This window comes from Pinus tabuliformis, chromosome 6 (assembly GCF_031772625.1).
Source record: "Pinus tabuliformis cultivar Carrire ecotype Pingquan chromosome 6, CPIR1, whole genome shotgun sequence".
NCBI classification, from domain to species: domain Eukaryota; kingdom Viridiplantae; phylum Streptophyta; class Pinopsida; order Pinales; family Pinaceae; genus Pinus; species Pinus tabuliformis.
The window spans coordinates 623,305,648-623,377,736 of record NC_142292.1 but is presented as its reverse complement, the minus strand read 5'-3'; positions in this window follow the sequence as shown (position 1 = coordinate 623,377,736).

Sequence of the window (72,089 nt, the reverse complement as noted above, 5' to 3'; positions counted from 1 at the left end):
CACATTTATTGTGAACATCTCAAATGCCAACACATGATACAACAATAATTTTTTATTAATAATTTTGTTAATATATTTATTTTTTAATTATTATTTATAAACTTTTATAGGATAATATTTTAATTTAAAAAATTAAATAATTAATTTATTTTATGGTATATAATTTTATTATATAATATATACACATATGCGTAATAATCATTATAAATTATATTTTACATTTTATCTTTTAAATTGGTTAAGACCAACACAATAGTAAGTGAATGTGATATATAACATGTATACTATATTTAAAATTATCTAAATAAATAATTTGTTTTTAAGAATATAATTTTAACATAATAATTTACTATAAAATTTATTTTTTATTTATATTTAAAATTATGTATTATATGTCCCCGGTCGGAGTGATGAAGTGGGAGGGCATGGGCATAAAGATAGATAAGCACAGAGGACGGCCAGGACGACCAACCACTGTCCTCATGCTTGAACAACAGGGCGTGGTGGTGTCCTGCATGACCGTGGGAACATCTATGGAGAGAAGTGGCACGCTTATGAGGAGAGAGGTTGGCAAGAATGGCGGCGGCAAAAGGATGAGAAGTAGGGTAGGTGGGAAGGGATACATGAGGGTGACAAGAGTAGGGAGAGAGCATAGAATGCAGAGAAGGGAAGACGGGAGCAGAGTAGCGCAAATGTTGGGGACCTCAGTGGTTGAGCATATTTCCGGGTATGTTTCTTCACGTTTACGTCCTGTAATTCCCACAAAGAAGTATATTATGTTGAATGAGGGGGGCAAGCTTGGGTACATTGGGAAGGGGCTACGACAGGGTAGCCCTGAGGATAGGGATGAGAGGCAGAGAGATGGCCAAGATCAACTACATAATAGAAGCCAGGGCATAGGTATGACCAACGAGTGCAATTTCAGGATAAAGGGTCGGCCCTAGGAAACTAACGATGAAAATTATAGGAAGGACTGGAGGTTAGATTGCACGGCTTCTTCCCTTAGACCAAGGTGGGAGACAGCCATGACTCTCTAGAGAGACGGGGAGGGATTGAATTGGGTGGGAATTCTTGAAAAGAAGAAAATGTTGAAGGACTAAACGTATGAAGATTTTCCAAATCTAACGTTTCATGTTGATAATTGTAAGCAGGAGTCTAAAAACGAAGAGATGGCTCACCTAGGCATAGGCAGAGGTCAAGGGGGTTGAGGGCGCCAGAGCCAGACAGTAAAAAAACGACCTACCACTTCGAAGAATGCAGAGCCTAGAAAGCGTAGGAAACCCATCGAGGTGATGGTCAATGAGGCAGCTAGAGCATACAAAGAAGGAACATATGCCAGCATTTGTAAGTTGATCCAGGAGATGGAGGACAACATCATGGAGGAAGACTTCGAGCCGAAAATGGAAGAATGGGGGACCTCGTCCCGGACCCAGGGCATACCAGGGGCATGATGTCTCTATTCAAAGAAACCTTGTACATATATTGGGTCATGAAGCGCTTGCTAGCCAGAGCTCTAGAAGAGGTGGCGGGGGAGATGGCAGAAATTGCCCAAGGCATGCCCAACGTCAAAAAGGATATGAAGAATCTGTAAATTGCAATGTTTATGCAGGATAGCAAGCTGGATAGGATCCAGCAATGAATGATGGAGCTATCTCCAGCACCAAGTGATTCTGTTGTATCACCGGCTATCATGGGTTCCGAATAGGATGATAGCAAGGAATAGCATTTTACCTTCCAGGTTTTACTGGAATTTTTAGCGGATAGCCTTTACTTTTCTTATCTTTGTATGTCAGTTCAGACCTTAAACTATGTATCTAGTTGTGAAGTTTATTTAGCTTGGGAAGAAAGACTTGTAAAATTCTACTACTGGATGGCTTATAATAGACTAAAGTGGCCAACAAACTTAGTTTCCCATATAGGCAAGTTGAGGCCACCAAGATTTTGTATATGGAACAACTTGCTTTTATAAATAGAAAGAAAAAGAAAGAACTACCGTAGCTTACAATTTTTTTTTTATGTATTATATTATTAAAAATAGTATAAAAACAATCACGCTAACCATAAAAACCAAAAATCCAAGAATATCTATCTTTTTAACATGTAAAGTATAGCTCATTATCCTGTTTTATATCTCACTTTTTTTGCGGTAATATTTAACCATGGTTTTTTTATTATTACATTATTTTTTTATTTATTTTTTACTTTGGAGTACATTTTTCACCGTATATCTTTAATTCATGTCCAATCAAAGTGATAAAATTGAGTATGAATATGAGATATATAACAAGATATATTACATTATATATTTTTTATTCATGTACAATTTTATCACTTTGACTTGTATAATTGGTACAAGATAACTAATATGTGATAGAACTTAGCTTAGTTTTATAAATTAAATAATTAGTAAAGGTTGATAAATATCAATTTATTTAATATTTAAGACATTAATTTAGTTGTTAAGGTAGGTAAACATCAACTTTTTACTATGAAAAAAATGAATAATTTCATTCATAGGAAATAAAAAAAATATACATATCTTTTATATACACTCAAAGTGTATTCAATAATAATCGAAACTAAAACTAGTGAATCATATAAAAGAGCATAGGAGGGAAATCCTGCCCATACACTAATAGGAGACATATCTACCTACAACTTGTAGCATGAGATACAAACCCTGCATAATTGCTATGAAAACTAACCATAAAAATGGTCACAAAAAAGCAAATACAATCCATGGACCAGATAAAGAAACACGACTTGTTAAAAATATATATACAACTAGGACACTCATATAGACTGGCTAGATAACATAATCTCTATCATTCCCAAAAGCATGGTGAAATGCCTTTAGATAATTGATTGACATCAATTCATAATAAAAAAATCCATGCATTTACTTCATTTTGCAGAGCTCAAATTCCTAAAAATAAAGAAATATTAACATTTTCTTTTCTAAGTTAACATTCTATTAATTGACAAAAGAAGATTTACATCATTTACCAACATGCCTCAATTGTCGGCACAATTTTCCCTATACTAGAAGAACAATAAACAACATTACATTTTCTCTCTTCCTAGATTTAGGTTCCACACTTATACATTGGTTTTTCCTTTTTTCCTTTCCTTTTTGTGGCATCAACATAATCTGAAGGTTTGTCAGGATGCTGTAGAGATTGTACAATGATTGTGTTTTCTTGAGATGTCCCTGGTGCCTCATACTCCAACATATTTTTTGGCTCTTATCATTATCATAATACTAAGATTCGGGGGTTGAAAAATATGGTATATAGAGAGGGTTAATGTTTAGGAATCAAGGTTGAAAGGAAAGACTAGCCCGACCCCAAAATCAAGGACCATGTTCACAAACCTTATGCCTTTCATCTATCTTCTAAAAGACCACAAAAAAAAACCTTTTGAAAAAAATAATGTCTACATCCTGAGACTAGTTCTGATAATCCCATTCTTGAAGAGCTGATGATGATGGCCAAAAGCCATTAAAGTGACAAAATCACACAATCATTGGCAACAAAGGTTCCTGGAATATTAATAACCTTAAGAGAAGGGTTTTAAGCATTATGATCCACCACAAATGTAGGATCAAAACTATATTTGGCATTTGGCGAGGAAAAAACAGGATTCAAAATGTCCTTAAAAGATCTTAGTAGGGTTGACAAAGATGCACCCCCCCCTCCCCAGCCCCGTTTGGCTCCACCTCTAGTTATAGCAACAATCTGAATCCATACATCCTTGCAAATGTCATAATGCATGAGGGAATTATAATCCTGAAGTTGAAAACCTTGATGAATAAGTCAAAAGAATTAATGAGGGGTTTTCACCTTCTCTTGAACTCACAATACCCAAGAAGAAACTAGATCTATTATTGAGACCTGCAAACAAAATGAACTGCCGAAAATTGTGTTTACCAAGACTAAGATATTTGTTTGATCTTAGCAATAAAATGCGTTACTTTCACAAAGGTCTCTTGGTTCGTACAATGAGTTGGAGATCTGAGCATTTCTACATAGATTTGAGGGAAAAATCACAAATATTGGATTGCATGGAGTAGATTTGTCCCTAGAATGGAGATAGATATGTTCTTCACTCCCTTATTATGGTAAGGAGCTCGCGGAGTTCCATTTCAATCTAAAGTTGGTGTTGTAGAGCTCATAGGCATGGCTCTCAACTATATAAAATTAACAAAATCATAACTTTATTTGAAATTATTACTATTATTATCAATGATAAAAATAAATAATATATAAGGTAAATCTATATACGTTTGAGAAGAAGATGTAACAATATGTTCAACTATGGAAGTCCAACTCCATCTTATTATGTAGATTATTAATTTGTAAATAGAGATTTTTTACAACATCATGGGAAAATAATATGGTTTATCAATACCACATGCCCAAAAAACTATAGCATATTTTATATGACACTTGTTCATATGATATGTTTCTTAATTAATGAATTTAATTAACATAGAAAGAAAAAGGGATAACTACTTCAGAAATAAATACTTGTAGTAAATTTGTGTATAGTACTAAGAATATTTTAGAATATCCTATGCAAGTTAAATCCATACTATTCATCTAATAATTATTGATAATTAGATTAAAATTCTAGAAATTCTATTAAAAAATAAACATACCAATCAGTATGATGATATTTTTCTTTGGAATAGTTGTTTGACATACTCATTTGAAGGAAGGGATGAAGGAATATTTGGATATATGAGCATAGGTGTTTAATTTTAAAGTTAGATTTATTTTTATGAGGTCTATGAAAATATTTGCAATGTTTAAAAATTAGGCATTAAGGGCTTGAACACTTTATGAAATGAATACCGAGAAAAATTAGTTTTTTATAACAATGGTTTGTTATTTCTAACATAAATATAATGTATATGTGGTATAAATTATGAGAAATGTAGTGTGGATAATAATAGGCAAGAGATATAGTGAATAATTATGTCTAGTGGTGATGGATAATTAATAGCTAGAGAGAGCCTTCATTGGTCAACTTAATTGGAAATCACTATGTTATGAAGTATTATGTAAAATATGAGATTCAAAATTCAAATACCCCATGGATCAAGCCAAGATAAAATAAAATAGTAGGTAGTTAGATAAATATATTAAAAGGAGCTTGCATGTTATAGATAATCCATAAAGATGCAACGGAGGCATAAAGAATGTGCACTCATGAGAAGACATACACATGATGGATACCTAATAGTTAGTTAAATAAACATGTCAAAGGTAACTCTTATGCTATTGATGGCTTCAAAAGTGGCAATAGGGTCATTATGAATATACGCTCAAAAGAACACATGCACATTCATAAAAATGTGCATGTCTTCCTAAGAATATAGATTTAGCAATAAGAACACATATATTTCTTTGGTGTTTCCAATTTTTTATATGTTGATGACCCAACTTCTCCCATTTTGGACCTAGTGTACTTTTTGGGATTTTTTTAAGCTAAAAATCACTTTCATGGTTTACTTTAAGATGATTTGATCTCCTTTAAATTTCAACTAAATATTATAATGCATTTTTTTAAAGAGGAAAAAATAAAAAATAAAACTAAATAATTCACTAAATAAAAGCACCTCGTTGAATTTTAAGTTACTTGGTTACCACGCAGAATAATGATATTCCAATCCCACCATTACCAAACTTCATTCAAAACAATCAATGCCAAATAAAAACGGGGTGCTCTTGAGTATACGTCTAAAACAAATTCACTTGAAACTTAGCGTCACTGTGAACCATACTCTCTCTCACTTCACTTGAAACTTAGCGTGACTGTGAACCATACTCTCTCTCAATACACAGCTAAAATACCAAGGTTAAATGCCACAATACGCACCTAATCAAACTTAAGAATTTGTAATAGCATTCATACATCGCCATGTCATCGATCTTAACATTAGAAGATGAAACCTTTCCATCAACATCATAAAGGAAATGGCATGTTGGTAAACCATAATTCTTCCTCATCCTAATAATAACTAAATTGACCAAGAATTCTTTTATATATATATATATATAAAAAAAAGGAGTAGACCACATGATGTTCCCATAAATTAACAAAGTGATTAAATGTCGCCATGAGGAAGAAACCAACAAGGGAATTAAGGGTAAGATTTGAACATATTATAAACGAATTTGGGAACAATGTTTATTTTTATTTTAGGTAGAGGTAGGAATCTTACGTAATCCTCTAATTTATTTAAAATATTTTATAAAAGTTTCAACCGTACCATTTATCTAATAATTAAATTTATTTATTTAATAATAAAATTAATAAATCTATATTATTTTATTTTAATATAATATAATAATACAATAATAATTACAATAAATTATTAGTGATTGTGAACCTTGTTTAGTTTATATATTTTATAAATAAAATTTCAAAATTTTCAAAATATATATATATATATATATATATATATATAATCCTATAGTTTCATAAATATTTATATTTTAAATATTCAATTTAACTTTTATTTATAAGCTTATGATGTCTTTGTCAGCACACTTTTGGCAATATTGGGAAGATAGTTGACTTTCGTTTCCTATGAAATTCTGTTATGAAAATGATCTAATATTACAGAAATATAGTTTGCGTTGAATATAACATTGATTTACAAATGCGTCTTCAAATTATAAATTGTTAGCTTATTTAATGAGTTTGTTATGGACAGTCGCGATGCCTTAGTGATTTGATATATCTGTTTGTTAAAATTGTCAACTAGAGCCAAACTCCATGTGGGTTATCTTATTCATAGATGATAATATATTTATTAGATTCCTCTCATTGAGAGGTGTAGGATTGATCTAATGATCATCCGATTCCGATAAGTATTTATGGAGATATGAATTCATTTTGATTATGGAATAATTATCAAACCGACCAGCAACTCATGTAGGCTCAGAAGCACAACAGTCGTATCTATTCAATCATCAACAATTGTGTATAAATACAAGAGGTCTTTTCCTCATTTGGACTCACTCACTCATCACATCTCTCTCTCTCTCCTGAGCAGGAAAGAGGCTCTTCTCTTACTACGGAGAAAGAGACTCTTCTCTCACACGTGTGGAAGGAAGGTGTAGAATTTAGGGCTGCAACTCTAGAACCAAAGTTTGACCAACGTTGACCAAAAGACTCGCTTTTTAGAATTGCACTGTAAGTCCATTTGGATCTCCTCTAAAGGCCGCATTTTTTAGTGGTGGAATCAAGCCGATTCGATGGTCGGTTTGTAAGATATTGTTTGTGGTAGTTTGGTTGATCTAGGGTTTGCTGCTGCTGATGTAAATCAGATTTATGTACTATTTCTCTCTACTGATTATTGAAGATAAAGGAAGATTTGATCCATAGGTTTCTCCATATTGGGGTTTGTCCCTGGCTAGCCACCACATCTTGCGTCTCTTATCTTGGCTTGTTTTTTGTTGATCGTTTAATGTTCTATCTGCACTTTACTTTATGTACATGTGATTGCTAATCTATGGGTAATAATAAGAAAGATAAGTAAACTGCTATAAGAATAGAACATACTATAACTTAACATGGTATTAGATCTGAGGTGAAGAGAAAGCCCGAGCAAGAGCAAGAAATAACCGAAGAGAAGATTGACAAGGCTATCCTAAAAGAACTATGGGGTCCTCAACACTCTTCCCTGCCAAAGACAGCTCCATGAGAAAGCTGACTATCATGGATGGAAGATGTATATTGATCTAGCCTTAGAAGATAAAGGAGTGTTGGACCATGTGATAGGCAATATTGTTGACCTCCATCAAATGCATCCGCTACTACTAGGAACAAATAGAAAACCAGTGAAGTCAAAACAAAGAAGATTATCCAGGACTCTATTGACAAGTGCTTGGTGGCCTACATCTCCAACTGGAACACCTCCAAGGAAATCTTTGATAGACTGGTGAGTTTATTTAAAGTTAATGATGCAAATCAATTTTGGTTTCTTAGAAATAAGCTGAAGGAAATTAAGAAGGGCAAGGATGAGAGTATGCAAGCATACTTCTTAAAAATTACTGAGATCAGGAACGATCTCCTATCTATTGGAAACGGCACTCACGACTCTTAGCGGATTACCATCTAAATAATACGTGTTCAGGTCTACTCTTCTGAACAATAATGTAATTCCTGGTTTCGAGGAATTAATGGCTAGATGCATTGAAGAAGAAACAAGGGTCTAAGAGCAAGAAATGCCCATGCCTAAAGGTCCTCTTGTTGCTTTTTCTTCTCATGGTAACAAAAGGAAAAATTTCGGGACTAAATCAGAAAGAAAGGTTGGACCTAAGGGTCGAAGAAAAGGATGATGTTACATTTGCGATAAAGTAGGTCATTGTGCAAGGGAGTGCCCTAATAGAAAGGACTCACACCAGGATGATGATCAAAATCCCTCTCATGGCAACCAAAGGAATGACAAATTTAATAGCAAAGGTAAAAGGAGTGCTGGAAATCAATGAAAAGCACAACCATCAAGAAGGCTAGAAATTCCAGGTATGAATCCAACACTATTGAAAATAAGCAGGATGAATATTATCTACCAGCTTCTCTATCTACCTCTACTCCTTTGGAATCAATGGGAATTTGGCTCATTGATAATGGTGCCTCAAGGAACTTCATTGGTTACAAATAAGATCTCCATAATCTAATAAAGAAAGAAACTAACTTGGAAATTGTCCTTGGAGATAATATGAAATATCTCGTGAAAGCTGTAGGCAATATCTCTCTTAAGTTGAATCAAGGTAATATGATCCACTTACAAGATGTATTATATGTACCTGACCTCAAAAAGAACCCGGTGTCCATCTCAACAATGGAAGACAAAGGCTACAAGGTGACTTTCAACGATGGCAAGGTAAGTATATGGAAAATTAATGTTAAAGATGCCTTCACTCTTGGGTTTCGAGTTGATTCATTATATCAAGTCAGTGGAAGTCTGCTAGGTGTCATGTCTTGTGACACATATCTTCAGTACGAACTTTGGCATCAAAGGTTTGCCCACCTTCATTATAAATCTATACCTAATGTAAGAGAAATGGTAACATGGATGCCCAAATTCTGAGTAGAGAAAGAAGGTCTATGTCTGGGATGTGCAGAAGGAAATCTCAAAAGGGGACCATTCCCCTCAAGCCAAAGCAAGACATCTGGTATATTACAACAGGTTCACTCAGACATATCTGGTATGATGCCTGTGAACTCCTTAGCAGGATATTTATATTACCTTACTTTTACAGATGACTATTCTCAAAAGACTTGGATATACTTCATGAAGAAGAAGGATGAAGTATTCTCTTGATTTCGACACTTCAAAGCCTTGATCGAGAATCAAACCAAAAACAATATCAAGATCTTAAGGATTGATAATGGGATTGAATATGAATCTAATGAGTTTCATGACTTTTGTAAAGAGGCTGGCATCAAGAGGGAGACTACTACACCATATACTCCTGAACAGAACGATGTGGTAGAAAGGAAGAACCGTACGATTATGGAAGCTATCCGCGCCATGCTCCATGATTAAGAATTCCAAAGTTTCTATGGGCCGAAGATGCAAACACCACTGTATATGTACAAAACCAATGCCCTCATCAAGCATTCGATTCCAAGACTCCTGAAGAAATGTACACTAGTGAGAATCCTGATGTATCTCATTTTATAATTTTTGGAAGCCCTATATATTTTCATGTGCCGAAAGAGAAAAGGAATAAATTGGGTGTATCTGGAAAAAAAGGAATCTTCATGGGATATGGTGAAAATACTAAGGGCTATAGAATTTATGTAGCTGATCAAAGGCAAGTTGTGATTAGTCATGGTGTCATCTTTGACGAAGATATGGCCCTCAGCAAGGTGGACAATCTTCCAACATTGAGGAGCTCTCAAGAAGCTGACACCAGGGAACCGAAAGAAAATGATGATGAACCAATGCCTGATGTGGAAGAACCCATGGATCGTATTGGTCCACCTGAGCCTTCCTCTTCTAGGAAGAGGTCCTCTTGGCTTAGGGGGCTACTCGACGATGCTAAAGGACACACTGCACCTCGAGGAACCTTCCGTGAAAGTAAGAAACCCAATAGGTATCAGGGATACCTGACCATCATGAGCACAATCATACAAAATGAGCCTTCATCATTCTTAGATGTCGTCAAGAATCAATTATGGAAGGATGCTATGATTGAAGAATATGAGTCTATTATAAAGAATGATGTCTAGGAAGTAGTTCCCAGACCCCAGGACAAGACAATTGTCACTTCTAAATGGCTTTACAAGATAAAGCATGCAACAGATGGAAGTACGGAAAAATATAACGCTCATTTTGTCACTCTTGGCTTCTCCCAGAACGAAGGTATACACTATGTTGAGATATTTTCACCTGTTTCCAGATATACCACCATCTGCTCGATCATAGACCTTGCGGCTTCACATGGATGGAACTTACATTAGATGGATGTCAAGACCGCGTTCTTGCATGGTTCGATCAAAGAAGAGGTCTACGTGGAGCAACCCGAAGGATTTGAGATTTATGTTTGAAAATCTCATGTCTGCAGGTTGAAGAAGGCTCTCTATGGGTTGAGGCAAGCACCCCGAGCTATGAGAGGCTCGATATGAATGGAAAATGGCATCAACCCATGGTATTCATCCACCCATGTTATTCATCCACCCATGGAATTTACCCATGGTATTGTAAGTGGCATCCACCGATGGTATTGTAAGTGACATCCACCAATGGTATTCATTCACCCATGGTATTTGCCCATGGTATTGTAAAATCCACCCATGGTATTCATTCACCCATGGAATTGACCCGTGGTATTGTGACATCCACCCATGGTATTCATTCACCCATGGAATTGACCCATGGTATTGTAACTGAAAAATATTATAAGTAACAAGTTGCATTTTGTAAAAGGGTAGATTGTCCGCCAGAATGTAGCCTTTACAATTATTATCGGTTTTAATAAAAAGTTTCTTTGTGGTTTTGTTTATTGGGAATTCTCCTATTTTTCTTTTGGCAATTCAAATTTTCAAATCTTGGGCGCCTGTCCCCCCAAGATCCATTTCAATTTTTTTTAGATCTTGGGGGCCTCCCCCCAAGATCGGGATCAGTGGTATCAAAGCGAGTTATGATTCCATGGGAATGAGGGTTTGATGCATATTTCAGTTTTAAATTTTGCAGCAGTATTCAATAAACTGCAGGCATGTGCTACGTCCTCCACAGAGCATTTTCTTGGGCCAAGTAGGAAGAATTTTTTTTTTCCATTTTTTTTGTAGGAGTGTTCTTGGGCGGCGACTTTTCAGATCAGATCTGAAACATTCGGTACAAAATTTACTGAAACAAATACCATATCTAGATTCGTTGCGAAAAATAACCCAATTTCAAAAAAAATGGTTCGAATCGAAGTTCGGATGTGGGAGATATCACTGATTTAAAATCAGCTATTTTTTCAAAACTTTTGTGACGACGGAATAGTTGCAGTGCGAATTTGATATTTCAGAGCGTCCAGATAAGGATTTCCAACACATGGGAAGATGCAAAATGATCCTTCTATTTCCAAAAACAGGTTATAAGAAATATTCTAAGTTATATTGACCGAGTTATGTCCATTTTAATCTGGATCAGCATTCAGAGCGGGTTCCCTTTGGATACATGCCCTCCCACCCTGCTTTAGTAGTCCCCTAGTTCACATTCATCAGTTTCAACATAGCAGCATTCGGCTTGGGTTATTTGGAGATGTGCCCTCCCACCCCAGGCTATGTAGGCACCTGCTACTTCATCAATAACCAACAGCATGGTTATGGATCAACCGCATAAAATCCTTGTCATCGAAGTCCATTTGCTAGGCCGCACACTGTTAAGTATCACAGTTGGTCACAAGCATTACAGGGTATCTCTATCCTCGGATCTTTGTTCTTCATGGTTATGGGTCATCCACAAACCCACACTTTATTGAAGTCCATTTGCTAGGCCGCACAGTGTCAGAATCACAGTTGGTCACAAGCATTACAGGGTATCTCTATCCTAGGATCTTTGTTTATCATGGTTTTGGGTTAACCACATAAAACCCTTATCTTCAATGGCTCTTCATATTCAACAAAGGCTTCGCAGGAGAGAACTTTATGCAATGGGGACCATTGCTTCTTAAGGAGGGAGGAATGATCCGAATGGAAAATGGCATCAACCCATGGTATTCATCCACCCATGGAATTTACCCATGGTATTGTAAGTGGCATCCACCCATGGTATTATAAGTGACATCCACCCATGGTATTCATTAACCCATGGTATTTGCCCATGGTATTGTGACATCCACCCATGGTATTCATTCACCCATGGAATTGACCTGTGGTATTGTGACATCCATCCATGGTATTCATTCACCCATGGAATTAACCCATGGTATTGTAACTGAAAAATACTATAAGTAACAAGTCGCATTTTGTAAAAGGACAGATTGTCTGCCACAATGTAGCCTTTACAGTTATTATCGGTTTTAATAAAAAGTTTCTTTGTTGTTTTTTTTATTGGGAATTCTCCTATTTTTTTTTTGGAAATTCAAGTTTTTAGATCTTGGGGGTCTCTCCCCCCAAGATCCATTTCAATTTTTTTTAGATCTTGGGGGCCTCCCCCCAAGATCTGGATCACGATAGCTACCTGATGAAGGTGGGATTCACTAGGAGTAATGCTGACCCTAACCTCTATTTTATGATTGAAGATGACAAACCCCTCATACTGATGCTATATGTGGATGACCTCTTCCTAATAGGTGCAGACCCTATCCTTCACAAATGTAAGAAGGAGTTGGCTTCTAAATTTGAAATGAAGGACCTAGGACTAATGCACTATTTCCTAGGACTTGAAGTCTGGTAGAAGCCAAGGGAAATTTTCGTATATCAAGAAAAATATGTGGTGAAGATATTGGAAAGATTTAGTATGGTAGACTGCAAGCCTGTAACTACCCCGATGGAGCTTGACTTCAAAAAGATAAGGGGTAGTGCTACTAGACCTGTTTTATGAAAGGCTATAGAGTATCAGCAACTTGTCGGAGCATTAATGTTCTTAGTGAACTCCCATCCAGATATATGCTTTCTAGTCAACACATTAAGTCAACATATGGTTTAACCTCATCACATACATTGAATTGGTGCCGGGAATCTGTTAAGATATCTTCATGCAAAAATTACATATGGGCTAAGATACACTGCTAGAGACGTGATACTACTTGGATACACAGATGTTGATTGGGCAGGCAGTGCAGTGGATCGTAAGAGCACTTCTGGGTGTTGTTTCTCCTTGGGATCTACTTCGATATCTTGGATGAGCAGGAAGCAGAAGTCGGTGGTTTTGAGCACCGCTGAGGCAGAGTATATTGCTGCTAGCATGGCCTCCTTTGAGGCAGTCTGGTTGCGGATGCTCTTCAGTGAGCTGTTTGGATTTACACTAGATACCACCGTGATCCTATGTGACAACTAGAGTGGGATTCGTTTGTCAGAGAATCCCATATTTCATGATCACTCCAAGCATGTTGATATCAAGTACCACTATATTCGAGATATGGTGCAAAGGGGAGCCATAAGGCTCGAACATATCGGTACAGATGAACAGGTCACTGACATTCTGACAAATCCCCTAGGAAAGGTCAAATTTTTTACTTTCTGAGAATGACTTGGTGTCATTAAAAAACCCTCTAATGAGGGTCCAGTATGATGTATAAAGCTCTTGTAGCTTCCCGGGGGGGTGGGTGCGGGGTACTTCTTGGAGCGACATATGACCACAAGGTAAAAGAATCAAAACTTCCCCTATAACACCCAGTGGCGACTACGTAGCAGGATGATTAGTTCTCCTGTGAGGTCTAGATGAGGTGTTCTCCATGACAATTGTGTAGCAGAATGATTAATTCTCCTATGAGGACAGGATTGATTAGTTCTCCTATCGAGGCATCCTACCCATGTAGTCTGGGACTCATGGGAAGTACCTCTCATCTGATCAATTAGCAGGGAAATGAGGATAGGGACCATAGTAGTACCGATGGACGCATCGTTGTATCTATCGTACTCCCTATGCTAGGATGACCTTCATTGACTTGGGACCAATGATACTGGTCTAGGACCAGTGGTAGGACTTGTACCTACTATGACGCTGACTTCGGGTTGGTTGAGACTGGTCTAGGACCAGTGGTACATACTCTAAGACTGACTTTGGGTCAGTGAATGACTGGTCTGGGACCCGTGGTAGGAGTGGTACATACTATGACACTAACTTTAGGTCATCTGAGACTGGTCTCGGACTGGTGGTATGCACTCTGAGACTGACTTTGAGTCAGTGGAGGATGATACTGGTCTGGGAAAAGTGGTAGGAGTTGTACCCACTATGACACTAACTTCGGTTTAGTTGAGAGTGGTCTGGGACCAGTGGTACATACTCTGAGACTGACTTTGAGTCAATATAAAACATCCTCGATCATTTCTTCCGCTTCATAATTCCGAGCAGAGCAAATAGAGCAAATCAAAGTATAGATTATCAGAAGAGGGTAGAACAGAATAGAGCAGAACGGGCAGGATAGAGAAAAGACGAGTAGGGGTCAAGCTGTATAGGACAGTGCATTTGATGGATGAATAGTAACAACCAACAAACAGATTGCAAATGGAGTTCTACCTAGTTGAGAGGGAGTGTTAAAATTGGCAACTAGGGCCAAACTCCATGTAGGTCATCTTATTGATGGTTGATAATATTTTTATTAGATTCCTCTCGTCGAGAGGTGTCGGATTGATCTGAAGATCATCTGATTCCGATAAGCATTTATGGAGATATTAATTTATTTTGATTATGGAATAATTATCAAGCCATCCAGCAACTCATGTAGGCTCAGATGCCCAACAATCGGATCTATTCAATCATCAACTGTTGTGTATAAATACAAGAAGTCTTTCCCTCATTTGGACTCACTCACTCATCACATCTCTCTCTATCTCCTACGCAGAAAAGAGGCTCTTCTCCTACTGCATAGAAAGAGACTCTTCTCTCAAACATGTGGAAGGAAGGTGCAGAATTTAGGGCTGCAACTGCAGAACCAAATTTTGACTAGCGTTGACTAGAAGACTCCCTCCTCAGAACTGCACTGTAGGTCCATCTAGATTTCCTCTGAAGGCAGCATTTTTTGGTGGTGGAGTTAAGCCGATCCAACGGTTGGTTTGCAAGATATTATCTGCCCTAGTTTGGCTGATCTAGGGTTTGTTGCTGTTGATTTAAATCAGATTTATGTACTGTTTCTCTCTGCTGAATTACTGAAGATAAAGGAAGATTTGATCAAAAGGTTCCCCACATTGGGGTTTGTCCCTAGCTAGCCTCCACATCTTGTGTCTCTTGTCTTGGCTTGTTTTCTGTTGATCGTTTAATGTTCTATCTACACTTTACTTTATATACATGTGATTGCTAATCTGTGGATAATAATAAGAAAGATAAGTAAACTGCTATAAACATAGAACATACCATAACTTAAGATAATCCTCTAATTTATTTAAAATAATTTATAAAAACTTAAAACATACCATTTATCTAATAATTAAATTTATTTATTTAATAATAAAATTAATAAATCTATATTATATTATATTATTTTATTTTAATATAATATAATAATATAATAATTATAATTATAATAAATAAAATCCTTTTATTAACCTAATAATTAGTGATTGTGAAACCTGCTTAGTTTATATATTTTATAAATAAATTTTCAAAATATAAATATATATAAAAAAATCCTATACTTTCATAAATATTTATATTTTAAATATCCAATTTAACTTTTATTTACAGGCTTATGATGTCTTTGTCAGCACACTTTTGGCAACATTGGGAAGATAGTCGACTTTCGTTTCCTATGAAATTCTGTTATGAAAATGATTTAATCTTAGTGATACAGAAACATAGTTTGCATTGAATCTAACCTTGATTTAGAAATGTGGCTTCAAATTATAAATGGTTAGCTTATTTAATGAGTTTGTTATGGACAGCCGCTATGCCTTAGTGATTTGATATATCTGTTTGAACTATGTCTCCATTAAAGCAATCATGGATGTTATATAACATGTTTTCATAGATGTTATGATGATGATGATGATGATGGTTAACGTCTGCTGAGACCAAATAATGGTCTATCGGACCTAAAGAAACAAATTATCTATTTTGATTTAAGATTTTATTCCTATGCTCAAAAAGCTTGGAGAGAAGCCTCCCGAGCTCACTATAATTTTGACATTGTAAAAGGCTAGGAAGGTCAGTATTGTAACAAAGATTATATAACATGTTTTTATAATTTATAATCGAAATGTTGGAAATAGGATGGTAGGTTTCATAAGTGTGACATTATATTATAATTTTGAAAGTTTAGGTGCTTATTAGTTATTTTAATTATAAATTAATAATCAAATATATTTAAATAAATTTTATATTCTATAATTATAATTAACTTATATTATTATATTTAATTACTTTTTATCTATAAACTAGTTATTTTTAGTGTGTTTTTTTGGAAGTTTTTATTATAGATATTTTCTGGTTAATTTTTTCTAAAATCTCCTAGCAATCAAAGTGTCTTATAAGTTTTTTAGGGTGTGAATCCATATAGAATCAAAAAACTAATTTAAATAACAGAAATCAAAATTTCACCTCAAAATTTTACACCAAATTCTAACACCAAAAAAATCTAAAAACTCACACTAAAAACAATTCTCATTTATATATATATATATATATATATATATATATATATATATAATTTTATTATATATATATATTCGTAAACGAAAATAAAAAATGATGCATATTTCAATTCCTTTACAATAAAGTATTTTAATATATATGGCTAGTAAAGTACTTTAAGACTGTGTTTTATTTTATTGGGGAGATTTTTAAGTTCATTAATTAGTATAATACAAAGTATATAATAAATCAATTTATATTATTTATTTATTTTTCTTTTATATTTAATGAATTTAGTTAAAATAATTTTAAATTTATTTTATGTTTTTTTATATTAGATATTAATTTTTTTTTGGAATTCAATTGGATTAACTAAGTCATTCATTTATAACCATTTCAATGAAAGGTAGTAGTAGGTAGTAGTAATTCACTAATTTCTCATAATTTTTAAATAATCCACTTAACACTCATTACATCCAATCCACTTAACTTTTTTACATTACTTTATTTTTAATTATATATATAGTGTTTTAATTTTATTTATTTTAAAATCCTATTATATTATCTAATAATATTAATATTTTTATTAATATATAACGATATTTTGAAATTATTCTAATTAATTACTTTTTTTAATTTGAATCATGGAATAAGTTTGTTTTTTTTTTTAAATTAGATATAGATGCTAAAACCAACGCAGTCTCAATCACATCAAGAAATTGTCTGACTTTGCACCATGCTCGGAAAATCTGAAGTCCAAAGATCGAATCATAAAATTATGTCACATTTCGAAAAATATAGATTTGGTTTTCACTCACTGTGAGGGAAAGCAGAGCCGTTTGAGCATTTGACAAATTAACAAAGGCAAAAGATTGCCCTCATCTCTAGATGATATGAAGTCCAAAGATCGAATCATAAAATTATGTCGCATTTTGACAGAGATAGATTTGGTTTTCACACACCATGAGAGAAAGCATAGCCCTATGAGCATTTGACTACTTAACAAAAGCAAAGGATTGCCCTCACCTCTGAACACAATTTTGGGAACAATTTATTTTTGAGAAGTTGAACTTTGAATGAAAATTTTTGCATTTTTACCTTAATAAAATATGGTTTAATTTGTTCTTCTCTAAATAAAAATTGTAATTTTCATTAAGATGTTGAAAATTACATGTCATAGTACGAAGCATATGCAATATAGAGTGGCTATTGCCAGAAAAAAAAATGAAAAATCTATCTCGGGATGAGAGACTCATAAGCAGATACAAAATTACATGTCTGTTAAACATATATAAATATAAATATTGAAAATATAAAGATTGTCTAATATCTGGATCATCAAAAATCAAGGTCTGGTTGCCCCACCAAGTTGTTGATCATCATATGGTCTGTGGAAGTATTGGTAGAAGCTGTGCCCTCACTACTCCTTGATCATCCAAATCCCTCGAGGCTACAGTGTGTCCTCCTTAGATAGACTATCAAAACTCTGGTTGCGTTCCCTGTAGAAATCTAGTTGCGCTCCCTGTAACTGTGATGACAAGAGAGTGTCAATGATTTTTAGTTAATAAAAAATGATTTTGTTTTTTTTTGTGGTAATATTTAATCATGACTTTTTTTTATTTTTCACTTTTTGTGTACTTTGGATTACATTTTTCACCAAGGTTATATATATATATATATATATATGTCCAATCAAAGTGATAAAATTGAATATAAATATGAAATATATAATGAGATATATCACATTATATATCTTTTATTCATGTCCAATCAAAGTGATAAAATTGAACATGAAGATGAGATATATAACGAGATATATCACATTATATATCTTTTATCCATGTCCAATTTTATCACCTTGATTTGTATAATGTGTATATGACAACTAATATGTGGTAGAAATTATCGTAGTCTTATAAATTAAATAGTCGAATTTGTTGAATATTTAAAACTTCAATTTAGTTGGTAAGGTGGGCAGACATCAATTTTTTATCGTGAAAAAAGATATATAATTTCATTCATAGGAAATGAAGAAAAATATATATTTTTATATACACTAACAAAGTGTATTTAAGAATAATGAAAACAAAAACCACTAAATCATATAAAAGAGTATAGTAGGGAAATCTCTCAAATACCCTAATAAGATACATACATACCTTAAACTTGTAGTGTGAGATAGAAACCCCGCATAAGATAAAAACCCTGCATAACAACTATGAAAACTGACCATAGAAATGGTCACAAAAATGCAAATACAATCCATGGACCACGTAAAGCAACAGTAGTTGTTCAAAAAATATATACAACTAGGACATTCATATAGAATGCCTAGATAACATAATGTCTACCATTTCCAAAAACATGGTGAAAAGGGTTTAGATAATTGATTGACATCCATTTATAACAAGAATCCATGCATTTACTTCGTTTTGCAGAACTCAAATTCCTAAAAATAAAAAATATTAACAAAATCATTTTTTTTCTAAGTTAACATTCTATTCATCGACAAAAGAAGGTTTACATCATTCACCAACATGCCTCAATTGTCGGCACAATTTTCCCTATACTAGAAGAACAATAAACAAAATCACATTTTCTCTCTTCCTAGAATTAGGTTCCACACTTATACATTGGTTTTTCCCTTTTTCCTTTCCTTTCAGTGGCATCTACACAATCTCAGGGTTTGTTAGGATCTTGTAGAGATTGTACAATGATTTTATTTCCTTGAGATGTCCCTAGTGCCTCATGCTCCAACATATCTTTTGGCTCTTATCACTATCATAATGTTTAGATTTGGGGGTTGGAAAAGATGGCATATAGAGAGGGTTAATGTCTAGGAATCTGATCCAAATTGGATCCTAAATAACTCTCTAAGTTTTCATAACTTTGTAAAATTCATGCCAAAGTGTCAAAGACTTAAAAAGGTCGAGCTTATCATAAATATCCTCGAACAGTTTCAAATTGTGAGCAGTGTCATGCAACGAGGACCCTCGGTCAAGCGCACCGACCATTGGCCCATGGTAACGCGCGATATTAGGAAACAACAAAACGGGAAGCCTTTTTGAGAAACAGTGGAGGTTTTTGATATGCGATTAGCGACAAGTTGCTAATCACATATCGTCGGGAAAACCCCTTATAGAAGAAAAAGCCTAGAGTGACTAGACCCAAAAAGTAAAAAAACATACAGAATTCGCTGATTCCATCAGAGGCGAGTGCCACAATTAAACTGAAAGGATATCAGAAGGGCTTCGAGCGATAAGCGGTTTCAACCGAGTCCTCCCTAATGCCACACAATGGGTGCCACGCGTCCAGAGGAGGAGAGAGGAAACTGCTCATATCGGTCGGGTAAACATCATGCAACTTACTTCCCCGATATGGATGGAGACTGTAGAATCTGGAGGCTCCAGATCGATGGCAGAGATACGATCCGATGGATGACCGGATTCAATGGGGTAAATAGGCAAAATTGTATAAAGGTTTGAAGTCCAACATGAATGATGAGTTGGCAGAGGAATCATGTTCACGAGCATTCTGTGAAGTTAACCGGAAATAACGGCAGTTCAAACATTTTCAAGACAGTTGACACTCAGTTCATTATGAAATAGGTGGCCATCCACTTGTAAGGCATTAGACAGTGATGATGACAACGAATAGAGGAATTCAAATGACCAGAGGCAGGGGAACCAGAGCACCAGGAAGCGGAAATGAACAGTCAGAAAGTAGATTGGCTTTAAAGACATGAACTGACAAAAAAAAAGCAGGCAGTGAGAAGAGCGAGTAAGAAAGCTAAGAGCAAAGAACAGAGAAAGTAAGCTGAGCTGACTTGAAGGCAACATCGAGCCAGATAGAGCTAGAGAGAGTTAGAGAGTCTATGTACTACAGAGAAGGCTCATACTATTGTGACCAATAGACGTCGAGTTTCACTAAGGAGAGTCTGTGTACTCTAGAGACTTGGGGGATCCAAGTCCAGTCCTACTGATTTATATATGTTGAGTGAGACTGAAATTGAGCTGACTGTTATAAAAACTCTACTTTGAAAACATAATAGAGAGGCCACCACTGAAGGCCGGACCAGGATATGTAGCCTAGGAGAATTGGGTCAACTCCTTATTAAACTTGTTGTATTTACATGTTTTACTATTGTGTTTTCTCTAACTGCTTCAGTGTCTATGTATTTCTCAATTTTATCGATCCATTACATAAAGTAACATACGAACATCCATGCACATGAGTCCGTAATACCTTCAATTCATTGTCCTGGATAAATTCTAGATCAAGTGGTATTAGAGATATAGGTTACTAAGGTTAGACAATCTTGTGCTAGATTTTATTGTTGAATGCTAACTAGATCAAAGCTTAAATTAGGAGAACAAGAGTTGGTTGAAACTAACCCTGAAATTATGAGAGTCTATCCTAAAAGGAAAATGTCAGAAGAAAGTCCCCTAGAATCAAACCTTCAGTTCATGGATAGTTTCATGAATATGAGAGCCATGGTAGAGGAAATGTATAGAGAATTTAAGAAAGGTAGAGAGGAAGATTCATCAAACTCCAAATGAGATAAAGGAGTAGAAGAATATCTCCTCCATGACCACTCTAAAGGCAAAGGAAAAGAAGAAAAACTTCCCACACCTCCTAGTAGCCATGAAAACAAAAAGAAGACATCTTTTATTAAATTATGTTAAATTTGATTTACCAATATATGATGGAGAGTTGAATACAGAGAAGCTAGATAATTGGATTACACAGATTGATGTGTATTGCAGGGTGCAGAACATTGATTCAAACAGTAGTAAGATTCAACTGGCCATCCTACGCCTTGGAGGCACTGCCTTGGTATGGTGGGAAGGCAGGACACAAGTTGACATTAAGAAACATGGTAAAATTCTTTTTGTTTGGAGTGAATTTGTCTCTGCAATTAAAAAGAAATTCTATCCACTAGCCTATATGCAGCAAACCATGATGAGTTGGCAAACTCTTCGACAATGAAAAGGGAAAAGTGTACAAAGTTACACCCAACAATTTAGGAAAAGAGCTTTGATTCTAGGAATTTCCTTAGACTCACCTGAAACTTTGCTAAAGCATATAGGTGGTCTACACAGCTACAAGTGACTAGACAATGTAAACTTAGGTTTTCTTTTGGGTCAGTATTTGTAGATGAGGTTGAGTTCGATATTGTTCCCTTGGATATATGTGGAATTGTTTTAGGAAGTCCTTACTTGTATGATAGATGTTAGGGTCCCACCCTAACCCCCTTATTTATGTCAGGGGATCACGTCATAGTCAAGAGTAAATAAAGCCCATATTAATAATTGTAAGTGGTTAACCCGCAATTAATGACGGGACCACAGTTAGTTGCAAATGGGCGGTAGTATTAGTTAGATGGTAAATGGGCGGTAGTATTAGGTAGATGGTATTAATAAAACCCGCGATAGTGGCTCGTGGTATTGCATGTATGAGTCATATATAAAGGATAGAGACTCCCTGCGAGGAGCATTGTGTCTTGTTTTGTAATCGAGCTCTGCTCTATTGGAGGTTGCCCCCTCGAAGAGGCCTGTGAACATTTCTCTCTGGATAATAAAATCATTGCTATTCTGTGCTCTGGTTATATTTTCTTCGCATATTTTGTGTTCTCGGTATCTTTTCTTCGCAAATTCTATGTTTGGGTATCGCTTTGCAGGTTAAGAGCATAACAAGTGGTATCAGAGCACTTTCCAGGGCTCGGTGGGATCTCCAAATTTTAGCAAAAATTTTTTAGGCTAGAGATGTGTTCCGGCGTCTTTAAACCACGGGATCTGTCGTTAAGCGCATAAACCTGCGGATTTGGGGAGGCATGCACGCAGGAAATACAAAAGGTGGTCACGTCTGTTGGACTCCCTTGTAACCCCTGTGGGTACCCCTTCGAGTAGTAGCGCATTAGACAGAACCGCGCACGAACTGTCTTCCACGTACCCTCTGGGTATATAGGAAGCCCCCTAACTCCCTTGAAACCTCGCCATAGATAAACCTTCGGCCGTCTTGTTGCTACAGTACACCGAGAACAGCACTCGGAGAGATTACTCACCCGTACGATAGGGTAGTCGGGTTGTACGGCTAAGGGTACGGTCGATCCTCCTTAGTTAGAGCCCTGAAACATTGGGCCGAGTACTACTGTCAGACCCTTATGTATATTGCGATCTGTAGCACCTGACACTCCCCAAGACCATAGTTCCCTTTCTCTCGAGGGATCACACATCATCTATTCCAGATAAGCAGCAGCAGTTGTTCCACCATTCAAATCTCTTAGATCCACGAGATCTGATATTCGAGATCAGCAGCAGCAGTTGTTCCACCATTCAGATCTCTCAGATCTGATATTCCAGATCAGCAGCAGCAGTTGTTCCACCATTCAGATCTCCCAGATTCGCCAGATCGGAGTAGTTGAAAAGGGTTCCTGTACCTGGATATAATTTTCGCAGGACTTTTGGTGGCATTGACATTTTGAGGATTTGGCGACTGCAGTATTGATCAGAAAGGAGTAAAACTCCGTTAGGAGTTTTCAAAAAAAAGGGCGCTTATTGGCGACCTAGCCCATCAAAATCAGGACGACGAGCTGAGCAAGGTGGTACCATTCAATTCTTGGAAAAAAAAAAATTCGGCGGTCCCAAATTTTAGTCAGACGGGTGTATGGTAGAAACTCGCGCTCAAGCAATGGCCAATGAAAGGACTCAAGAAATGGCCAATGAAAGGATAGAAAAAATAGAAGAAGAGGTGCACTCCCTCCACTCTGTGGTGGAAAGGATCGAAAATCATCTTAAAGGATTAGAGTTCCTAATACAGGACAAGGGCAAGGAGCCAGCCCACGAGGAGGCGTATAAGGGTCATGAATACCATGAGGGGGAGTCTAGCCACTCTCCTCACGTCTGGCACACCCATCCACCACCCAATCAGAGACCTCTTAAGTTGGATATGCATAAATTTGACGGTTCTCACACGTCCACATGGCTAGCACAAATGGAGCAGTATTTTCAATTGAATCATATCATAGATGAGGGGACTAAGCTTATGGTGGGCACCATGTACTTGGACAGTGAATGATGGCAATGGAAGGAATGGTATCAGCGTTGCAATGGACAATTTTAGAATTGGGGCCAATTTACCAAAGCTCTTCGAAATCGCTTTGAACAGGAAGACTCTTTTTTGGGGCGTCTCACTAAGCTCCGACAGACGGGTACAGTGGATGAATATATTACCGCTTTTGAAGCCTTAGCCTTCCGCACTAAGGGTCTCACAGATGAATTCTACATGGAATGCTTTATCAGCGGTCTTAAAGAAGCCATCAAAGCTCAGGTTCTACTCCACCATCCCCCCACATGGAACGAGGCTTGCCAGGTAGCCCGTAAGGTGGAACGGGCATTAACAGCTCAATCCAGCCGCCCCAACTTTCCCACTAAAGGTCGTCCCTCACAGGCTCCTAATATGACCCAAACACTTAAGATTCAAAAGGTGTCACCTGCAGAAATGGCCGAAAGAAGGAAGTAAGGACTATGTTACTACTGTGATGAAAAATATTCCCCGGGTCATAAATGCAAAGAGCGCAAGTTTTTTCAAATAGATGCCACTGACTACAGCTCCACCGAGGAAGATCCACCACTTGAGGAACCAGTGGCGACCGAAGAAGATAACCAATAGGAGATGGTATCTGATGAACCAATGATTTCGCTACATGCATTGGCAGGAATTTCTTCACCTCAAACTCTCAAAATCAGGGGTTTTCTTAAACATCGGCCAGTAATACTTTTGATTGATAGTGGAAGTACCCATAATTTCATCCACCAAAAGATCGCTGAAGCAGCACATTGTTATGTCCGAGCAGTTTCTAACTTCCAAGTCCAGATTGCAGATGGAGGCACAATGAAATGTGAAGGTCGTTGTGAAAATGTCAAAATTCAAATGGGGGATTATCAACTGAACACCCACATGTTTGCAATACACATGGGGGGTTGCAACATTGTCGTAGGGGCGGAATGGCTCCGCACTCTTGGGCCAATCACAATGGATTTCCAGGAGTTATATATGAGTTTTAAGCAGAACGACTACACACATACCCTCTGTGGGCTACAAGTGGGAGCCCCTTCTATCATAACCTCGCATCGTATGGAAAAATTGTTAAAAAAGGGCCATCATGGAGTAGTAGCTCAATTTAATGTCATACAGGTAGTAGATACCATGTCTTCGCCAATTCATCCTGAGATGCAACAGATTTTGAATAAACATCGAACGGTCTTTGAAAAACCTCATGAACTTCCACCCTCGCGAGGGGAACATGATCATAGCATCACATTGGTCCCAGGGGCCCAACCCCCAAATGTGCGGCCATACAGACATCCGTTCACCCAAAAGAATGAAATAGAAAAAATCATCAAGGAATTGTTGGAAGCACGTGCCATTCGTCCTAGTATTAGTCCTTACTCATCTCCAGTCGTCATGGTCCTCAAGAAAGATGGGGAGTGGCGGATGTGTCCCGACTTCAGGGCCCTCAATAAGTTAACAGTCAAAGATAAATTTCCCATCCCAGTGGTTGACGATTTGCTGGACGAACTCAATGGGGCTCAATTCTTCACTAAATTGGATCTTCGCTCAGGCTACCACCAAATTCGCATGAAGGAAGTTGACATTCCCAAGACAGCTTTCAGAACTCATGAAGGCCATTATGAGTTCTTGGTCATGCCATTTGGTCTCTGTAATGCCCCCTCTACTTTTCAGAGCCTTATGAATCACCTCCTCAGACCATATCTCAGAAAATTTGTCCTGGTCTTCTTCGATGACATCCTCATCTATAGTGGCACTTTGGCGGCACATCTTAAGCATGTAAATATCCTCTTGCAACTGCTCAGCAAGCATAAACTATTTGTCAAAATGTCTAAGTGTGCGTTTGGCATGGAAGAAGTTGAGTATTTAGGCCACATTGTGGGCCGTGAAGGTGTCAAGGTTGATCCCAAAAAGATCCAGGCAATGCAAGAATGGCCTCAACCTAAGACCTTGAAAAGCTTGAGAGGATTTTTGGGTCTCACAGGCTATTATCGTAAATTTGTCTGCAACTATGGCCGCATAGCGAAGCCCCTGACGCAACTTCTCAAGAAAAATTCCTTCTTCTGGAACGAAGAAGCACAACAGGCATTTACCGCTCTCAAAACCGCCATGTGTTCCACTCCGGTCTTAGCACTACCGGACTTCACCAAAACATTTGTCATTGAATCTGATGCTTCAGGAATAGGTATTGGAGCAGTCTTAATGCAGGAAGGACGACCATTGGCCTTCACCAGCCAACAACTAAGTGGGAAGAACTTGGGCCAATCTACCTATGAGAAGGAAATGATGGCCATCTTACATGCAGTTGAGACCTGGCGACCTTACTTGTTGGGCCGACGTTTCCAAATCCGCACAGATCATCACAGTCTTAAATATTTTTTGGAGCAATGCCTATCTTCCCCCCAAAAAAATAAATGGTTAGCCAAAATGCTGGGTTATGATTATGAGATCATTTACAAGAAAGGGAAAGACAACAGGGTAGCAGATGCATTGTCACGACAATTTGAGGAGGAAAGTACTTTGCTCGCAATATCCCTCCCCATTCCAGACTGGATTGAAGAGGCTCGCGGGGAATGGTTTTCACATCCTGAGCTCTCCCAACTCATTTCTCAATTACAGGCAGATCCTAATTCCAGCAAGGGCTACTCATGGCAGAATGATATTCTTCGCTACAAGGACAGAGTCGTCATATCACCAACTTCCACCCTCAAAAGTTGCATTTTGGCAGAATTGCACTCCTCTCCCATTGCAGGACATTCGGGCTTTCAGAAGACATACGCTCGCACCAGAAGATCATTTTTTTGGACCGGCATGAAACAAGACATCCTTACTTTTGTAGCAGAATGTGATGTCTGTCAACGCCACAAGGGGGAAACCGTCAACACACCAGGCACATTACAACCATTGCCCATTCCAACGTCAATTTGGATGGAGGTCTCCATGGATTTCATTACAGGTCTTCCAAAGTCTGGGAACAAATCAGTCATCATGGTGGTTGTGGACCGACTATCGAAGTATGCTCATTTCTGCGCTCTACCCCAACCATTCACACCTACTTTGGTTGCTCAAACATTCATGGATCAAATCTTCAAATTGCATGGCATGCCCACTTCGATTGTGTCCGACCGCGACCCAATCTTCACCAGTAATTTTTGGCAGGAGCTCTTCAGAATACAAGGCACTCAACTCAAACTCAGTACTTCATATCATCCGCAAACAGATGGTCAAACCGAAGCAGTCAACAAATGTCTAGAAACCTACCTTAGGTGTTTCACTTCAGAAAAACAACACCTTTGGGCACAGTGGTTACCTCTGGCGGAATGGTGGTATAACACCAACTATCATGCCACCACCAAAATGACTCCCTATGAAGCAGTCTATGGACAACTTCCGCCGTCCCCTACTTCTTATCTCATGGGGTGCTCCAAAGTACAAGCAGTGGATCAACTCTTACAACACCGTGCAACCATGCTGGCCCACTTGCGCGAGAATCTTCATCAAGCTCAGAACCGTATGAAGCAACAGGCTGACCAACATCGCTCAGAGCACCAATTTCAAGAAGGGGATCAGGTCTTTTTGAAGTTGCAACCATATAAGCAAACATCACTCAAAGACAAGGGTTGTCAAAAGCTCTCTCCAAAATTCTACGGACCATATCAAGTACTTCAGCGCATTGGAGAAGTGGCTTACAAGCTGGCTTTGCCACCTACAGCAAAAATCCACCCAGTTTTCCATGTATCGTGCCTCAAGAAAGTGATTGGGAACAATTGCCGAGTTCAAACCAGTCTACCTGAATTGGATGAAGAAGGATCAATCTGGCTTCAACATGAACAAGTTCTAGACACACGAGACAAGCACCAGCGTGGCCGCGTGATTAAGGAGGTCCTAGTCAAATGGAAAGACACCTCGCCGGAAGATGCAACTTGGGAACCAGCCGCTATTCTTCAACAGTTTCCGCAGCTTCAGCCTTGAGGACAAGGCTAGTCTTAAGGGGGAGGGCATGTTAGGGTCCCACACTAACCCCCTTATTTATGTCAGGGGATCACGTCATAGTCAAGAGTCAATAAAGCCCATATTAATAATTGTAAGTGGTTAACCCGCAATTAATGACGGGACCACAGTTAGTTGCAAATGGGCGGTAGTATTAGTTAGATGGTAAATGGGCGGTAGTATTAGATAGATGGTATTAATAAAACCAACGATAGTGGCTCGTGGTATTGCATGTATGAGTCATATATAAAGGATAGAGACTCCCTGCGAGGAGCATTGTGTCTTGTTTTGTAATCGAGCTCTGCTCTATTGGAGGTTGCCCCCTCGAAGAGGCCTGTGAACATTTCTCTCTGGATAATAAAATCATTGCTATTCTGTGCTCTGGGTATATTTTCTTCGCATATTTTGTGTTCTTGGTATCTTTTCTGGGCAAATTCTATGTTTGGGTATCGCTTTGCAGGTTAAGAGCATAACAATAGAAAAGCTATTTTCTATAGAGTTTAAAACAAGTATCAACTCGTTAAAGATGGAATTGAATATATTGTAAGAGCTCATAAAATCAAGAATAATTATACTCTCATAAACTCAGGGCAAACGAAAAGAATTGTAAATTCATGCAAACAATTTTTACTGATGGTTGTAACGGAAAATAAACCTGATAAAACCAATGTATTTGAGGGCTGTAATGCTAAACACCAAGCTGATTTAGAAAAAGTTGTTTCAAAATATGATATACTATTTCAAGAACCTAAAGGTCTACCACCCAAAAAGGAAATAGTACACGATATTAATTTACAGCAAGATTCTCCATTACCTAACATCAAAATGTACAGGTTGTCTGCTTTAGAGAATGCAGAAATAAAGAAGCAGGTACAAGAGCTACTCGAGAAAGGGTTCATAAGACCTAGCACATCACCTTGTGTCTCTCCAATTGTCTTGGTGAGAAACAAAGATGGCTCATGGAGAAAGTGCATTGATTGCCGAGCATTGAATAAGATAACGATAAAAAATTGTTATCCCCTTCCTCGCATAGATGATATATTAGATCAGTTGAAATAAGCTGATAAACTTTTCCAAGTTGGACTTGCATAGTGGCTATCATCAGGTCAGAGTTGCAGAACAAGATGCATGGAAGACTGCATTCAAAACAAAGCAGGGATTGTATGAGTGGTTGGTTATGCCTTTTGGCTGAACTAATGCTCCTGCTATTTTCATGAGAGTAATGAATGATGTACTTAGACCTTTTATTGATGATTTTGTTTTTGTATATTTGGATGACATTCTTATATTTAGTAAAACATGGGAAGAACATTTAAAGCATGTCAAGCAGACTCTAGATGTTTTGAAAAAAGAGAATCTTTATTTTAAGCTCTGAAAATGTGAATTTCGCAAGACATCCTTGAACTATTTGGGTCATATTGCAGGGGGTGGTGAATTGAAGATAGATCCCTCTAAGGTTGCAGTCATTGTAAATTGACCTAAACCTAAATCTACTACAGAAGTTAGAAACTTCTTAGGAGCAACACAATATTGGAGAAAGTTTATTTCTAACTTTTCCCTGATTGCAGCTCCCTTACATGATTTAATAGGATTGAACAAGTTGTTTCAGTGGGGAGGCAAACAACAAAAAGACTTCCACACCTTAAAAGAAAATATCAGTACAACACCAGTACTAGTGCTACCCAATCGTCAAAGACCATTTGAGATTGAAATGGATGCCAGTGACTATGCCATGGGAGCAATGTTGATGTAGCACGGTAAGCCCATATGTTATCATTCTGAGAAATTTAATTCTGCAATGGTTAATTATCTCGCATATGATAAAGAATTGTATGCATTAGTACGGAGTGTGAAAAAGTGGAAACATTATTTAATGGGAAAAGAGACAATTATACATACTGATCATCAACCACTTCAATATTTTCACTCACAAACTAAGTTGCAGCAATCAAGACACTATAGGTGGTTGGGTTTTCTACAGCAATTTCATCCTGTTATCATATATAAAAAGGGAATACACAACAAAGTTGCAGATATGTTGTCCAGACCAATTATAAATGCATCCACTATACTTAGGCATAATTCAGTATTGCATGAAAGCTACATTGAACAGTATGCTCAAGATATAGATTTTAAAGATGTATATACATTTAAGTCATGGCAAACAAGTCGAAGAATTGAATTATCGTGTTAAGGACCAACTCTTGTATCATTTGGGAAAATTATGCATTCCTCAAACAGAAAGAGTAAAGATAATTCGAGAAGCACGCACTTCTCTAATATCAGGTCACTTTGGTGCAAGTAAAGTAGCTGCACAACTACAAAGATTTTGTTAGTGGCCAAAAATGTATGAGACAGTTTCTAGATATGTAAGAGAGTGTACCATGTGTGATGAAAGCAAGCCCAACAATTGAAATCTAGGCTTGTGCACTTCGCTACTAGTCCCTTCTCATCCTTGGGAAAGTGTTTCTATGGACTTTGTGGGAGGACTGCCTAAATCTAGAAAACTTCATGACTATTTATATGTTGTTGTGGATAGGTTCAACAAAATGTGTATTTTAATACCTTGTAACAAACAGATTATAGCTGAACAAACTACAAAGTTGTTCTTTCAACATGTATGGGTTCATTTCAGGTTACCCACTTCCATTATATTTGATCAAGATACCTGATTTGTTGGGAAATTTTGGTTAAGTTTGTGGGAAATGATGGACACCAGACTGAAGAAGAGTACAAGTTTTCATCCGCAAAAAAATGGCCAAACAGACGTGGTCAACAGGACAATGATCCAGTTGCTCAGAGGCTATTACAACAAGCATCCCAAGTTTTGGGATGAACATTTATGTTATGTGCAGCATGCTTACGACTGAGCTAAAAATTCTTCTACACAACGATCTACTTTTGAGACCTGTTTTGGTTTCACACCAAGGTCTCCCTTGGATTTTGTCTTTGGTAAAGACATAGCGGTTGATGGACATAGTGATGTGGACGAGGCAGCCAAGTTCATCGAACAAATCCAAGAGATTCACCATGTAGTATAGGAACAACTTGAAAAGACCCAAGCCAAGTATAAGGCAAGGGATGTTAAGTATCAGACTGAGCATAGTTTCCAAGTTGGTGATCAATTCTAGCTGTATATCAGCAAAGACAGAATGGAGGGTGAAGGTAAGAACCTGAAGCCAATAAGGTATGGACCTTCCAAGATACTTGAGAATATTGGTGAGAATGTTTTTTGCCTTGATTTACCAGCTTACATGCACATCTACTCAGTTGTTAATGTAGACAGTTTGAAACTATTTGAACCTTCATTGATTGAAGATCCTGAAGAGCAGAGTCAATTTCCTTCTATTGATGATATGTTACCTAGATATATGAATGAGTTGCAGGAAGATACAGTTTTGGATAGGAAGGTGAGAACTATGTGCAGGGGGGATGTTGAGTACCTGAGGATTGGACTCAAAGGTTCAAAACCAAGCGGTGTGAAATGCATAGAAATTGGGCAAGCGAGGAATCTATACCCTCACATGATTGATGTTTAAAAGCCAACTTTTGGTGGTCCAAAATATTTTTCAGTGGGAAGGCCATGATTCAAATTGGATCCTAAAGAACTCTCTAAGTTTTCATAACTCGTAAAATTCATGCCAAAGTGTCAAAGACTTACAAAGGTCGAGCTTATCAGAAATATCCTCGAACAGTTGTAATTTGTGAGCAGCACCATGCAACAAGGACCCTGGGTTAAGCGCGTTGACCGTTGGCCCATGGTAACATGCACTATCATGAAAAAGCAAAATGAGAAGCCTTTTTGAGAAATGGGGGAGGTTTTTGATATGCGATTAGTGACAAGTCGCTAATCGCATATTGTTGGAAAAACCCTCAGAGAAGAAAAATCCTCGAGCGACCGGACCAGAAAAGTCAAAAACCGTATGGAATTCATCGATTTCGTCAGAGGCGAGTCCCACATGAAAACTGGCAGTATATCAGAAGGGCTTTGAGGGGTAAGCGGTTTCAACCAAGTCCCACCCGATGCCACACACATGGTGCCACACGTCCAGCAGAAGAGAGAGAAAACCGCTCATATCAGATGGGTAAACGTCATGAAACTTACCTGCCCGATATGGATGAAGACTGTAGGATCTGGAGGCTCCAGATTGACGGCGGACATATGATCCAATGGATGACCAGATTCAATGGGGTAAATAGGTTGAATTGTATAAAGGTTTGAAGTCCGACATGAACGATGAGTTGGAAGAGGAATCATGTTCGCAGGCATTCTCGAAAGTTAAATGGTAATAACAACAGTTCAAACATTTTCAAGAGAACTGACACTCCGTTCTTTATGAAACAGGTGGCCACCTCCCTATTAGGCATTACACATTGATGATGACGCCAAATAGAGGAATTCAAATGGACAGAGGTAGGAGAACCAGAACGTCGGGAAGTGGAAACAAATAGTCAAAAAGCAGATTGGCTTTAAAGCCACAAACTGATAGAAACAAACCAGGCAGTGAGAAAAGCGAGTAAGAAAGCTAAGAGCAAAGAACAGAGAAAGTATGCTGACTTGACCTGAAGGAAACATCAAGCCAGACAGAGCCAGAGAGAGTCAGAGAATCTATGTACTCCAGAGAAGGCTTGAGAGGTTCAAGTGAACTCCTCTGGACAGACCTATCATGTATGAGTCTCAAATTGGGCTCATACTACTGTGACCGATAGAGGTCGAGTTTCAATAAGTAGAGTTTGTGTACTCTAGAGATTTGGGGGATCCAACTCTAGTCCTACTGATTTATATCTGTTGTTGTAAAAACTCTTCTTTGAAAATATAATAAAGAGGCCACCACTGAAGGCTGGACCAGGAGACATAGCCTACGAGCATTGGGTGAAATCATTATTTAAATTTTTGTATTTACATGTTTTATTGTTGTGTTTTCTCTAATTGCTTCAGTGTCTGTGTATTACACAATTTAATCGATCGATTGCATAAAGTAACATAGGCACGTCCATGCACATGAGTCTGTAATACCTTAAATTCTTTGTCTTGGATAAGTTCTGGATTAGAATCAAGGTTGAAAGGAAATACTAACCCAACCTAAAAATCAAGGACCATGTTCACAAACCTTATTCCTTTCCTCCATATTCTAAAAGAATAGAACAAAAAACCTTTAGAAAAAAATAATCTCTACATCCCGAGACTAGTTTTGATAATCCCATTCTTGAAGAGTTGATGATGATGACCAAAAGCCATTAAAGGGACAAAATCCCTTGCCATTCATATTTGTTGGCAATGAAGCTTCCTGCAATATTAATAACCTTAAGAGAAGGGTTTTAAGCCTTATGATCCACCACAAATGTAGGACCAAAAATATATTTGGCATTTGGTGAGGAAAAATTAGGATTTCAAATGTCCTTAAAAGATCTTAGTACGGTTGACGAAGATGACCCCCCCACCTCCCCTTTGGATCCACCTCTAATTATAGCAACAATGTGAATCCATACATCCTTGGAAATGTCATAATGCATGAGGGACTTTCCCTCCTGAAGTTGACAACCTTCATGAACAAGTCAAAAGCATTAACGAGGGTTCTGCACCTTCTCTTGAACTCGCAATGGCCAAGACGAAACCATATCTATGGTTGAGACTTGCGAACAAAATGAACCGCCAAAAATTGTGTTTACCAAGACTTAGATATTTTTTTGATCTTAAGAAGAAAATTTATTACTTGCGTAAAGGTCACTTGCTCCATACAATGAGTTGGAGATCCGAGCATTTCTACATAGATCGAAGGGAAAACTCACAAATATCGGATTACATGGAGTAGATTTGTCCCTGGAGTGGAGATAGATTTGTTCTTCACTCCCTTACTAGGGTAAGTTTCTCACACACTTGCATTTCATTTGAAAGCTAGGGTTGTAGAGCTCATAGGCATGGTTCTCAACTATATAAAATTAACAAAATCATGACTTTATTTGAAATTATTACTATTATTATCAATGATAAAAAGAAATAATATATAAGGTAAATCTATATACATTTAAGAAGAAGATGTAACAATATTTTTAAATATGGAAGTTCAACCCCATCTTATTATGGAGATTATTAATTTGTAAATAGTTTTTTTTACAACATCATGGGAAAATAATATGGTTTATCAATACCACATGACCAAAAAACTATAACATATTTTATATGACACTCGTTCATATGATATGTTTATTAATTAATGAATTTAACTAACATAGAAAGAAAAGGGATAACTATGGAAATAAATATCAGTGATAAATTTGTGTATAATACTAAGAATATTTTAGAATGTCATATGGAATTTAAATCCATACTATCCATCTAATAATTATTAATAATTAAATTAGAATTCTAGAAATTCTATTCAAAAATAAACATACCAATCAGTATGATGATATTCCAAATTTTTCTTTGCAATAGTTGCTTGACATACCCATTTGAAGGAAGGGATGAAGGAATATTTGGATATATGGGCATAAGTGTTTAATTTTGGATTTAGATTTACCTTTATGAGGTATATGAAAATATTTGCAATGTTTAAAAATTAGGCATTAAGTGCTCGAACACTTTATGAAACGACTACTGAGAAAAATAGTTTTTTGTAACAATGGTATGCTATTTCTCATGTAAATATAATGTATATGTGGTATAAATGATGAGAAATGTGGTGTAGATAATAATAGGCAAGAGATATAGTGAATAATTATGTCTAGTGGTGATAGATAAATAATAGCTAGATAGAGCCTTCAGGGGTCAACTTAATTGGAATCGCCATGTTATGAACTACAATGTAAACTATGAAATTCATGGTTCAAATACCCCATGGATCAAGCCAAAATAAAATAAAATAAAATAAAATAAAATAATAGGTAGTTAGATAAATATATTAAAAGGAGCTTGCATGCTATAGATAACCCACAAAGAGGCAATGGGGGCATAAGGATTGTGCACTCATGAGAAGAAATATAGATACTTGATGGATAACTAATAGTTAGTTAGACAAACATGTCAAAGGTAACTCTTATGCTATTGATGGCTTCAAAAGTGGCAACAGGGTCATTACGAACATGTGCTCAAACGAGCATATGCACTTTCATAAGAATGTGCATGTCTCTCTAAAAACAAAACAATCAATGACAAATAAAAAGAGGGAGGTGCTCTTGAGTATAAGTCTAAAACATTTAATAATTCCCTAAATAAAAGCACCTCATTGAATTCTAAGGTAATTGGTTACCATGAAGAATAATGATATTCCAATCCCACCATTACCAAACTTAATTCAAAACAATCAATTACAAATAAAAATTACCAAACTTAATTCAAAATAATCAATAACAAATAAAATGGGGTGCTGTTCTGTATACGTCTAAAACATTTAATGACAAATTCACTTGAAACTTAGCGTGAGTGTGAACCATACTCTCTCTCAATACACAATTGAAATATCAAGGTTAAATGCCACAACAAGCGCCCAATCAAACATAATAATTTGTTATAACATTCATACATCACCATGCATATCAAGGTCATCGATCTTAACACTAGAAAATGGAACCTTTCCATCAACATTATAAAAGAAATGATGTGTCGATAAACTATAATTCTTCCTAACTATATGCTTAGGATGGCACATAATAACTAAATTGCCCCAGAATTATTACCAGCATATATATATATATATATATAAATTAGACCAAATGATGTTCTTATAAATTAAGAAAGTGATTAAATATCGCCACGGGGAAGAAACCAACTAGGAAATTAAGGGTAAGATTTGAACAGATATTATAAAGGAATTTGGGAACGATGTCTTTGTGGGCATCCTCGAACTTATTCAAAATATTTTATAAAAGTTTAACCCGTGCCATCTATTTAATAATTAAATTTATCTATCCAATTATAAAATTAATAAATATAATCCTTACGATATCTTTGTCGGCACCCTTTTGGCAACATGGGGCAAGATAGTCGACTTTCGTTTCCTATGAAATTCTGTTATGAAAATGATTTAATCTTAATGATTTATAAATGATTTAATGAGTTTGTTATGGAGAGGCGCGATGCCTTAGTGATTTGGTATATCTATTTGAACTATGTTTTCATGGACGTAATACAACATGTTTTTATAGTTTATAATCGGAATATTGGAAAACGGATTGTAGGTTGCCTAGTGTAACATTATATTATAAATTTGAATGTTTATTAGTTATTTTCATTTTAAATTAATAATCAAATATATTTAAATAAATTTTTTATTCCATATTCATAATTTATTTATATATATATATATATATATATGAGTTGTTTTTAGTGTGAATTTTCTGTAAGTTGTTACCATGTATTTTTCCTCGTTAAATTTCTCTAAAATCTAGGAGCAATCAAAGTGCTTTTAGGGTGCCAAATTCATATATAGTAAAAAAACAACTTTAAATAACACAAATCAAAATTTCACCTTGAAATTTTCTACCAAATTCTAGCACCAAAAAATATAAATTTTTATTTCTTAATTTTATTGTATATATTCTAAAAACAAGTTTAGTCATATTTCAATTCCTTTATTTTAATATATATTTCTAATTCGTACATGTTTCACTTTCCAATAAAGTACTTTAAGACATTGTATTTACTTGTATTCGGGAGATTTTTAAGTTCATTAATTAGTATAATACAAAGTACATAAAAAATCATATTTATATTATTTTATTTTTCTTTTATATTTAATAAATTTGGTTTAAATAATTTTAAATTTATTTTATGTTTTTTAATTAGATATCATTTTTTTGGGACTTAATTGCATTAAGTAAGTCATTCATTTATTCATGTGAGGTAATTGTAACTCACTAATTTCTCATAATTTTTGAATAATTCATTTAACAATCCACTTAATTTTTTATATTATTTTATTTTTAATTATATATATATATATATATATATATATTAATTATTTATTTTAATTTTATTTATTTTAAAAACAAATTATATTTATTTGTCTAATAATATTTTTATTAATATATAATGATATTTCAAAATTATTCTAATTGATTACCTTTTTAATTTGAATCATGGAATAGGTTTGTTTATTTATTTACTTTGAAATTAGATTTAGAAACTAAAACCAACGCAGTCTCAACCACATGAAAAAATTGTGTGACTTTGCACCATGCTCGGAAAATATGAAGTCCAGAGATCGAATCATAAAATTATGTCGCATTTTGAAAAATATAGATTTGGTTTTCACTCACCGTGAGAGAAAGCAGAGCCCTATGAGCATTTGACAAAATAACAAAGGCAAAAGATTGCCCTCACCTCTAGACAGAATTTTGGGCACAAATTTTCTTTGAGAAGTTGAAACTCGAAATAATTTTTTTGGAGTTTTACATGATCAAAATACGGTTTAATTTTATTTATTTTTTCAAAGCAAAAATTGCAATTTCCATTTAGATGTTGAAAATTATATGTTATAGGAGGAAGTATATGCAATATATAGTGGCTATTGCCACATACATGAAAAAAAATTCAAAAATTTATCCTCCAATGAGAGACTCATAAGTAGATACAAAATTACATCACTGTTAAATATATATACATTTAAATATTGAAAATATAAAGATTGTCTAATATTTGGGTCATCAAAAATCAGGGCTTCGATGCCCCACCAAATTGTTAATCGTCATATGGTCTATGGAAGTACTAGTAGAAGTCGTGCCCTCAGTGTTCTTGGATCATCCAAATCCCCTGAGGCTAGAGTGCGTCCTCCTTGAATAGACTATCAGAAATCTGGTTGCACTCCCTGTAGATGTAATGATAGGGGATAGTGTCAAATTGTGATTTCAGTAGGTAAGTCTCATCCAGAATGTTCCTGAGTGTGTGCACGTGACAAATAGATTGTTGATTGAACCAATTTATGATGAATTTGGAATATCTAAAAATCGGAATTTGTCTACATCCCTTCTCGAGATAAAAGTATAACAAATGTCTGAGAGTTATGAGTTCAGCATAATTTTTAGTTCCATCTCCCAAACCCATCTGAATTTTGAAAAAATTATTTTCAATAAAATGAAGTAGCACTCCCCCACCACAACCATTCTGCTGAGCTACTCCATCAAAATATGCACAAGGAATGTTTCTGTCAATAGTTTTAGCATTGATAGTGAGTTGTGGTTGTGGTCGATCATCCTCCGAGATATTGTTATTTATTGAGATGAGACGACCAGATGCTTGTGTCTAGTGGGGAACGATGCCCTTAAAGATGAGCTTATTCCCGTGCAACCATTTGCACCAACAAATGAGGAGGGAAAGGTTCCTTATTTTGGTGGGTTGCGCTGCAGACCACCATGATTGCCAAGCTGCTTGAATATTTGCACCATGCCATGTGTTGGATAGTTGAATAGATGAAAGAACACGATTCTTGAAAGAAGTGGTAATAGTGCAGTGAAGAAAAAGGTGCTCTACTAATCTTGTTGCTTGTTGACAAAGGATGCACCAAGTTAGTCCTTGAAATGATCAACTCTATAAGTTATCCCATGTGGGAGCTTTATTACGAAGGATACACCACATAAATAACTTAGCTCTAGGTGGTTCCTTCAACTTCCAGAAAGTGTGCCACCCCCTGTCAATAACAGGGGGCTTATGATCACGAAAAGTAATGGAATAACCATCCTTTGGAGAATAAGAGTCATTTTGTGCATGGGCCCAAATGAGCTCATCCTCACTCTCTGTAATCCAAACATGAGATTCAGAAAGAACATTTGTGAAGGAAAGCCAATCATCACATCGATTATCTAAAATGCCTCGTTGATTTTGAGATTTCCAAGCCCGAGAGAAAATAGTGGAATTGTCCGGATCCGCAATGTGGGCAAGGAAATGTATGAGATCTAGAGGAATAATATATCCATTCCCACATCTAAACCAAGAATCCATTACAATGCAGACCAGGTTTCCAAATCCAATCTTCCAAGCCAATCCATCACAAATGTAGGATGTGGAGTCCAAAACGACTCGCTAGATAGTAGAAATATTAGATCTATTCCATGAGGGGCACCTTATCCACCCCTTTGAATGTAGTACTGTTCACCACCCAAAAAAAAATAATCTTATACCCTGGATGGTACTCTACTTCTAGCTGAATTTTAGTCTATTGATATTCACGCAACGGGACCATGAAGTTAAAATGATTGTACTTTCATCGGGGCACCGTACATGAGCAAAGCGAAGGCACTTCCTTTAATGTCATGAAAAGTCAGAAAATTCATTTTACTTCATATATAACTAACACGTAACACACGTAACACGTCTATCTAGAAGGTGAAAATTACGTCCGATGTGTTAAATAAAAGCAGATTTATATTTATCCGTATAAGTATTTAATATGAATGGAGAGGGATTAATACTAAATTTCTTAATTATTATTTAAATGTTTTATATACTTATTTAATTTGTTGTTTTATTTTTAAGAGTTTTTAATTTTTTTTATTTCAAAAAATATAAATACAATTTCAATTTTGATGAATATGGAACCCTTTACACATCCCACTATACACCATCCTTATAGACGATAAAATAAATCTCTCAGCTCAATAATTACGGCAGATTTAAACGGAGCTTAATATATAGAGATATGGTAGCGTTTAAGCACCTAAAATTCCAACCCCAAGCGTGTGAAGCTGTTCATCATTTGCTTGTTCACAAACGCCCACGATGATACATGCACAATGCCTCTCTTTGCGGAGTTGCGCAAGTCTCAACTTAAACTCAGAGAAAGGGTGACTGTACACTTACAGCTGTTATTGCTTCCAATTTTAGTTTACTTTCTCTCTGTTTCTTCCCTTGTATTCTCTCACTCAGTGCACGCCAGTGCAAAATTCGTCGTCATGCAGCATGAGAAAATTGTAAAGGCTGACTTCTTTCACTGGAGCTCAGCAAACAAAAGTAAAAGTACATGTCAATCGAGTGATGTCCTTGCTCTGCTCGCAACTGTCCAAACGACAATGTTTAAAAGTGTTACCCTACCGCATAGACATGCATTTTTTAAGTACTCAGAAACGGTCACCATCTTTGCTTTTGCTTTTATTGTTGACAGCGTGCGTCATCTTCAATTCTCCACATGTACTAACGATTCTCTGCGCGTCTCTCTGTGAATCTTTTCTGTATTTGCATTATAGGTATGTTAGGTTGATCCTACCACTGCAAATGCGCTTCATCCTTACCTTGCCTTCCTGGCAGCCGTCGAAACTACGATGTTTAATATTGTATTCAGAAACGGTCACCACCTCTGCTTTTGTCGTTGACCGCATATTGCGTAGGTCATCTTCATTTCTCCATATAACCCAACGATTATCTGCGCCTCTCTTTGCTGAATTTTTCCTCTATTTGCATTATCGGTATTATAACTATCCTGGGACCATTTTCGTAGGCACTGAAATTCATTCGGGAATCGAAATGTGCATGAAAGTGCTATTGTAAGCATTTAAGAGAGATGGTGTAATTTTTTATTCTAACGATTTTAATATATGGTTCCTAAACATCCGCAACCTTTCATTCATTGTTGCAATCCTCTGCATCTCTATATGTTCCCATGCATCACTGTTTTCACCATCGCTTTTCGGTTCAATCCTTCGTCTACTTGCGTGATGAGTACCATTCGTACCGTGGATTCATTTTAGTATTGAGAGTCTCTTAGGTGCTCTTCTTGCTAAGGTTTACACGCAATCATGAATTAATGCAGTACAATTTATTTAGAATTAATTCAATTTTATTGAATTTGATAGTTTTTCACATGATTTTTACATGAACGAGGCCGCGGAGGAGTTGTCTGTAAAGTTATGGAAATTTTTTTCATATTTAGAGAAAATATGGCGATGATTTTTGTAAATCCAAGTTATAATTGGTAAACTTTAAAATTTTAAGTGTTTTAGACATTTTTGATGGTGCTGAATCTATTTCCATCATAAAAACACGATTCAAACACTGCCTCTATAAAAAAAATTTAAATATTTTTACTCAGATTCCACTTATTTTTTTACCATCCTGGCAATTTCCCGGCCTCAGTTAAACGACTCCGATTTCAATCAATTCAATTATACGGTTTACACTTTATTCCAATAAATTTTTTTACGTTATCGATTTAATTCTATCATTTACACTTAATTCTAAGCCAATTGTATGAAACAGTTCATGGATTTATTACATGTTGAATAAGGATTTGCATAGCATTCACTAGATGTTACGTTTTGTATTTTATATTCAAAACCATTGTTATTAATAATTTAATTTATTCATTTTTTTATTATAATATATGAAATTGAGTTTTATTCTTTTTATTTTATATTTTAAAATTATTATTAATAATATTTTAATAAAATAATATAAGCAATATATAATTGAAAAAATATTAACAAAATAAAAATAAATAATTAATTTGTTTTATATCATTTATTTGTTTTAAATCTAGTTCACATGACATTTCATATGGTGGCAATGACGAATTGAATACAAAAATTAAATTAATGAATATACTATGTACTATTTATGTTTTAGGTAAATAAAAGTTAATTTAAAAAAAATAATTGTGTAATAATGTTCTGTTATATTATTTATTTTTAAAATTATAGAACTAGTTCACATGACATTTCATATGGTGGCAATGACGAATTGAATACAAAAATTAAATTAATGAATATACTATGTACTATTTATGTTTTAGGTAAATAAAAGTTAATTTTAAAAAAATAATTGTGTAATAATGTTCTGTTATATTATTTATTTTTAAAATTATAGATTTTAATATTGTTGTCACTCATTTATGATAAAAATTTGTATTATAAAAATTAATAGATTAGTATTAAAAATTAATTAATACTCATGAAATGAAAATATAGATTGTGATTATATTTTATTAGAATGAAAATATTAAAAAATGATTTAAATGATTAATATGTAATATATTTCATTTTTATTTTTTAGTTAATTAGATGGAAGTTTAGTGTTTGTGAAAAATTTCACTTTTTTATATGTGTTAAATTTTCTCATGTGACATGTTTAATTTATAATGAGTATTTTTTTGGTTTCTAGCTATTGTGGAGTGAAATAATAATGCGAAAGATATAGCAAATAATAATGTTGAGTAGTATTAGACATTGGGGGCATCTTTCTATGTCATGCGAATATGAGATTGAACCAATTGGAAATTCCTCTAATAAAAAATCTGCTAAGTAACGCTAGGTACTTAGACAAATATATTAAAATAAAAGAAAGAACTAATTAGATAAAACTATCTCCCATTTTTCATGACTATAAAAGAGGGTGGGTATCTATGTTCTTGGATTTTTTTGGTTATGAATATCAAGTTAATTTTCAATTTTATTATATCATTTTGAATAAACATGTATCCAAAAAAAAAAGCTCTAAGTCTCTTACTAGGGACTTGTGTCATTCTTTGTGAGGCTTCCATAACAATTGTTAGACTTTTGCCCACTCTAGTTTCCACCTTTTTTTGTATATAACAAAGGAGAAACAAGGATGTAACTCCCTCTATTTCTATTGTGCAAAATAAAAAATAGATTGTCACTTGGTGAGTTGTATGCCTCTTATGATGAATTTTAGAACTTGTATTGGTCTCAAAATTTGTTAAGTTTTATAGGTTTAAATATGTTCCCCACCATTCTCCATTAGTCTAAATGAGGAAAGAGTACCAAGGTAAATGGGGAGGAATATTTCATCGTAAATTCTTTCGAGTAAACTTTAGAGTGACTCTTGCCAACAACCTTCAAAATCACAGTGCTTCCACTAAAGTAATATTCAAGGAGGAATTGGATGAAGGGAATAGGAGGACCCTTTAGCCATGAAAGCAAGGTATAGGCTTGGTTGTGGTGATGTTACTAATTTCATTTACATAGCTTTATATGAGTCTTCTTCTCTGTTTATATTTTTTATTCAATTTTATATGTAAAACAAATGGTAGATCTATTCTTCCTCGAGTAGACTAGGTGAGATATAGGTATCTTTGACAATCATATTGCTTGTAAATATTTGATGTTGGTCGTATTGTCTTCTTGTCTCCTAGGAGTAAGTAATAGAAAGTGGAGTTGGACCTATGGACCTACATCAAATAGGATGACACAAGCATGGTTGTCAAGTCAGAAGTAAGGGCCATCATATCATGTATTAGGATTAATGCACTAGATCTGAATTTTGTAACCTATCTCATAGGACCTCTTAGACTAAGGACAAATCCAAGGGATTGATCACCTTTATACAAGGGACATTTCTCCATAAAAAGTCAACATGTTCTATTAGTTATCTTATTATTTAATGAATTTAATTCATTATAAAAATTCATAATATTTAATATTTTTATATCTACGACAAACAACGAGGAAAAAGAAGGTACCTTAATGATTATGAAAAAAACTATAATCTAAACAATAATTTCATAAAATACTTATAACTTATCAAATTATTTCTCATATTATTTAATGAATTTTAATCATTGGCATAATTCAAAGCATTTCATATGTGTAATATAGTGACAGCCAAGGTGAATAGACACAATGATGTGGTGCAAAGTTATGATCATGAACATAATTTCATGTTAAGTGCTAATAGCTTGTTAAGTCATCTTTCAAGTAATTTCTGCTATTTTTAACGAATTTTATTTATTACCAATATCCATTACATTTAGTATGTTTTCTATAGTGATGAGAAACAAGAAAAAGAGGATGTTGATGAGGTGAACATTTATTTTACAGATGAGTTATCACTCATCTTACTTTTTCGTGCACTTCCAAACTCCAGTGAATAATCATGACATGATTTGGGCATTTGGTTTTCATTACATGATGTAGGCATTTGGTTTTCATTACAATTGTAATTACAGTGGGTGGTCTTTTGTTAATTTGGATTCATATCTATCTATTTATTCATTTTCTTCATCTTGGGGAAGAAAGATTAATATTAGTGGGAAACGTATAGCAAGGAATGAATGGGGATCTTCAACCAATGGCTAGACTCCCCATTCAATCCATCACTTCATTACATATGATAGAATGATTAAATATTTACTATAAGAATATATATCTACTATGTTTCTAGAATGGAGATCATGTTAGTCTCTTTTATTATAATATTGATGTATAATGTGAATTCCCAAATATTTGAGAGATTCAGTATCCATTTCAAAATCTACATATTATGTACTTATAAATTGTATATTTTATAGGTTTTTTTAACTTAAACGGTTAATTTCATTGATATTATAAGAAAAGGCCGAGTTATTTCTTGGTTGCAGGTATAGGGTTCAAAAGAAATTAAAATTTAGAATATTATCTGCTCAAAGACATAAAAAATATCTTACATATTGTAATTAGGAGGTTTTCATAAAACCCAACAATTCTCGTTCCTACTTCCTTACTGCTATAAATTATAAAAAAAAATTATTTTTTTTTAACGGAAGCAAAACATAAAAAATTGTAAACCTTTTATCAATGTCATATAATGTTAAGTAAACCCTTCATTGAGCATTTCATATAATGTTAAGTAAACCCTTCCTTGAGCTATCTTCATAATGAAGTTAATTAAACCCATGATTGAGATATATACTTCAAATGAAGTCGTTTTCAATTGGTCATGAAGGAATTTAGCTTGATAGAGTTACTTATATTAACCCACAAGGGTCTTGATTAATGGTTAGTTATCCTTCTATCAAGGTTATTTGAAATTATCAATAATCCCCTTATCAATATTTATTAAAACTTTCATTCAAGCTAAATTGTTTAATTAAGGGTTTAAATATGGAAATTTCATCCCCTTGTTGCGATAGTTTTTATAATTGGAACTTTCAAGTGGCGAAACCTATATTTCTTTTGTGTTAGGTGTTAGAGTCGATACTAATAGATTTGACAATAAACCATTTCCTTCATAATTTTCATTTCATATTTAATATAATAAATTTTTCTTTTCATAAGTCCAAAGGTGATTAAAAAAAACATCATTAAAAGAAAAGAAGACCACAACTAGAAAAATATAAAATAATGTGGTATCTCTATGCATGCCTTATATTCAAAAGGGATTTTTTTTCATTCACTGTAAGTAAGTGGTCGGTAAAAAAATGATTAGAATACAATTGTGTATTAAGTTTGGTTCAAATATTAGTTGTTTGGATTTGAGAAAATGTTCAAAATTTAAATTTTGATAAAATAAAATACAATATGGTCTACTTTGTGTTGTATACATAATGATCATACATTTTGATTTTGAGACTTATTTATTGAATGTTGAATTAGTTGATGGGAACTAACATTTTTAGAATTATGTAAGGGGAGAATTTAATTAATATAAAATTATCACATTAAATTACATGTATGTTTTCTTTTAAATAATATTAGTAATGTGACAACCATTTTTGGCCACCCCGCTTGCAAATTTCACTATGAAATGCAATTCATGTATGTAATGTGGAAATGTAAATAATGACTAGGTTGAGGAGTGGGCATAGATTCAAAGTTACATGGAGGAGGAGTTGTTTGTACTGAATGTAAACCAAGCTGCTACATTTATTTTACCAACTATCTCCATGATGAACTCATGACCTTGGTGCAAGCATTGAATTAGTGTATGGGCCTCTAAAGTGAAGGATGAGCCCATATAGTACCTTTTATTTTAGATCATGTGTGTGTAGTTAACACACAAGCGAAGAGACGTGAATTGAAGGAGACTAAGAAGAGATGGTTTACAAGTAGGTTGAACGAACATACAATGTGGTATTGTAGCGAGGATGCTTAATTGTGTAGACAGAGGATGCAAAAGATAAATTGTGGAAGAAGACATAAAAAATGTTGAATGAAAAGAATTCAGAGTGCAAAAATCATGGTGGGCATGGATCTACAAGGGACAAATGACAATTTTCTAGATAATGTGCTTTGATTGGGTATGCATTCCTAGTGATTTGTTGAGGCTAGTGGTGTGTGTCTATGTTTGGTTGGCCAATGAATTTCAATGGAGAGCTTGATCACTTAATGCTTTCCTTGGAGTTGATAATGTAACATCCCTTGGTTACATAATGCGAAGTGGATTTTTAAACTTATGAGTCTACAAATGACACTTTTCAACTATCTTAGGACTGATATAATGTAATATTACTCTTGGATTAATCATGATAGACACAACATGATTATATATTTTACATTCAAATTCAATCATGGTAGTTTGATATTTTGCTTGATGATGCTCCAAAGTAGCATTAATTTTAGGCATACTTCTAGCTACCTCACTAACTATGGAAGCCTCCTGAATATTGGAAGTCTACTTTTCTCTAGTGCAGTGGGGGATATTTTTATAATAATGAGGTTCCCCACAATCCCAACACTATAATGGAGGTCTTTGTGCTTGGATAAATTCCGACTTACTGGATAATTCCACTTGTTTTGGTTCATTTTGAGATTTGAACTTTTGTTGATTCTTCCTAAGAGGTTTTTTGTATTAATTCTTATGTAAGTTTTTTGCATTTTTAATACTTTGAAAGGTTTTTTGTTCCTTCTTGTTAAGCCAATTTTTGTCACCTTCCACTTTATGTTTCATTTGTTAGTAGCATATATGTGCTTTCTAAATAGCCTTGTCCATATTTTTAGGATTATCAAACTCCTAGCAATCTTTTATAAATGCTAGTAGGTTGCTCATAAAATTTTGTAGTTGGCCTTTTCCTCATGTATGTAAGGTAAATATCTCAATAGGTATGTGAACTTTGTCACAAATTCATCCACAGGAAGTTGTCCCAAGCAGAGATCATGGAAATCCTTTTCTTTGTCATCATAAAATCACTCAGTCAAGTACTTTTCTTTGAATTACTTCTAAAAGTCTCCCCAAGTCATTGTTTGTTAATCTATTGCATGGAAAACATTGACCTCTTCCACAACAACATGGCTTTCCCTTGAAGCTAGTACACTGCTAACCTAGCCTTCATGTTATCCTCATATTCATAAATTTAAAAATATTTATTCATATTAATCAACCAGGCTTCAACGGATTCTTCTATTTCCCTGTAAAAGGTAGAGGGCTAAATTTTCTTAAATTCCCCTTATGACTCTATTTTCTACTTGTTATTTCTCCTAGGGGATGAGGAATTATCAGATTCTTCCTCATTTTCACCTTCATCCTCTTCCAATCTCTGAGTTTGGCCCCGCACTAGAGTATTTTCTCCTCCCTTCCTTTTCTCCTAATTTATGTCTTCATTACCAGAGCTTGTTATAGAGTTCCTATGGTTTTCCTGATCAAAGAGGCATTTCAAAGTTCATTCCTAGTCTCACATCAACCTCTCATTATTGACCTGCAAGTGATCCATCTCAACTCTTAGTTGTTGAACTACTTCCATCAGAATATCAGTGGGATTTTGATGTTCTCCTCCTAGTTGAACCCACATTTCTAGATTAACTCTTGTCATTGGTGTAGGGACATATTCTACTGCTTACGTTACTAGTTATGTACTCCTCACTCCTATTCTCATCATGCTCTCTATGTGAAAACGCAATATGCATATATATGTTACTCGATTGCCCATACATGACACAACTTTGCAACGTGGCTCTGATACCACTTGTAACATCCATCAACTCAAAAACATTTTTATTTTTTCACCATTAACCATTCACACTCATTAATATATTTTAACAACAAAATTCTATTATGTATCTCATAAGCGATTGTTAATAAAAACACATCTTTATACAAATCAAGGTTAGAAATGTTAGTTTTAATATAATGCACATAATATACCCCTCCCATGGAATAATATACATCCATCTATCCATACAAATGGAACTTTAGTTTGAGGTATACATAGAGGGTTTAGCTGTATGGCACAACAGGTAACTACTGTAAGGTTTTATGCATGACTACCCACTTTGGATAGTTCTAGATCATGCCATCTATGCACTTGTAACTTCTTTCGAGTAGTTATGGTGTGGTACACCTAGCTCACACTCCACCATTCAGATCGTAGGGTTCTGTTGATGCCTCGAAAATCGCTGCAACAACATCGGGGATAACCACCCGGTCCGGACCTTAGTACAACTCCTTTTCCGTTTGGAATAGTGGCTCCGACTGGGGATAATGGGACCAGTTTCCCAAAAGTGGATAAACGGGATGAATGGATGATTTATAAACTAGAGTAACGGTGAGCGAATAACTAAACTATTAACAAGAATACATAAATTATGATCTATCCCGGGAACCTATTGAGTTTTAAAGTGCAGCGCTTGATGATCTATGTATATAAACAGGCATATAGATGACTCTATTTAACGGACATAGACACTATTTCATTCATGATTACTATGCTTAAATAGTTAAGCAAAGCGATTGAAGCGATATTACCACACTTATCATTTATATCACTGACATATACATGATTAAAAGAAAGGCACATCATAAAACATCCAATAGTGGAATAAATGTAGATCTGTTGTTACAGCGCATGCATATAATCAATAATAGCAAGAATAATCACATAACAATTCATATGAAAGGAATGAATTCAGACATAGATAGAAATACCATATGAGCTGCTTGACACTCCCAATATCAATCGCTACTTGTAGTTCTTCCTTCAACGCAAAACATTCTCAACAAAGACAATAGTGCACAATTGCATAAAAAGCTTTCTTGTTGAATTAAGAACAACTGGTCCAGTTTTATAAAAGAATATTGACTGAAGCACAATAGTGCAAACTTCAGTCTTTTAAGTCTGGTACAAAACTTTACGACCCTTTCCAAAACAATGAAAGGGTCTATAAATACTAAATTAATCTAAATATCTATTAAACTGAAATCCTACTAAATCGGTATCAATAAATCTTGATCCTATTTCCCTCAGCCATCTGGCGATCATTGGCATGATTCATCAAGTAGGCTGCTTGCCTTTAAATCTGAGCTGACTTATCGCAAGCATTGGCTCTACTTCAGGAGGTTCGTTGAGGCACGAACTGAGCTGGGCGGCATAGGTGGCATCCTGAATATCGGTAATTATATACCCGATCGCATCTGTTAGGCACTTAAGGGCGGCTCTCTGTGTATGCGGCTTAATCAGGAAGAGCCAATATACCTCGAAGGTTAAACTGTTAATCCCGGCAATTAATCTCCCCTTTTCCTCTAAATCAGGATAACATGATTGCTCCAATGTGTTTGTTGTTGTCAACTTTCCTGGTGTACATTGGGAAATCATATTTTGATAAGTAGAGAGTGTTGTTAACTAGTTCAACTAGATTGCTAGAAGTTGATTTGCATCTTGAAACCGCCCTCTCTGCTTTCATCATCTGAGACTGCCATTCTGTGAAGAGTATATCTTTATGTGTTTCTAAGATCCTGGGCAAATTTGCTGCTCTCCCTTGATCCGAGTCTTGCCAGTCAAGAAATGCAGTTATAATTTCTTCAGCTTGATCTAATTCATTTCTGGCCTTCTCTACCTGCTTATTTATGGATGTCGTTAACTCACACAGTGGCTCTTCCTGAGCGATTTGTTGACACAGGAGCTTAATTTGGGATATTAATGCAGTGTTTATTTGTAATGCTTCTGCTCTGAATTCATCCACTTGTGGAGCGCCCTTTATTTTTTCAAGCTGCGATGACAATTGAGCGATTTGCTCATCCTTTGTTTTCATCAGTTGCTCGTTTGCAGCCCTTAATTGTGTCAATGCCTCTGATAATTCCTTCTGTTTCTGGATCGCGCTTTGGTCGATCCTTTGCTTTTCTGCCTGCAATTGCTGAGTTAATTGACTGTTCACTTGCTATTGTGTCAAAAATTGCTGCTCTACCTGCTCTGCCTTTTGCTTTGTCTTAGCCAATTCTGCCTGTAATGCGAAAATTTCTTGATCCTTGGTTTTCAGTAGAAGACTTACCTCCGATGCCTTATCGATTGTCACTGCCGAATAGGCTCCCGCATACTGCGACAGTTTTGTCAGGTCATCGGAGGGGTCAAATTCCTCCTTCCAAACCACGCTGCCCGTAACAGTTTGCTCTGAGAAAAGGGAAGGTTGATCAATCCTCCTTCTTTTCCTTTGTCGTTTTACCACTGCTTTATGCATCGGGCTGTAGAAAACATCCAGGGGAGGAATATCTTCTACCTGGAGAATGATTTGGTCGGAAGGGTCTTTTGGTATTACCTCAACATCCTTAGAAATGGGTGGGCCGCTGGTTCCACTTAGAACCTGAGGTGAAGTGATGTCCTGTGTATAGTTTGTCTTGGAAGTGTCTGTATCCTTGGACATTCCAACCCACTGATGATAGAGTCAAATTTGTTCCATTCCTGGAGCAATTTAGGGTCAATACGAGTATTTATATTGACATCAAAGGTGGTTTGTTTTTGCTTTTCGGCTTGGGACTCCTTCTGCATTTGTTCCTGCTCTTTCTTCTGTTGCTCCTCTCGCTCCTTCTTTTGCCTTTCCTCCTGCTCTTTCATTTGTTGTTCCTCTTTCTCTTTCCTTTGTCTCTCCTCCTGTGCTCCCTTTTGCTTTTCTTCCTGTTCTTTCCTCTGCCTTTCCTCCTGTTCCTTCTTATGATCCTTTGTTATAACCGGAGGTTCCTTTGACTGTTGCCGACCAGGCTCACTTGATGATGTCGCTGGGGTTGTTGCTAGTAAATCTAGAGGCAGAGTTTGCAACCTCTCTTCTCTAAGTTTATTAAATTCAGTCAACCCTTCATCATTATATTTCGCTTTGGCGAATGATTTAACCTGAGTTATTGACTCAGCTGAAGAGAACAGGTCGTCAAAGATATCTTACTTATGATCAAATCTTGTCAGTTTGGCCTGTTCTAATGCATTATAGGCAACTTTATTCAGATCGAAATGCCTATTTGGGAGAGTCGCCAGAGTCAAGGATTGAATTTTTGTGGCTTCCTTTTCTGCATGTTTGAGGTCATGCAGGGTATATACACCACACTTCAAAGGAAAAGAGGGCCAGCCTTGCTTCTTATTTTTCTTGAGTGTTTGTGTAACACTCTCAGCAATGATTTGGTAAGAAATTTCCCTCGCTAGTAGTTTATCTGGTATGTACAAATGGAGGACATGAGGTCGGGCTTGGCTACCAAAAACTCTTATGTAGGTAAATCTCTCCTCTCCGAACCATCTACCTATTCCAATTAAATCAATTCCGGCTTGATAGGAAATCTTGGGAGCAGGTCTATCAAAAATGGAATAATGAATAGGCAACATAAAGCCATTACAGACTTGGTATAGATGATGTTTATAAGAAGATTTCCACAATTTCTGATGATATATATGAATAGGTGTGGGGTCTTGTGCAGTCCACCTCCAGCCGAGTATGGGAATTCAGAGTTAAAACAGAGGGTATCTAGAATATAGGCACTATAGTAAAATGGGGGAATTACCCTTTCAGAAATACGGGTCTTGCTTCTAAACTCAAGCACAACTTGTGCTAATTTGTCAGAAAGGATGGTGGCCCAATCCATAATTATACTGTTGCATGCTGCTTCCATTAGAGGGACCATTTCTATGGTAAAATTAGCAGTCATGCAATCCCCATAATCTGCACATCATTATTCCAACATAGCAATAAGGAGAAGCCAGAGAATCAACCGAGTACTTACCGAAAGATTCGTGTTTGTGCTTGGCCGGATTTTGTCTCCAATCCCGGATGGGTTCGGATTCAACTTCATTTTAATTTGCGAATTTCTCTAGGAACGCCTTATTATATATCTTTTCTAGCGCGGGCAAATGGTACATTTGCCTTAGATCATCCGCCCTGAATGACCCGAAAATTCTCCCGTCTCTGGTGCTGAAGGTTCGATCCAAGATTGGGATTTCTTCAATTGCCCACCGTACTACATCTGTGTATGGAAGAATTTGCTCCCTGGCCGCTATCCGGTGAAGGAAAGAGTCGGCTAAATCCTTGAGAGTACTCTCAGACTTCCGAGTTGAATCCACAGTACCTTCTACTATTGTCCTTGCTGGTTCTTCGGCTTCAATCAGGTTGTAGGTGCCTTGCCAAGTAACTCTGACGAGACCCGTACATGTAGTATCAGATATCAAGCCCTTCTTTTTGTCCACGATGGCTTGTCCTACAGCTGGTGTAGTGGAAGTGCCTGTGGTCTTCTTGGATTTCTTCCCCATCTTGCTTGAGCTTTCTCCTGTGGATGAATTCTGCACAGTGGCGAAAATAAACATAACACAGAGATATGCTAATGAAAATCCAATATGGGAAAGATATACTGATCAAAGCGTGCTGAGAGATTAACTCTTAAAAATGGCTGCGGATACAATCGATGGGAAGATCTTACAATTACATTAAATGGCTGTTTAAGACCTGCCACCCCTTAAATGCGCATTATACCATTATTCGGCCGAATGGGCCGTTTAAGCGTGCTGTGAATGTTTTGGCGGTTGAGCCTAGGTGAATGATTTCTTAAAAGATCAAGCTTTAAATATGAATAAATCATAATATCTCTCCATTTAACGGCTTTTTTGAAATCCGCGCTATATCATAATCGGGCGTCGGGAACACCTAAATCCTTATGTTAACAATTTTGAAACCCCGATCGCCGATAGCGATATCGCATCGCATCGGGAGAATTGGTGTTATATAATCATATGGATAGCATACTACCGAGCCCCGATAGCGAAATCGCATCGCAACGGGGTGAGTGGGCATAACAATGTGCATAGATAGTGTATCGCCGATTGCCGATTGCGATATCACATCGCATCGGGGGTATGACCTGGGCGCGTGCATAGTATATTGCCGATTGCCGATTGCCGATATCGCATCGCATCTGGGTGAAAGGCTTGAGGTGCTTTAAGATTGCATATAGAGTATCGCCGATCGCCGATTGCCGATTGCGCATCGCATCGAGGCTAATGGCATGGGGGCGCTTTGAAATGTGCATAAAGTATTGTCGATAGCCGATAGCGATATCGCATCGGCGGAGACCAATGTGCCACTTATTTATGTACCTTATGTCATTGCGATATGCGATCTTGCGATCGCTTTATCGCAATGATAAAGGATTATTTTATTTGATCCAATGGGTTTTATAAAAGGCTTTTTTAATGTCTTCATTTAGTTTGCGGACCTTTTTCAAATAATGAAGTATTGATACCAACTAACTTCTAAAGGGAGCCATTTCACATGATGATTTTGTAAATAAACATGATATGAAATGGGGGGTTGTTGTAGGGCACAACAATTGGCGATTCGCTGGAAGAACCAGTTATCTCTGGAAAGCATAGAAATACTTAAACTTTTTGAAAATAGAGTTCTAATAAAAGGGGAAAATCCTAATATAACTAGGTATATATGCATTCCGAGTAAAATGAAACTATTTTTTGCTAATTTCCTCTCTTTTTAAAGAAAATAGATACATTCTAAGTTTTAAATAGGCCTCTATGGGTTTATAATGAAACAGAAAACTTTTCCAAATCAACTTTTAAAGTGAACTCCTTTATCATAGGTAGAGCCTCTGCTGCCAGCAAACGTTTATAGTTTCGACAGAGATACCTTTTAACCATGCTTTTGTCCATTATTCCATCCAATTAAGAGTGTGATTAACAGAATGAATTTAAAATATGTTTTCATATTTTGTATTTCATTTCCTTTTTCTGTTATTGATGAGATAAAAAGCCATTGTCCTGGTTTGGTGGCCAGCTATTGACAATGCCATTCACTGGTAGTAATATAACCGAACAAGCTGGCTCGTGATGAGACCCCTTGTCTTATAATTTCAAGCTATTACCCTGTTTTGGTATGCAGTATTGGTAATGTTGGTTAAACTATTTCCCTATGAACATGGTAAGAAGGCTTGTAATAAGACCTCTTATCTTTAATATCAGATATTTTAGAATTACACTCTGAGTAATCATAAGCTTTAGTGAATGGGATGAACAATCTTCTTCTTAAGAGTAAGTGGATGACAGGGTAAGAGTTGAAGATGCTGAAATTGGATTAGCTTCTATCTTGATATTGATAACTTTTTGAGACCAATTTGAAAACAGAAAATGATTTACAATACTTCTAAACTTTTGAGAGGAGTTCACAAAACTTGAAATGTAGTTTCAGAATATAATGATACCTAATTTCCTAGAAATTATCCCTTTTGGTTAAGAGTTCTATTATTTTAAAAGAAAATATCACTGTACTCCTGTAGATCAAATTTTCAAACACAACAAAGGTCAATAGTAGATACCTTACAACATTATTTTCTGCAAATCCTACAAACTACAAAAATCTATCAAACTAAAAGGAGAAGGGGTTACCTCCTCAATTAAAGAATTTCTTCAAGATAAGGCCATTAACAGGGAGAGAATCTCTCAATCCTGATAAGTCTTGCAATATAAAGGTCGAATGGCCTATCTTTTCACAGATCTGAAATGGTCCAAGCCACATCTTCTGGAACTTGGTGTGTTTTCCCTTGTCCTCATGGGCTTTGTCCCATTTCAGAACTAAATCACCGACTTGAACTTGTTTTGAACCAGATGAGACTGAATCAAAAGCTGCCTTGATGATTTCCTGATGTTTGGCATGAATGACCCTAGCTTTTTCTCTTTCCTCTTCTAATTTTAGAATTTGATCATGTCTAAGTTGAATAGCAGAAGAAGGAGTTTTCTCAATGAACTGAACTAGGGCTAGAGAAGGAAGAACAAGATTTGTGGGTAGTACTGCTTCTTTTCCATACACGAGATTGAATGGGGAAGATCATATAGAAGCTTTCTGTGTTATCCTATCAGCCCATAAAGCAAACATTAAGGATTTATGCCAGTTTTTATGATTCTATTCGATATTTCGCTTAATGATTTTGATCAGATTCTTATTAGTAGATTCTGCTAAACCATTACCCTGGGGATAGTAATTAGCAGAATATTTTAGTTTAAATCCTCTTTTAATAGCGAAATCAAACATAGCGTTGCCTGAGAAATAAGATGCATTATCAAAAACAAGAGCATTTGGGACACCAAACCTGGTAATGATGAATTGATCTATGAACTCAATGATCGTTTCAGAATTTGCTGTCTTCAACGGAATGGCCTCCACCCACTTAGTAAAATAATCGGTAGAAGTAAGGATATACTTATGTTGTTTGGAAGATGGTGGAGTAATCTCCCCAATAATGTCCAATCCCCATTGCTCAAATGGTTGTTCAATGTTGACTAGTTGCAGAGGGAAAGCTGATTTACGTTGTCTTCTACTAGAAGTCTGGCAATTGAGGCATTTCCTTACATATTCGTGGGCATCTCTAAACAGAGTAGGCCAATAGTATCCAGCATGAATAATTTTGTGAGCTGTTGTGTCAGCTCCAAAATGTCCCCCTGCTGGTCCATCATGTAATTCCTGCAAAACCTTTTGGGCTTCAGGTTTCTCAAGGCATCTTAACAAAATAGAATCATAATTCTGCTTAAAAAGCACATCATCAATAATTGTAAAATTCTTTGCTTTCAACCTAATGGCCCTTTTGTTCTTGTAAGATAGGTTTGGAGGTGCATAACCATTCTTTAAATAAAAGATTAAATCCGCATATTGGGATTCAGAATCAGTAACACTTATCTGATTGATTTCTTCAGTTTGATCTGTATCACTTGATTCTGGAATGTTGGATGCTCCTGCCAATGTCCTGCAAAAACCTTGGCCCCTAACAATCTTTGCTGGCCTAATTTCTGAGTCATACTCTTGAAGCGCTGTGACCTAATTTGCCTTTTTTTCACCCAATTCTTTTTGGATTAATAGTTGCCTAACTGCAGGGAAAGGAACTATAACTTTCGTGTGGGTTTTCAAAAGGAAGGGTCTATAATGCTTGACTTCTTTAAATACAGAAAAGGCTTGCTTTTCTACATCGGAATAATTCAATTCAGCACCCTGAAGATTTGAGCTAAAAAATGAAATGGGTGCTTCCAAATTGTGATCATTTAGTTGAGTGAGTACTGCAGCATACGACGAGTTGGATGCGATGGTATACAATGTAAAATGATTAGAAAAATTTGGAGTATTTAAGGCTGTGGCATTGATTATTGATTGCTTGATTAGATCAAAAGCTTCCTTTTCTGCTGATCCCCACTTAAAGACTGAATTCTTCTTAATCATTGTTTGAAGTGGCAAAATAATTTGAGAAAAATCTGGAACAAATCTTTTAACAAAATTGATCTGGCCTAAAAATGACTGCATCGATTTTTTATTGTGTGGGAAAGGGATTTCAAAGATTTCTTTGATCCGATCAGGATCAATATAAATGCCGTCTTTGGACACAATAAAACCTAAGATCTTTCCTTGATCAAGGGCAAAGAAAGATTTTTTTGGGTTAAGAGAAATACCATATCTTTTGCAACGTTGAAAAATTTGATTTAGATCATGCAAATGATTATACCTCTCCTTAGAGAATACAGTAATATCGTCTAGATAGACGACTACTGTTTTATTAATCAACCCTCTAAAAGATGTATCCATCGCTCTTTGGAATTTTGCCCCTGCATTTATAAGTCCGAAAGGCATTTTCTGATATGCATATGTTCCCCATTTTGTTCTGAATGTAATTTTAAGCTGGTCATCAGGATGAACTAGGACTTGGTTATATCCTGAGAAACCATCTAGAAAGGACATCAATTCAGAGCCTGCTACTGATTGAAGTATTTGCTCCATAGTAGGCAATGGGAAATTGTCTTTCAAGCTTGCTTTGTTCAAATTTCTGAAATCAATACAAATCCGAATGTCGCCATTTTTCTTTCTGACTGGCACCATATTAGAGACCCAATTTGAATGTCGGATAGGAAAAATAATCTTGGCTTTCAAGAGTTTGTTAAGTTCCGATTTTATCTGGCTCTCTAAATTTGGATGTATTTTTCTTAACTTCTGCTGAATCGGTTTCTGATCGGGGAGTACCGGAATGGTATGCTGGATAATGGATGTATCATAAGTCTTCAAATCATCATATTTCCAAGCAAAAACCTATTTATTTTTCCTTAACAGTTTAATGAATGCATATTTCTCTTCAAAGGAAAGTCCTAATCCTAAATTAATATTTTGAGGAGCTTGTTCAGTACCTAGATTTATTAATTCAAACCTTAGGGTAGAGCTTTGGAGCTTTGCATTAGTTACAGGTTTAAACCTGTCTTTAATATCATAAAGATCTTCCAGCTTTACCACAGTCTTAGGAATTGCATTTTCCTAAGGTGTTTCTCTCATTTGGGAGTCATGCTCATCTTCCTCAATGATTTGATTATCATAGGACTTTTCAGAAGTTAAGAATTGTAAAATATCCTCATCATGGTTGAATACTCTCCAATTAGTGACATTGTCAGGCACTGAAGGCCTAAAAAGAAATTCTACAGAAAATCTATCTGGGCTGTAGTCTTCAGAAGGTAGGAGCTTGGAAGCTACATTAGCTAGGAGATCGGCTGCCGAGTTTTGAGACCTGGGAATGGAGGAAATGTTGAATGCGGAAAAGTGCGAGGTAAGTTCTTGTACTAGCGATTGATAATGTTTGAGGTGATTTGAAAGACAATGAATTGCATTCCTCACCTGTTTAACAATAATTTCAGAATCGCCGAATACTTTTAGATATTGCACTTTAAGACTGATTGCTTTATATAATCCTTGGACTAAGGCTTCATATTCGGCTGTATTGTTAGTGCATTCAAATTCTAGTCTACAGGACAACATTGTCTTTTCTCCTTGTGGGCTAACCAAAATACATCCTGCTCCTGAGCCCTCGCTAGACTTGGACCCATCGAAATATAAAGACCAAAATAAAGAAGTATTAACAAATGTATTCACAGTTTTCTCAGCATCATTGAAACATCTAGACCTATCAGTTTGTGAAAAATTCTCAATCTGAGATGTAAAATGATTGACTGAAAAAGGAGATGGTTGGGAAACAAAGTTGCCAAAGAATGACTCGGATGAATAATTCCACAAAATGTTGTTGTTGAACACTACGAGTTGGTTTTCTTGCTCAAATTCAGTAACTGTATGGGTCATATGTTTCTCTCGATCGATCCTTATTTGATTTGGCTTACCCTTATAGGGAAGCCACATATGTGACCAATCAGTGGAAATATACCCATGCAATTTTTCGGACCAATCCCTACTCAAAATTAAACCGTAAAATTCAGGTATGTCGGCTATTAGGATGTCAATCCTTTGTACTACTCTGGGATCAGCAGACAACCTGATAGTTACGGAATTAATTTCTCCCACAACCTGCACTTTCGTCCTGTCCAACTGTACAATATGGATAGCAGACTTCTGGGGTTCAATGTTCAGTTTAGAACAAACTGAAGCTGGCATTATGTTAGACGATGCCCCTGAGTCAATTAAGCAGTTGTGCAGGTTTATATTATAGATTTCATAGGTTAGAAGGAAGGGTGGAGTATGAGAATTTGATCTATCTCCAATCAGAACTGAATCGGTAGCTTCAACCATACCTGGAGGAGGTTGGCATGAATCATTAGCAGCTTTTGCACTGGGAAGTGGTGTAGAGGGAACAACATTCAATTCTTTAAGAAGTAATTTCTGCTGATGTTTTAATTTACTAAGTTCAAACATGGTAATGTTTTCTTTAGTTTTCTTCATATCATCAACAATGTTATACTCCATTGAATCGGATACCACTAAGGTTTTGGATGTTGAAGGAGTACTAGAAGTTGAAGGCTGGTTTTGGGGAACTGCTATAGGTGATTTCTTTGCAGGTGTTTTTTCTTTGGTTGTAGCAGAACCAACACTCCTTTTCTTTGATGTTACTTGAACAGGTTCAGAAATACTTTTGCTTCTAGTAGTGACCGGGAATGCTTCTTCTTCGTTGTCAGTATCGGAGTTGGGGAGTATAAAATCCCACATTCCATGACATTCTACTACTTCTTCTTCATCGCTAGTTTGTGAAATCGATTCCTCTTCCTCGTCTTCTTCTTGTTCTGAATCTGCATTGGATATGACATTTGGTGGCTTCGATTCATTTCTCTTATAAGTCCTAAAGGGTCTTTTGGTTGAGGTTTCAGCTACTTGTTTCTTTATCTCAAACATTTCATTTGATAAAGTTTTTAGGACTTTTTGTAAACCCTCCATGTCGTATGGGTCTTTTGGGGTCTTCTTCCTTGAGTCATCTTTAAAAGAGACTTTCTTGGCTTTTCTGTCTTCCAGAGCAGCTTTCTTCTATAGAGAATTGATGCGCTTTTCAACAGCAAGTGCTTCTCTCATGTTTTCAGCTAAGGTAGGTTTCCCATCCCTGTCTACAAAAATGGCTATATTGGAAGGTAGGGCGGTGATATACCATTTGCTTCGAATTTGTTCACTTGGTTTGGAGGTTGTAGGGATTTTATTGAGGAGTTTATTGAAGCGGGCGTTAAATTCCTTAATTGGTTCCCTATGCTCTATTCTCAAATTGAAGAGATCATTTATTAGGGTAGCCAAAGACCTATCATCTCCATATTTGGTAAGAAACTGCTCTTGGCAAGTGTTCCAACTAGTAATGGAACCAGAGGGTAAAGAGAAATACCAGGATCCTGCTGATCCTTGCAAGGTGTAAGGGAAAAGTCTAACAACAACATCTTGTTCTGTTACTCCTTTCAAGTTGATTTCCAACATGAAATTATTGATGTGTTCCTCAGCCTGGGTTCCATCATCCGGATTAAACTTGGGTAACCATTTTTCAGGATAATCTGGTAATGGATGCAATGGTGCAGGCATATTGACTGCACCAGGTCTGGTCCATGGATCTACCATTACAATAGTAGTAGTGGTTGATACTACTGCCGGGACTACAGATGTCTGGGAAGGAAGTAATATTGAGGAGTGAGCAAGCTGGGATATTGAATCTTCTAATCCCTGGTGAACAACAATATGTAATGGGGGAATGGATAGTTGACTTTGCAGATGGGGAGTTGAAATGGAGGATGTGGGTGAAAGCTCATCACTGTCAGATCCTTCAGTATTTTTCTTCGCCTTTTTCCTTTTGGGTAAAGGGAACTCAGTGGTTTCAATACCGAGCTTTTCGCTTTGAGGTCTGGTGAGAGGATGAGATAAATTGAACTGCGAAGTCGCACTGCTTTGTGATACCTCAGATTTCTGTGGTGAAATCGAGAAGCTCTGAAGTTTGTGGATAACAGACTGGACTTCAGGTGATTCAAGACTTAATTGTTCTGGAGTATGATGGGTTTGAGCAGTGGTAGTTGATTCCTCTTCTTCTTGCTTAGATACTGGAGAACCAGCATGCGAATGAGAAGTTGGAGTGGATTCGGAGGGAGAATTACTCTTGGAATGGCTTGCAGATTTGGGTTTGTTTGCCATTCACAGTCAGGCCCTCCTTCTAGTGCCAAAAATGTTGATGCCTCGAAAATCTCTGCAACAACATCGGGGATAACCACCCGGTCCGGACCTTAGTACAGCTCTTTTTCCGTTTGGAATAGTGGCTCCGACTAGGGATAATGGGACCAGTTTCCCAAAAGTGGATAAACGGGATGAATGGATGATTTATAAACTAGACTAATGGTGAGAAAATAACTAAACTATTAACAAGAATACATAAATTATGATCTATCCTGGGAACCTATTGAGCTTTAAAGTGCAGCGATTGATGATCTATGTATATAAATAGGCATATAGATGACTCTATTTAACAGACATAGACATTATTTCATTCATGATTACTATGCTTAAATAGTTAAGCAAAGCGATTGAAGCGATATTACCACACTTATCATTTATATCATTGACATATACATGATTAAAAGAAAGGCACATCATAAAACATCCAATAGTGGAATAAATGTAGATCTGTTGTTACAGCGCATGCATATAATCAATAATAGCAAGAATAATCACATAACAATTCATATGAAAGGAATGAATTCAGACATAGATAGAAATACCATATGAGCTGCTCGACACTCCCAATATCAATCGCTACTTGTAGTTCTTCCTTCAACGCAAAACATTCTCAACAATGACAATGGTGCACAGTTGCATAAAAAGCTTTCTTGTTGAATTAAGAACAACTGGTCCAGTTTTATAAAAGAATATTGACTGAAGCACAATAGTGCAAACTTCAGTCTTTTAAGTCTGGTACAAAACTTTACGACCCTTTCCAAAACAATGAAAGGGTCTATAAATACTAAATTAATCTAAATATCTATTAAACTGAAATCCTACTAAATCAGTATCAATAAATCTTGATCCTATTTCCCTCAGCGATCTGGCAATAGTCGGCATGATTCATCAAGTAGGTTGCTTGCCTTTAAATCTAAGCTGACTTATTGCAAGCATTGGCTCTACTTCAGGAGGTTTATTGAGGCGCGAAATGAGCTGGGCGGCATAGGTGGCATTCTGAATATCGGGAATTATATACCCGATCGCATCTGTTAGGCACTTAAGGGCGGCTCTCTGTGTATGCGGCTTAATCAGGAAGAGCCAATATACCTCGAAGGTTAAACTGTTAATCCCGGCGATTAATCTCCCCTTTTCCTCTAAATCAGGATAACATGATTGCTCCAATGTGTTTGTTGTTGTCAACTTTCCTGGTGTACATTGGGAAATCATATTTGATAAGTAGAGAGTGTTGTTAACTAGTTCAACTAGATTGCTGGAAGTTGATTTGCATCTTGAAGCCGCCCTCTCTGCTTTCATCATCTGAGACTGCCATTCTATGAAGAGTATATCTTTATGTGTTTCTAAGATCCTGGGCAAATTTGCTGCTCTCCCTTGATCTGAGTCTTGCCAGTCAAGAAATGCAGTTATGATCTCTTCAGCTTGATCTAATTCATTTCTGGCCTTCTCTACATGCTGATTTATGGATGTCGTTAACTCACACAGTGGCTCTTCCTGAGCGATTTTTTGACACAGGAGCTTAATTTGGGATATTAATGCAGTGTTTACTTGTAATTCTTCTGCTTTGAATTCATCCACTTGTGGAGTGCCCTTTATTTTTTCAAGCTGCGATGACAATTGAGCGATTTGCTCATTCTTTGTTTTCATCAGTTGCTCGTTTGCAACCCTTAATTGTGTCAATGCCTCTGATAATTCCTTTTGTTTCTGGATCGCGCTTTGGTCGATCTTTTGCTTTTTTGCCTGCAATTGCTGAGTTAATTGACTGTTCACTTGCTGTTGTGTCAACAATTGCTGCTCTGCCTGCTCTGCCTTCTACTTTGTCTCAGCCAATTCTGCCTGTAATGCAAAAATTTCTTGATCCTTGGTTTTCAGTAGAAGACTTACCTCTGATGCCTTATCGATTGTCGCTGCCGAATAGGCTCCCGCATACTGCGACAGTTTTTTCAGGTCATCGGAGGGGTCAAATTCCTCCTTCCAAACCACGCTGCCCGTAACAGTTTGCTCTGAGAAAAGGGAAGGTTGATCAATCCTCCTTCTTTTCCTTTGTCGTTTTACCACTGCTTTATGCCTCGGGCTGTAGAAAACATCCAGGGGAGGAATATCTTCTACCTAGAGAATGATTTGGTCGGAAGGGTCTTTTGGTATTACCTCAACATCCTTAGAAATGGGTGGGCCGCTGGTTCCACTTAGAACCTGAGGTGAAGTGATGTCCTGTGTATCGTTTGTCTTGGAAGTGTCTGTATCCTTGGAACATTCCAACCCACTGATGATAGAGTCAAATTGCTTCTATTCCTGGAGCAATTTAGGTTCAATACGAGTATCTATATTGACATCAAAGGTGGTTTGTTTTTGCTTTTCGGCTTGGGACTCCTTCTGCATTTGTTCCTGCTCTTTCTTCTGTTGCTCCTCTTGTTCCTTCTTTTGCCTTTCCTCCTGCTCTTTCATTTGTTGTTCCTCTTTCTCTTTCCTCTGTCTCTCCTCCTGTGCTCTCTTTTGCTTTTCTTTCTGTTCTTTCCTCTGCCTTTCCTCCTGTTCCTTCTTATGATCCTTTGTTATAACCGGAGGTTCCTTTGACTGTTGCCGACCAGGCTCACTTGATGATGTCGCTGGGGTTGTTGCTAGTAAATGTAGAGGCAGAGTTTGCAACCTCTGTTCTCTAAGTTTATTAAATTCAGTCAACCCTTCATCATTATATTTAGCTTTGGCGAATGATTTAACCTGATTTATTGACTCAGCTGAAGAGAACAGGTCGTCAAAGATATCTTCCTTATGATCAAATCTTGTTAGTTTGGCCTGTTCTAATGCATTATAGGCAACTTTATTCGGATCGAAATGCCTATTTGGGAGAGTCGCCAGAGTCAAGGATTGAATTTTTGTGGCTTCCTTTTCTGCATGTTTGAGGTCATGCAGGGTATATACACCACACTTCAAAGGAAAAGAGGGCCAGCCTTGCTTCTTATTTTTCTTGAGTGTTTGTGTAACACTCTCAGCAATGATTTGGTAAGAAATTTCCCTTGCTAGTAGTTTATCCGGTATGTACAAAGGGAGGACATGAGGTCGGGCTTGGCTACCGAAAACTCTTATGTAGGTAAATCTCTCCTCTCCGAACCATCTACCTATTCCAGTTAAATCAATTCCGGCTTGATAGGAAATCTTGGGAGCAGGTCTATCAAAAATGGAATAATGAATAGGCAACATAAAGCCATTACAGACTTGGTATAGATGATGTTTATAAGAAGATTTCCACAATTTTTGATGATATATATGAATAGGCGTGGGGTCTTGTGCAGTCCACCTCCAGCCGAGTACGGGGAATTCAGAGTTAAACAGAGGGTATCTAGAATATAGGCACTATAGTAAAATGGGGGAATTACCCTTTCAGAAATACGGGTCTTGCTTCTAAACTCAAGCACAACTTTTTCTAATTTGTCAGAAAGGATGGTGGCCCAATCCATAATTATACTGTTGCATGTTGCTTCCATTAGAGGGACCATTTCTATGGTAAAATTAGCAGAGTCATGCAATCCCCATAATCTGCACATCATTATTCCAGCATAGCAATAAGGAGAAGCCAGAGAATCAATCGAGTACTTACCGGAAGATTCATGTTTGTGCTTGGCCGGATTTGTCTCCAATCCCAGATGGGTTCGGATTCAACTTCATTTTAATTTGTGAATTTCTCCAGGAACGCCTTATTATATATCTTTTCTGGCTCGGGCAAATGGTACATTTGCCTTAGATCATCCACCCTGAATGACCCGAAAATTCTCCCGTCTCTGGTGCTGAAGGTTCGATCCAAGATTGTGATTTCTTCAATCGCCCACCGTACTACGTCTGTGTATGGGAGAATTTTCTCCCTGGCCGCTATCCGGTGAGGGAAAGAGTCGGCTAAATCCTTGAGAGTACTCTCAGACTTCCGAGTTGAATCCACAGTAGCTTCTACTATTGTCCTTGCTGGTTCTTCGGCTTCAATCAGGTTGTAGGTGCCTTACCAAGTAACTCTGACGAGACCCGTACATGTAGTATCAGATATCAAGCCCTTCTTTTTGTCCACGACGGCTTGTCCTGCAGCTGGTGTAGTGGAAGTGCCTGTGGTCTTCTTGGATTTCTTCCCCATCTTGCTTGAGCTTTCTCCTGTGGATGAATTCTGCACAGTGGCGAAAATAAACGTAACACAGAGATATGCTAATGAAAATCCAATATGGGAAAGATATACTGATCAAAGCGTGCTGAGAGATTAACTCTTAATAATGGCTGCGGATACAATCGATGGGCAGATCTTACAATTATATTAAATGGCCGTTTAAGATCTGCCACCCCTTAAATGCTCATTATACCATTATTCGGCCGAATGGCCCATTTAAGCGTGCTATGGATGTTTTGGCGGTTGAGCCCAGGTGAATGATTGCTTAAAAGATCAAGATTTAAATATGAATAAATCATAATATCCCTCCATTTAACGGCTTTTTTGAAATTCGCGCTATATCATAATCGAGCGTCGGGAACACCTAAATCCTTACGTTAGCAATTTTGAAACCCCGATCACCGATAGCGATATCGCATCGCATCGGGAGAATTGGTGTTATATAATCATATGAATAGCATACTACCAACCGCTGATAGCGAAATCGCATCGCAACGGGGTGAGTGGGCATAACAATGTGCATAGATAGTGTATTGTCGATTGCCAATTGCGATATCGCATCGCATCGGGGGTATGACCTGAGCACATTATTATCGTGCATAGTATATTGCCGATTGCCGATTGCCGATATCCCATCGCATCGGGGTGAAAGGCTTGAGGTGCTTTAAGACTGCATATAGAGTATCGCCGATCGCCGATCACCGATTGTGCATCGCATCGGGGCTAATGGCATGGGGGCGCTTTGAAATGTGCATAAAGTATTGCCGATAGCCGATAGCGATATCGCATCGGCGGAGACCAATGTGCCACTTATTTATGTACCTTATGTCATTGCGATATGCGATCTTGCGATCGCTTTATCGCAATAATAAAGGATTATTTTATTTGATCCAATGGGTTTTTTAAAAGGCTTTTTTAATGTCTTCATTTAGTTTGCGGACCTTTTTCAAATAATGAAGTATTGATACCAACTATCTTCTAAAGGGACCCATTTCATATGATGATTTTGTAAATAAACATGATATGAAATGGGGGGTTGTTGTAGGGAACAACAAGTTCTGATCGAGTGGTCCAGATTTCAATGCGTCAGTTAAGGGTAACCTCCCTTGATTCCAGACTCCCATCGACATTGTCACTTTTCTTGTTCACCGTAGAAAATTTGCAACAACTCCACCATGTCAAGGTCTCCTGTTTAGGGTTTTTTGTTGAGATTTTTCTTGTAAGGATAAAACCATTCTCTATAATTTATATTGTCTACACATTTATATGATTCTCATGAGTATTTACAGTTGCCATAGTTATCCCATTGGAACAGAGGTTGTATAGGCCACTACTTCCCAACATGGCAAGGTTTTATTCAATAAGGTAAGGCTAAACTCTAAAAATCCTTTCCTCAAGTGTTTGGTGAGTAAATCCTTTAATTTAGAACTTTTGTCTCTTCCTAATACATGGATTCGTTAGCTCATGGTGTCGGTATAGTGTTGCTACCTTCCAGGTGCATAATTTTTTTCTATTGTATATTCATTCACTTCTTAATATTTTATGGCCTCAGTTGGAGGGTTTTAGGATTCCAAAAAAATATTTAACGTTTACTTTGTTGGTGGATTCCATGCAGGTGAGAGGGTTCAAACCCTAGATTGATTTTGTTATTATGTTTGACATTTTGCCTCATAAATTCTACAAGCAGATTATCTTACACACGGTTTATTCCTACTCCAGGTGCACAAATTTTCTACTCTAGTTTGTCAAAGGGTTTTAGATAATTAAGGTCATGATCCTTACTCTTTATTTCGTTTTCTTTTCCTTCTATAACACCATGCTATAAACTTTGACAAGATAAGGAAAAAGAGGGGTTGTTACATAACATTTTATCACTGTCCCTATACTCCCCATCTACATACTTTCCCATCATGGAGAAACTCCGAGTATGTCCCTTTTCATGACCAGAATAATATTTCCAAAAATATTCCTTCTATCTCAGTTTACAAGATCGACGCTACTCACCAGTTTTCTCTTCGCACTAATTTACAGAGGTTAAGACTAGTCCTCACATCATTTAGATTGATTGAGCCCTTTTCTAGTCATGTTGATCCTCTTTTGGAAGGTTTTTTAAATAAGGAACCAAAGCTTCTATTTCTAGAAGCTTCGTAATGGAAGTCTGGTTGATGGTTGGGCCGGATAGAGCCGAGGAAGTCAAGTTTGGGCTCCTTTCCCCTATTAGGATGGCACAACCTCAAGAGATAACACTTTCTCCTATGATGAAAGGAACCATATCCCATACATCTAAGTTATATAAACCCCTCTTTTTCCCAAGCAAAAGCTAGTTGGAGTTTTGGAGCAAGTTTGAATAATGAGCAAGTCATCTCATATAGATTTCTAGTGTATGTTTGAAGGCGAATAGTGTGATTTTGGTTTGTTTTGAGACTAGAGGGAAAGAGGCCTTAAAACTTCTATTTTTGGGGCTATCCATGAAGTACTAGCAAACGTGTGGGAACCCAGATATGTCAGAGGAGACCAACAATGTCAAAGCACCGATTATAATCTCTTTCTTGTTTATATAAATGCAACTATTGATTTATTTCCTACATGAAGTGTCATTTTACATCTCTATGGCTTAATGTTACTTGACCTATTAAGTAGGTTGAATATAATATTGTGTGTTATCACATTTTTTGTTGTTGTTGTTTGCTTGTTTTAGGTATTCGAAGGAAGGAAACAAAAGATAGCTAGAGTGAGGAAGCACGATCATCACCAATCGGAATAGTGTTCTAAGAGGTAGGCCCTTTTAATTGATTCTAGCTTAAGGAAATTTTCCATAGATTATTTGTTTGTGGCTAGAACTACTCTCTCAGGCTAGAGGAATTGTTTGTGCCGACACTAATAATTTACCTGCACCACAAATTGGCATCTCGACTGGGGAACGAATCCTTATGTTTGGTAGATTGTAATTTTATGGTTTTGTGTTAACCTTTATAATATCACCATTTCTCTTTAGTGTTCTCTAATTTGCCTGGTTTACTGCTCTAAGCCTAAAATTTATAGTGGCAAGTCTGGTCGTAGCCTTTGAAAATTTTTACATTTTTCCTTGAATCCTCGATCAGCCCATTTATTTTTTTGATAGTCGCGCCAATTAGCACCAGTTTCTCAAAAACAGTGGTTTCAACCCCCTTTTGGCGCGTTTTTTTAGTTAGGCAATCATGCCGATTCTTGTAGGTGAAGATGAGAGTTTACCCTAGATCATAGCCAGTGTGCCTTTCCCTTCTGATGTCTATCTCTCAGCTTGTTTTGACTGTGTTCTCACTAGGGCATCTAGGCCATCACCAATTCACTTTTTTGCATTCTTAGAAATTCAAGTCAACAGTCAAATTTTCTCCTTGCATTTCGTTTGGTTAGTCCTCTTGTTGCTCTGATTTCCGTTTAACAAGTTTGAAAAGTTTTGTTTAGTGTTTGAGCATCTGTTTTGGCGATAGATCACATTGCTCGTCTTGTTTTTGGTTCAGACTTTGCTTTGTTATTTTTCAAAGGAATTCTCTTTTGTGCTTTGTGTTTGCTTATGTTTGATTGTTTTGGAAATATGTCATTGAAGTGTTTGTGAAATATTCATTCCGTCATTTCATTGAAAAATACTTAATTCTAGTTTGTTGAATCAATATGTTACATTAGTTAGCATCATTGAAGGCTAGAGTTGCATCGTCACTTGTATTGGAAAATAAATGAATTCTGTTTACTAGTGAAATGGCTACTTGATGTGAATTTGATAGGAAAGTTAGGAATTGGAAAGAATTTTTCATCATTTTGTTTTCAAAAGGTGAAATAGAGAAAAATTCATTTTGCTTTCAGTTGTTTTATTACATTTGAGTGTGTTTTCTACTCTCATTAGTGTAGACAATTCATCGAATTGAAAGGGTCTTGTCTCATTTAGCTGCATATAGGTGTTTTTGAGTCACATCAATAAGGCCTGAAAGTTAAGATATAAGTTCAAGATAAACTCTAAAATGTACTCAATTAACCTAAGGCGCATTTGGAATCTAACGATGAAATTTTAGAAGGTCTAGGCTAGAGACGTGTTTTGTTGTCTTAAAACCTAGCAGTTGTCATTCGCTTCGGCACTAGATAGCGCTAGTACAGAATTGTGCTCCTTGTACCATTGAGTATAAAAAAGGGAGACCCCACTAGGTTGCAATCCTTTATCCATAAGAAGTTGAGTCTACCACCTTGTAAACATGATACACAGAACACAACATTCAGAGAGATTGTCTGCCTGCACTTCTCGGTTCACATTTGCTTCTTTCTCTTCTCTTAAAACATGAAAGAAAACTACTTTGTTTTTGCGTCTTAAAAAATTGTTTCCCATGATCTTATATCATCCATGTTAGTATTTTTTAGACCATATCGTGACTATACATTTAAAGACATTTTAAATCCCTTGAAATCAATCTCTCTTTTGGTTATTTGAGACAAAATCATCGTGGCTGAACCAACTGGTTCACCTAGTTCCTCTTCCTCTCCTTTGTCTGAAATATTTTCTGAGGAGCCTTTTCATAAATTTCCACAGTTGCTTCAAGACCGAGATGCTGAGCTTGGAATTGTTCTGTGTATTGAACCTTTCTCATTCGTCCTCCCCCTTCAGATACTAGGTCACTTTCTGACATTCGCCCAGAATCTCTGGATAACCCTATCAGACTCCCGAGAGTTTGTCAACTTGTGAAGGACAACTTGGACTAGTTGTTTATCCTCTGAATCCTTTGCTCGATCTTGTTGTGATATCACCACAGTGCCTATACAGTCAGTACGATTAGCCGGGTATTCCTTTGGAATTACCCCCTCAAACATCTTCGGTAATCTGTCGTCGTCTATTTTCATCCATGGAATCAGAAGGCAAAATCCCAGTCTCCTCTCCAAGTCACATGGAGGTTTCCACTCCACGCACATCCGAGAAGCAGGAATATCCTTTCAGCCAACGTTTCAAATCCCAACCGGGATCCATCATCAGGACAACTCGAATGCTTGATAGAAGAAGAGCTATTTTAGGGCTAAATAGTAATGGGGAGAGAAATGATGAATGTCGTCTCTCAATTTTTGAAAAACAAGTTTTGATGAGAAGTCAGTTGTCTTTGATTAATTTAATTAATTAATTAATTTTTTATTTTTAATTAATTAGAATTATAATAATTAAAGATAATTAGGATTAATGATATTAAATTGATCAAAGTTAAGGTTAAAAGAATTAATTCTAGAAAATTGAATTAATATTTAAAATTTGATCAATAATATTAATTGAAATAATTATTATTATTATCATTAATTAATATAATAATAAGTAGTAATAATAATAATCATCATAATTAATGTTAAAAAGTTATTAATCTAGGAATATTGTATTAATTTTTATATTTATTATATATGTTGGTACAATTTTTATTTATTTATTTATTAATTTTTAGAGTAGGTTTAAGCTTAGTAAGGAAATTAATAAATAATTGCTATTTGAAAATATTATTGATATTATTATTAATAATTATTATTTATTAATCTAATAGTTAATAATAAAAATTAGAATTAATAATATTAATAATGAACATAATTAGAATAGATTAAATTAATCCAAGAATATTGTATTTAGAATATAATTGAAAATATTATTCAAGAATTTAATATTTATTATTTATTTATTATTTATTTAATTATATATAATAAATATGTTAGTGCTGATATTTATATTTTTAATTAGAATAATTATCAAAATAATTTTGAATAATATTAAAATAGGTTAGAGCTATTATTTAAAAGTGTAGATATTAATAATAGTTATTATTATTGTGTTAAAATAGATATATTAATATTTAAGAAACGAAGTAATTAATATGGTTAATTAATAAATACATTAATTAATTAATGATAATTAATATTGTAAATGTTAAATAGTGAATTAATTATTATTATTATTATTCTTATTATTATTATTATACCGGTAGCGGGTTAATTTTTCTGATTAGGGGAAGCCAGCTTCCACTAATCTCCATACCACTGTCTCTGTTGAGATTATGCGGGTGTTTGATAATTTCAAGAGCTTCTCTGATCTTTCGCCTATGGTGTTGCTCTTCCTTAGCGATAATAGAGGCGCTTTCGAAGCAGACATGGTGCTTAGTTTTTAACGAGTGTTCTGCCAAGGCGGAAGTATGAGACCTTTCATTCTTAATATCAGCTCCATGTTCCTTGAGTCTTGTCTGCAAGGAGCGACCTATTTCACCAATGTAACTTTTTCCACATGAGAAATCAATTTTATAGACACCTTTAAGTTGATGTTTATCAATATTATCCTTGACAGATCTCATACCTTGCCTAATCGTTCCAGGGGCTGAGAATTGCGTGCTTATGTTTTTCCTTCTTAGGATTTTCGCAATCTTATCTGTAACTCCATGAATGAAAGGTAGAAAAACCTTACCACCCTCAGGTTGATCTCGGGCCTTAGGTTCATGAGATAACATCCTTTTCTCGGCTTTCTGAATTTCTCTTTTAATCTCATTTTCTTTGTAGCCTATGCCTTTAAAGGTTGAGACTAAATGCTTCTTTTCTTCATCTAGATGATCAGTGTTAGAAATTCGAAGGGCCCTGATAGCAAGAGTGTTTAGAACACCAAGTTTCTGGGCTGGATGATGGTGGGAATTAGCGTGAAGGTAGTTTTCTGTATGGGTTGACTTCCTGAAGACTTTGTGCCCTATGGAGCCATCCTCCTTTCTGATGATGAGGATGTTTAAAAAAGGAATGCTCATGTTTTCTTCAAGCTCCATGGTGAATTTTATTTCAGAGGAGATGGAATTTAGGTGAATAAAAAACTTTCAAGCTCTACTTTACCATGTTTCCATTTTATATTAGTATCATCGACGAATCTCTTCCACCATGCTGGTTTCAGAGGGTAAGATTCCAGGGCCTTCTTTTCAAAATATTCCATGTATAAGTTGGCCACGATTGGTGAAAGGGGGGATCCCATTGCCACTCCAGATGTCTCCTCATAATATGTTCCTTGGAAGGTGAAAACTGTTGATCGCAAGCAGATTTCGACCAATCTTGCAGTCCCCGGATCAGTAACCTCTTTTATAACCTAAATGGCTTCTTCAAGAGGGATCTTAGTGAATAAGGACACTACGTCAAAGCTAACAAGGATGTCATCACGCTCTATTTTCTCATTCTTAATGAGATTCACAAAGTCATGGGAGTCTTTGATGAAAGAATCAGTGTTTCCAACGAGGGGGTTGAGGATTCTTGCAACATACTTAGCGAGCTCATAGGATCGGGATCCAATGATATTGACAATTGGTCTAAGAGGGACTCCATCTTTATGGATATTGGGTGACCCATAAATCCTAGCGATGCATTCACTAGAGGGAATTAATTTCTTTTTTAATTTATCATCAATGTTGGATTCCAAAATTGCCTTTTTCACCTCTTTCATAATCTTGGGGATGGGGTTATTGCTCAGCTTCTTATAACTACCACATTTGAGGTGTTCATTCATTTTGAATATATAATATTCTTTATCCAAGATCACGGCTGCTCCTCCCTTATCTGCCTTGAGAACCACAATATTATCATTGTTACGCAGGGATTTGAAGGCCTTTTGTTCTGCTTTACTCAAATTACTTTTGGGGGCTCTGGCCTTTCTCATAATAAGGGAGCATTATTGTCTTAATTATTCCTTATCTTCCAAAGGAAGGTTGTTAATCCCATCCTCTATGTTACATATCATTTTCTCAATGGGAAGGTTTTTCGGAGAAACAACAAATCCAAGACCTTTTCTGAGGACATTAATGACCTCAGGTT